Consider the following 72,089-nt stretch of genomic DNA (forward strand, 5'->3'; position numbering starts at 1 on the left):
GTGCCTGCCTTTTTATATAAATAATAAGTCATTGAGCATGATTTTGAATTTGGGTCTTGTGATTCCAAGATCTATTCTATTTTCAGACTATGTAGAAACACAGAAAAATACAAATAGAGCATCAGCTGAAGAAAAAATGAAGGGAGAGTATGAGAATTTTAGTTATAATAATGTAAAACTTTGTATCTGATAAACTGAAAGGGGACACTTTCAATCTAAGAGCAGTATGTTATAATTTGTGGATTAGTGATGTTTGTTCTTTTCTTCTTCCTAAATTTTCTGAAATGGTAAGTTACTTTAACAGTATAGACAAACTGGAAATCTATATTTTTTTTTATTTTAAAAAGTAAAAGAAGAAAAACATATTAACAGACAAACATCCATTTACAAAATAGCATAAGAATAATACATACAAAACAGTTACAGACAAAGTTGTAGGAAATTAACTGTGGTTGTTGTATTACTTATTGATAACTTCAAAGTGCTTTCTCAGGAAAACAAACAGAAACATACAAGATTGATCAAACAAGTAATCACTGACTGTTCCTTTCTGTAGAGCAATAGAAGACAGTAGTACAACTATGTTAGTTATCCTGTGTATACATGCTTACATAATTTCCCCTTCTTTCCCTTCTGTTTTCCCACACCCCAGTTGCCCTTTACTTTTGAGCATTTTCCTTTTGTTTCACAGTGTCTATCATACCTCCTAGTTTTTATTCACTCTTTCAGGTCTTACACTAGTGAGACAATACGATGCTTACACATGCAGGTCTGATTTATTTCACTTATGAGTATGATCTCTAGTGGTGACCATTTACCTATAAAAGCCTAGAGTTTATCTTTATAGCTGAGTAATATTCCATTATGTAAATACAGAAGAATTACTTAGATTTAAAATTTTTAATGGCTTAAATTATGATAACTAGTTGTTTAGATTTTAACTGCTTATGAAGTTAAGGCCTAAGTTACCAAAAATTGAACTGACAAATTTTACCAAATAGTTTATTTTCTTTCAAGGCATTGATATTTGCTTTACATTATCTTTGTGAAAGAAGTAAAATAAAGTTTAACTTTCAAATACTATTAGTTTCATTTATTTTGTAGCAAATCTCTGATAACTGATATCATTGTGCTCTAAAAAAGAAAAATATGTTTTTCTTTTATAGAGCTAATAATGTTTAACCCTTTGCCATATTAGGTCTCATTTGTTAATTTAAAAAATTAAATGATACAAAACAAAAATATAAAAGTTCCACATATTAATGGGGAACCATGTATATATTGTATAAAGTTTAAATCAGGTTAAACATATTTATACCCTCAAACTATTACTATTTCTTTAGGAGAAAACTTTCAAAATCCTTTCTTGTACCTTTTTGAAATATACACTACATCACTGTTATCTGTGACATTTCATTTGGTTTTATTTTTATTTATTTATTTGTTTTTTTAAGACAGGGTCTGGCTATGGAATTCAGACTGGCCTTGAACTCACTCTGTAGCTCAGGCTGATCGCCAGCTTGCTGTGATCTTCCTGCCTCAGCCTCCTAAGTGCTGGGATTACAGGTGTGCCCCACCACACCCGGCTCATTTGTATTTTAAAAACATGGTGAAATTTGACAAAACATAGGGGGAAGGCCAAAATTCTCATCGTTGATCTGACAAAAGCCTAAATTGGTTAATTTAACTGCTCTGTATTTTAGTTCCCTCTTTTATGAAATGAGAGCAAGCATATCTTACTGACCTCTGAGTTAGGATGGAATGCGATAATGAATGGATTTGTAGCTATCAAGTAGGAAATTGTCTTCCAAGGCAAGGCTTTCTTGTTGGCCAAATGACTAGCCATGGTAAATGTTAGAAAAACAAAAAATAGAAACCCTGACAGAAGTCCTTGGAAAAGAGGATCCAGGTAGCAGAGGAAAGGATGACTAAGAAGGTGGGAAACTACATCTGTCTCTTTCAGTGCTGTAGTGTAAGCATACGGGATAGAGTCTGGCATATGTGCTAATATTTGTGGAATAAATATAGACATGCATGTATTAAAAAACTACTGAATTTTTGCCCTCATATGGACTCGAGTGTTAGGGTAATTTTGATCAGTGAAGCTGCAGGAATTTTACTTTAAGCAGCAAGAACAAGAAGGAGGAAAGGCTGAACAATGGAAAAGTAAGGACACACTCAGAGAATTAGGGGTGACTCACTTTGGTTTGAAGGAACAATACTTTGAAAATGCACATTATGACCAACATGCGAAGGGGTCCTCAAAATCCTGATAAGAGGTTGGATTTTTGTCCTGAAGGCATTTGAGAGCTTTGTCTCTGAACATGCTCAGTTATTTTTAAAAATTAGACATATGTGTGAATGCAGTTTGAGTCTATATGATTTTCAGTGAAAAATAAGCAAGTTTGTCCTGGTGACAGACGAGACACGTCACTGAGGAATGGGTCACTTTGTGTCCATTTACCTCAAGTTGTAATGCAACTAGTGGTTAAAACTTATCCCCATTCAATCAATCAAGAAATATTCATGGAGCACCTACCTCCTCTGAGCAAAGCTCATATAGCAATCTCAGAGGTGCAAGACAAAAACAAATATTCATGTTGCTTATGCTTCTGTAGAGAGATGGACACATAGATGTGAGAAGTTTATCCAAAACCCGTGGTGGATTGGGCACTGGGATTCATACCTGTAATCCAAGCTTCTGGAGAGGCTGACCCAGGAGGATCACAACTTTGAGGTCAACCTGGGACACTTAGGGTCATCTGTCTCAAAATAAAAAATAAAAAGCTCTGGGATTATAGCTTAGAGTACTTGCTTAGTATACGTGAAACTCTGTGTTCAATCCCCTGTACTACAAACAAACAAAACAAAACAAAGAACACTCTACAGTCAACTCCTGTGACCAAATGAATGGATATAGACAAAACACTTTAGAGCTGGTGGAAGCTATGTGATGAGCCAGAAAATTGCAATAAGTGACATTTTGGAGCCCTTTTGTGTATTGATCTGGCTGAGCTCCCATAACAAAACATGGTACTATGGACTGGGTGGCGTAAACATTTATTCTCCCCATTCCGAAGGCTGGGCATTCCAAGCTCAAATGCTGGAAAATTTGTTTTTTGATGAGGGCTGTCTTTTCGGCTTGTAAATAGCTACTTTCTTGCTCTGTTCTCATATGACTTTTCATCCATGGGTAATGAAGACACTGGAGAACTCTCTGATTTTTTTTTTCTTAAAGACACCAGCTGCACAAGTTTGATTAGGTCAGAGCCCCACTCTTATGAACTCATTTAACCTTAATTGCTTGACTAGAAGCCCCATCTCCAAATCCAACCATGCTAGAGATTAGGGCTTCAACATATGAAATTTGGAGAGACACATTCGGATCATAAAATTACTAACATGTGGGTAAAAGTCGTGGTTTAATGATATCACATCAAGGTTATATTTCATTGTACATACTATAGTTAAGTGAACAACTTATATTTCTAGGAAATACCCACCAAGCCTTTAGGGATAAAGGAGCAACTCTGTTAGATAATTCAAAGAAAAAAGTGTGTGTGTGTGTGTGTGTGTGCGCATGTGCGTGCGTGTGTGTGCGTGCTCATAGACCTACAGAGAGAGAGGGAAAAAGTATGATAAAGCAGCTATATGTAAAATATCAGGCTGGCTAACCTGGTATGAAGGGCTACTTAGAAGTTTCTTGTAGTATTCTTATTACTTTTCTCTAGTGGAAAATTATTTCCAAATGAAAAGTGAGGGCTGGGGATATAGCTCAGTGGCACAGCACCTGCCTGGTGAGCACAAGGTCCTGAGTTCAATTCCCTCGTGGCTGTCAAGGCTGCTCTTTGTGCCCCGTCTTCTTCCCTCCCTTTGAGAACACATCGCTTTGTCTTTCCTTCTCCCGGGACCTAGAGTGGTCGGTGAGCTGATGCGTTTAACCAATTTGAAGTACAGTAGTAAATGTGATCTATACTTTTACATTTGGTTTACTGTTCACATTTCAGAGGAAAAAGTATATGATGGCATCAGGGAGTCATGAATAAACCTGGGGGGTAGAAGTCATGATAACATCCATGTTGACTACAATTTCTGAGCACTTCCCATCTAATGTGAGTCCCATCTTGTGTGGTTTGGGTCTCCTAACCAATTTCTTTCACTATAACTTTTGATGGTGTAACTTTAAGGGTGAATGTTTCCTCAGGTTTGCTGATGGAAAGTGGTACAGTAAATTATCACTGTAGGCAGATTAAGGGGTAAAGCGGGGCAGGAAGACTCTCTGGAATTAATTAGACCATTGCAATACTATATTTATTACCTGGAATATAGAATTTAGTTTGAGATTGTTTTTAAATCAATGTTTCAACTGGGGTAAAAAATTAGAAATAAATGTCTTATCTAAAAAACACAAGTTTAATTATGTATATATGAGGTTTACAACAGGAGGGTGTGAGATGCATAGATAGTAAAGTGGTTGTGAAGCAAATGAACAGATCCACATTGCCGGGCCTGGTGGCGCACGCCTGTAATCCCAGCACTAGGGAGGCTGAGGCAGGCGGATTGTGAGTTCAAGACCAGCTAGAGCTACAAAGTGAGTTCAAGGCCTTGCCTGAACTGCATAGAGAGACCCTGTGTCAAAAAGACAGGAAAAAAAAAAAAAAAAAAAAGGAAGAGAGAGATCCACACAGTTACTCGTGTGTGTGTGACACGAGCAGCTGAAATTTATCTATTTAAGTAAAAAATTCTTAATATGAGTATGTCAAATGAGAAGATAGGAAGAATTTTGGCCACTGGAGGATTTCCCAGGTCAGAGGGACCAATTTTTTTAGACTCACTTGCATACTTGTAAACTGTAACTTGTTGGGGAAATAAACTTCTATCCTCTTTGAACTACTGTTCTCCATTACAACATCTTGGTTTTTTAAAAAAACCCTAATATAACACAAGGTGTTATTAAAAATAGGGTATGTATTTAAATTTTAAAAAATTATTATAGTAAAAGACATCTTTCCATTAGTCTCCCTCAGTATGCTTCCCTTTACTCCAAATGCACTTCTCCCATCATTCTTGCCACGTTCTGAAGCAGTTCTGGAAGTTCACTTTCATGAGTGTCTTTCCTTGTGCTGCTGAGCTTGCTTTCATGTTCAAAACTGATAGAAAATATTTATCTTTCCCCGTCATTTTGACTTTGAGGAGGAGCCAGAAGTCACAGGGTGCCAGATCCAGTGAATAAGGTGGATGGGGATGCAGTGTAGTGTTTTACAAACCTGCCTTTCCACTGAATGGTACTCAGCAGCAGCATGTACTGTATTTTTTGTTTGATTTTATTTTTGTTTGTTTTTTCATTTTAAAGAGAATAAAAATAATAAAAAAATGAGAAATGATACAGAATTTCACTAAACAAGATGATGGGAATTCAGCAATGGTTGTTACAGTGCGTATTGTTGCCTTCAAATTAGTTGTTCAAATTACCAGGTATAAGCATGCAAAATTGGTCAAAAAAACTAAAATGAAGAAAAAAATTTAAGCATTCACTGTTCCTTTCAATTGACCAGTAGAAATCATCAGTGCAATTATCACAGCTATTCTATGTACATACATATATATATTTTCCCTCCCTTTTATTCTTTTCTCCTTTCCCTCAGCCCAGGTGTTCCTTCCCTTTGAGCAGTTTCTTTCCCTTTCACAGTACCTATTACACTTTTCAGATTGCTGTATTTTTTAAATCACACTCCATAAAGACACTCATTGAAGAGGACTTCCAGATCTGCTTTGGAAAGCACCAAAAACTATGGGATAAGTGTATTCAAAGTGAGGGCAAATATTTTTTGAGGAGGGTTAATGGCAATGTGTGTTTTATGTAATACATTTTAAAAAAAAAATTTAAACATTCACCTTATTTTTGATCACCCCTTGTACAATTTCATTACTATAGCCTATGCATTACGTTTTGGCTCTTGACTTACTCAACTTACATATATACTGTTGCATTCTTTGAGCTACATCTTGCATGTTCTTGGCCCTTTCCCTGACCCTGATAACCACTGTCTTATTCTCATCTCTGTATATTTAACTTCAAAAATAAAAAATAAAAAATAAAGATTCTGCATATAAGTGAAATCATGGAATATTTTATGTGTCTTATTTTACTTAGCATGATGTCCTCCAGGTTCATAAATGTCATCCCAAGTGGTAGTATTGCCTTCCTTCTGCTCCTCTTCTCCCTCTTTCTGCTCTTCTCCTTCTCTTCCTCCCTGACCTCTCCCATCCCTTGTCCTTCCCCTTCTCCTCCTCCCCCCACTTCTTCTTTTTCTCTTCCAGTCCAGCTGTATACAAAGAAATGAGTTTTTAATTCCATTATCTACATGAAAGACAATTCTATTTCAGTGAGCATACACGCTTTTGTTGGAGGAAAGTGGATAGGCACACGTTTTTAAGTAAAACAAAATTAAATTAACTTATAGCAAGGTCATTTAGTCTACTCTCCCTATTCTTGAGAAATCCAAAAACTGTAATGATTTTTTTTTTTAAAGAAATGAAAATAGTCCTTTTTTGGTAAAACATGTCACACCTTAAAGCTATCACTTCTTTAAACTCCTAATCTTTTTGAACTCCCAAAATTTGAGTACTGTTTGGAGGTTCCTAGATTTAAAAACAAACAAACAAACAAAATAAAACCCTCTATCCTTATAGTTTTTAGCTGGAGTGTTCTGGGTAATCTCTGATCTTTCTGTCTTCCGGGTACTTTCCTATACTGTTGGTGTTATTTAACATATTCTGTGGCTGGGGAACTATGACATGAAGCTTGTGAGAAGTGAGATGTAGTCTTTATTGACATTATGTGTTCTTGGCACACTGATATTAAAAACTTTACTCATATTAGCAGGTAGTTTATTTTATAACATTAAATGTGTAAGAACGGTAATGGTGGATTTCAGTTAAACTGAGGCACTGCAGCCATGACGGGGCTTCGTTAGGTTCTGTGATGAAAGAGAAGTCAATCAACAATTTTAACCCTGGGATCTGCAAACAGAATATAGAGCTGCAGTGAAGACCAAAGGGGCCCATGGGCATAAAAGGCCCGTGGGCTACCAGCAGCTGTGTGGATTTTCTTCTCTTGTAATCCAAGGAAATGGCTTTAAATGATAAGACAGAAAAATGTACTTATTAATAACCGCAGAGTATAAGTAGTTAGCTGAGGAGGTATGAGGCTCGGGTGACAGTTACAAGAGGGTTCCTGGAGACAGAACCGCTCTGGGCATGTAATTAAATCAGGTGTCTGCTACCAACTTTCTCCTAGCTCTGAAGGAAAGCGCTCTCAGCTCATTTATTATTATTCCCTCCGCCCTTTCTTGCAAACATAAGCTGGAGTGTCTCCTGGAAAAAACAACTAAAGGAGTGTAACGCTCGGGAATATGATCATTATTTTATAACTCCCACTTATTTTCTTAAGGGATGAGGTGAAGTCATTTCCTGAGATAGATTATTATAAAATTGAAATGTTAAAAGAGAAAGTGGTAGAGGAAGAGGAAAAAGAGAGAAGAGAAAGTTTATGTTGTGGCGTCTATTTAAATAATCCTGTAATAAAAAGTTCAAGGGATCCATACTTTCCATTATATGTAAAATTATCCCAATTACTGTGGTGTTGGTTGCACATCTCTGAATTTATTATGAATTGTTGAATACTTAAAATGAATGAGTAGTGTATTTTTTTTACAGAGAAGTTATATTTTATAATCTTTCCAGCTAGTTTTAAAATGAACAGTTCTGTTTATCAAATTTCTGAATTAATCTTTCTGAATTCACAAGCTTCTAAAACAGGCCTTAAGTACAGATCTGAAACATAAGCAACTATCAGGAATGGTGTAAACCAGTCCAAGAAGGGGCTTCAGAGCGTCTTCGGATTGTTTTTCAATTTATGGTTAACGATAGCTTCCACGAAATCCTGAAATTAGCTGTGGAAAACGGCCTGGAATTCCCCAGGACAGTTCAACATTTTACAAGGGAGCCTTCAACAAGTTTTGTCTAGTGGGTAAATGAAGGCTATTCTCAACTGACAATATCACCACCACTTCTTCTTTACTATGTATAGCAAAAAGGCTGGAAAATAAAAAGTACATTTTTATTTACATAGGACCAAACGTAACTACCAACTTCTGAAAAAACAGAGAAACTAAAGATTAGAGTTTCAGAATATCTAAAACTTAAACTGTTCATACATAGATTTTTCTCTTACACAAAAGGTACTAAATAACTTACATTTACATTTTATTAATTAATTTATTTTTGAGATAAGGTTTTATTACGTGGTCCTTGTTGGCCCCAAACTCATGTTTCTCCTGCCTTAGCTTCCCCGGTGCTAGAATTACATGTGTGTGCCGCTGTCCCTGGCCTGCTCATTTTTTGATGTTTTCTTTTTATTTGGTGCTGGGGATTGAACCCAAGATCTCACACATGCTTGGCATATACTCTAACAGTTAGGCAGGTAGGTAGACATTAGTGGGCCCGGCAGATAAAAGGGGGAGGGCTGTACAATAGTATGGATTGCCAGGTAAACGAAAGGCATTTTAAAGTTACACACAGGGCATAGTCCTGTATTTGACCACCTAGATATCCAGTTCCTGAACAAGGTATACGGCACTTCTGACTGCTGTAGCTTACAGCCCATTGTTATCAGGAAAGGAAATGTTCTTTAAACACCTTCCTGCCTCAGTCTGGGGTCTGTTAAAAACTTATTTTTGTAAATTTCTCCTGTAAGTTTCTTATATGATTAAAGCTCCTGAGGAAACACTGATCCTCTAAAAGGGACAGGAGAATATTCGCAATTCCAAAGTAACTTTTAAGCAAAATGTTGATAAACATCATAATTACCACAGTTCCCTGAAGTATGGATAAAGTTGCCCAAACTCACACCCCGTGCAGATGCCCTCATGGCACTGCCCACCTTGTGGCTTGAAGTCTAACTCTACATCTAATTTACAGTACATTCTACCTGTACTTCTGCATAGTTGCCCATTTATTTTGATTACATTTTTTTCATCAAGGGCAGACAGAAAGTGAGGGACTGCAGAACCTGGCTTCCCGGTGGCACTACGACTGCACCCAAAGGTTGTATTTTGTTATATTAAAAGCAACTGCGCAGGCAGCTCTCAGGGCCTCAGACTGCAGGTGCCCGTTGCTGCCCTGGATTCTACTTACAGAGAGGAGAAAAAGACACGTAGAGAGGAAGGAGGAGGGTGAGAGTGAGAGCAAGAGAGACAGAGTGAGTTGTTTCCAAATTTTTGCTATTACACAAAAAACATGGTGTTTTGCACACGGGGAAGCCTTGTCCCTGGGCCCCTCTGAGTTACATCCCCAGGACACACTGCGGTGCGCAAATCTCAACTCTGCATGTGCTGCTGGGGCTCGTCCGGAGACTCTGTCTGCTGCAACAGTCCGCTAACATCACTTTCGGGCCCGTGGACTGCTCGCTGGCAGCCCCGGGGCCGGGCAGGGGCTCCAGGTGCAGCCCTAGGCGCGGCTCTTGCATGTTGGTGACCCTCAGGTGCCGGGCCACAGCGCCCGGGCCGGCTGCGGGCGGCCCTGGGCCCGGCGCCCGCCAGAAGCGGGTCGCGTGGGCCGGAGCGCGGCGCGGCGGGGCGTGCGCCCGCCTTTGTGCGTGCCAGACGCCAGATGGGGCGCAATTAGGGACGGCCCCGGCGGGTCAGATGGAGGCTCCCCGCGGGCCCGCCAGCGCCGCTACGGACGTTCTGGCGGGAAGAGAAAATTTAGAAATAAATAAACAGAAGAACTTCTCCCCTCGGTGGCTGGCCCTTCGGACCATTGTCTTTTTGACTTTGCGTCTGCTTAGGGGCGGGGCTGCCGCTCAGAAGCCAGCTCTTCCCTTCCAGATTAGAGCCGTTTGCCCGGTCTGATCTGGGCCAACAAAGGAAGGGGAGTTTCCATCTGGCCTTTGGGGGCAGAGACCAGAGCGAGGCTGGCACCGGGGTGCGTGAAGGCCGGCCCCGCGGGCCGTTGTTCTGAGGACCCTTTGAACGCAAAGGATGTCAGTGAGGCTAGAACACAGATCTGTGCTCAGTCCACGGTCCGCCCCGTGAGTGCCCAGGGTGTCTGCAGGTGCAGGCAGAGGGGACATCATCAGGACGGAGGGAGCCTGGCGCCCTCAGAGAGAATTCCCCAAGTACATCCTGGCCCGGTGTTCTTGGCCAGAGCAAACCTGGCAAGTAGGAGACGTGGGCAGTGCCCTCCCGGGTGTGGATTCCGGGCGTGGTAAGAGACAGGTAGCGGTGTGGTAAGAGGGATAGGGCCGGGCAGGACCCTGCTGTAGCTGTAGCCACATGCCCTTTGGGGTGGCCCTTTCTCTACATCTCATGGCAGACATGATCATAGTACGTATGACTAATCAGGGCCTGCAACATGACTAGCGAGGTAGAATAGTGGTAAATGCTCTGGCTTTGAACTGAGTGTTCGGTTCTAGAACTCTAGTGTCCCGAGCCAGTGGACCGAGGGGAGAGTTTATGCAAGTCCCCTCCACTTTCTGAGCATTCACGCCACTGATTCACCCTCTGCAGGTTTAGGTGTTCTACCTAGAACCTCAGTCTACATTAGCACACTCGTCACGGACGCAGGGAGCAGTGAATACAGATAGGGATCCTGTCTGGAGCATGAGAGCTAAGCGAGGTGTTCAGCAGACCAAGGGGAAAGGGCAGTAGAGGTCCCTACTATGGGAGCAAGGCAAAGACAGACATGTTTGCCCATAGCCAGCCTGCTGGGATCCTGCCTTCCTCCTATCCCTGCATTTCTAAGGCATCCTAGATGTCCATCTGCATTTGCAGGGTGTGGCACTGATCTTCTAAAGAGTAAAGTCTTTACTCTTTAGATGAGAGTCTTTACTCCTTAGATGAAGGATGAGACGAAACAGCGTCACAGGGACGCTTTGGGGGTTTCAGAAACTGTCTTCTGGCACTGCATGGCTAGTGTGAGCAGTCAGGAGTCCTTCCCTACCTCTTCATGGGTGTGACCTTGAACAGGTCGTTAGTCTTGTTTTTTGTTGATAATCAGGAGAGAGAAATAACCAGTTCACAGTGTTAGAATAAAGATGGAAAAAACTCTGTAAAGATCATAGTGTCTCTGGTTAGGGCGATGATGATCGTAGTGACAGTGATGGCCTTTTCAGCACTTATGGTAGCCCCTTAGATGACTGGCCACTCTTTCCCCATTTTCCCTAGAGCAAAGTATTTTTCAGAGTACTGGTATCAGTAAGATTATCTTTGTTTTGTTTGTTTTTGTTTTCAAGATGGAGATTTGGACTCTATAATCCAGGTTGGCCTTGAACTTGGAATCCTCTTGCATCAACCTTCTGAGAAACTACAGTTACAGGCCTGTGTCACTGCACCTGGCTTTAGATTATCTTTTAACTTATTTTTATTTCTCTAACTCTGAGAGGCTTAGTGCAGTAACCACTGACATACATGTGTATACCACTTGAGGTGTGACTGGCTTGAACTGGGGTGTTCTCTGGGTGTAGAACACATACCAGATTTCCTGGACGTAGTGTCCAAAAGAGTGTAAAACACGTCACATATTGATTACATGTTGAAATCTTTATATAATGTATGCACTGGTCTAAGTAAACATGTTAATTTCTCTGTTTCTTTTTGTTTTTTAAAATGTGGCTCCTACAAAAGTTTATTTATGAGGAGTGCATTACAATTGAACGCTGTTGTGTAAGTCTCAGGAAAAAAACTACCTTCTACCTTCTATTCTCAAGTTCCCTCAGAAAGCTGGCTGATTGGATGAACAAATTCTGATCTGTTTTTCTCTTGCTCTTGGGAAGCCTAATTTTTCTGGCTTCACTGTTTTCTGACGTGAAGCTCTAAGTCCTGTCTTTTTCCTGTAGATCAGGAGCCAAGGCAATGCTGTGCCCTCAGGTTGACCAAGACAGTTCTGGAGGTGGAAGCTCTCGCTTCTGTGCCTTACCTTTTAGCACAAGTGATAGACAGACAGAGCCCAAACCAAAGGAAGACTTTTAATTTGCTGAAGACTTTTAATATTGTGCTCTGCGGCTGGGGATTTAGCTCAGCGGCAAAGCGCCTGCCTGGCAAGCGCAAGGTCGTGAGTTCGGTTCCTGGTACCTGAAAAAAAACAAAACAACAACAACAAAAAAAAAAATTTAAAAAATATTTGTGCTTTGACTATTTACTTAATAGGTGTTCTATTTTTTCCTTTACACTTTTAAATAAAAGTGCAAGAGAGTTAAGGCCTTAGTGCATATTCTGACATAGTGAGAACTATGGCCACCACTTGAGGAAGGAGGGGTCTTTATTTCTCTTTTTGAGCAAAGGTAACCCATGAATACTTCATCAGGAAGCATGTTACCTCCCACATACAGTGATTCTCCACAGGGATTGCAAAAGAGAAGAATAATCCCTTCTCACTTCTTCTGGGAAGCAACTGAATGTGCCTCGCTTTGTTCCCATTGAGGGAGTGATTTCACACTAATCTCTTTGTACCTTGGTCTCAGCCAAGCAGGATAAGTTCATTTTCTTAACTTAAAATTCTCCCCTAAACACGTTAAGATCCCATTCCATCTCTGTTTTTACAAATGAAAATATGTTACCAGAACACTGCATGGAGTTAGGGTCGGGGTGAGGATGACCAGGTTGGGTGGTGCAGCTGAGCTGCTGGTTTCTGTGGTTCAGGTACTACCCATTCTGTGCCCTGTGAGGGTCTTCTCCTGCTGGTCTCCAGCACAGAAAACTAAAGCTGGCCCTTCCTGGGAATGTAGCAGCTTTACGGGTGTGGGGTGCAGAGAAAGCCCGACTGTTTAGGGCGGGAGGACACCACAGACTCTCCTCCAGCTTCATACTTGTCATACTTTCACAAATGCTGTACTCTCCAGTTGGACAGATCATTCATCTTTCTCACTGAGGGCCTTGGTGAAAAGATTCTACAGCTCCACCCAGATCCCAAGTCCATGACTCTAATGTGAGAAGGAAGGAGCCTTAGGATGAAGGGAATCATGTTCACAGAGAAGAGGGCTAAAGTTTCTTCTCAGAATAGTGCTTATCCGGAAATAGCACAGGTAAAAGGAGATTATGGTCACATTTCTTATCTGATCAGCTCTCTTTTTTAAAAAAAATTTTTTTGTTTTTTGAGACAGTCTCTCTATTCATTTTGGACTAGCCTTGAACTCACTATGTAGCTCAGGCTGGTCTCAAACTTGTGGCGATCCTCCTGCCTCCATCTTCATAGTCCTAGGATAATAGGTGTTATGGTTTGTGTCTGCCTGTCCCCTCAAATCCTCATGCATTCATGGGGCGGGCTTCTAGATTTTTGATTGATCTATAGTTTACTGCTGGGATTATGGGTTTGAGTGCTACACTTGCCCCTGGGGCGGGTGGTTTGCATACAGTGTAAGGGAGGGAAAGAGGCTGCTTGCACCTGCTGCCCCCCTTTGCTCTTGCTGCCTTTACTGTCTTCCGCCACTGCCATGAACTGTTGCCCTCTGCCATGTGCCATTATGCCTTGGAGCCAGCCAAATATGGACCAAAGCCTCCACCAACCATGAGCTGAATAAACCTTTCCTTCCTTAATTTTGGGTGTCAGGTATTTTGTCTCAGCAATGAAAGAAAAGTAGCCAAGACAATAGGCTTGTGTCACCATGCCTGGCCACTCTTTCCTTTTGGACAATGCACAGGCCCGGTGATATCATGAAAACCTGGACTTTGATAAACCAGTAGCTTTAATGCTTCCTGGACTACCCAGTGCTGTGGGACTGTCTTCCTGGGAGTTGGGCTTATGCCACTTTCCATCCTCAGATAAGGCTCAACAGGGGGTGGACTCGACTTCAGCCCCGATAGCATGAGATGCTCAGCATCTGTTGACTGCATGGTTGGCAGGAAGTATGTGTGCGGGGTAACGGGCTGAAAAGACGTGAAAGAAGAAGGTAATAGCTCTGTGTTTGCTGGGAATAGTTGGAAATGATGGGAAAGGTCTCATGATTCTCACACCTTCCTTCAGTTGTCAAACACACCCCATGTACAAATTCCACAATCCAGGATGATCATGTCACTCCTCTAATCGGAAATCTTTGGTGATTCCCTGCTGCCCACATTTAGGCACTGGGGCCATTGATGATTTAACGCCTGCCTTCCCTCCCAGTTTGCTTGCTCACATCACCCAGATTCTCTCATCTCCGCAGGGCCCTCATTGTCCTTCTGGCCAGATGCCTTTTATTTTTATCATTTATATTTTTTGTGATGCTATAGATTAAACCCAGGGCCTTGAAATGCAAGGCAGCACTGTCACTGGGCTACATTCCTACCCCTTCCTGTCCTTTAAAAATGCCCTGGCTTTATCTCTCCTGCTTCAGACTCTCATCATCCATGCAAGGTCCTGCTGCTTCTGCTGTCTTCTTCATGAAGTTTTCCCGGATCTCCTGAGCCAGCAATTTTCTTTTCCTTCTTAGAACATTCATAGTCTTACTTATCATAATCCATAGTCTTTGGTTTGTATTTTTCTTTTAATAATCCATAGTCTTTGGTTTGTATTTTTCTTTTAATAATCCATAGTCTTTTGTTTGTATTTTTCTCTTAATACTATTTGGTGTATACCTGTTTTCACAATGATTTCTGCATAAATTGGATCACTTCTTTACATACTTTAGAGCATTAAGCTGATGCTTAATGGAGGTAATCAGATTTTTTTGATTGACATGAAATGAAGCTGTCACAAAAATATACTTTCTGATGCTGCTATGGCAGCACAGTGGAACAGCTGCAAAGCAGGTGAAATGGAGATCTAAGAGCGAATGACTCCTGACCACCTCAAAGCACATGGTCTTTATTTTCCAGAAATGAATCTGCTGGTAGCTTGCCAGCCTAGTCTGCCTTCCAGTGAGGACCTATTTTTCCCTTTCTCTTTTCACCTTTGCGCCCCACACACCTGGATCTTTCTCTCAGGAGGCATAATAGAAGAATTGGAAATACAAGGCGTATTTAACAAAAAGAAGCACTAATTTTGAAAGATTATGTTGTGTTAGACTAATCTCATAATACAGAGAGTTTAGTTGTGATCGCTTTGTGCTTATTGTTTACTTGTTTTTATATTGCATGTAAGGTAAGCTTTAGGGTTTCATGGGCTCTAAACAGTGCTTCTCAAACTTGAATGTGCACACCACCAGGTCTTGTTTAAATGCGCACCCTGATTCAGTTGGTCTGGATGCAGACTGTAATTTTACATTTCAAACAAGCCCCAGGTGGTGACTTTGCTCCGGTTTTATGGATCACACCTCGAGAAGAAGCAAAGATCTATAGACAGTTTTCAAATTGTGTGCAGTAACTTAGTGTCTCCAATCACCTTTCTCATTTTGAATTTCTATGATGTCCTGTTTGTGGTGTCTTTAAGGCCTATGTGGCGAATTTCATTTTGTCATATCTGTGCTGTACTTTGGAAATAATCTCTATATTTTTCCTTATAAACTTCGCGTTGCTGGCTCAAAGTAAGTCTTCAGAAATGTTTGTTAAATTAATGGACAAATGGGCAAAGCAAGACTACAAGACTAGACCTTGGTGTGAGTGTGGCCTTCAAAAGGCCAAGTTCAGGAAAGGAAAGACAGATGTTCTGTGAAAGCCTTCCTCCCTCCAGAGCTCAGCTTGTGCCTGACACTGGGGCCCTTTCAAATGAACGTTACCACATCCCTTTGAGATGCTGTGGGCTTTGAGTCACAGCTTGGACAGCGCCACTGGAAAGAACACAGTGCCTTGAACTCACCACATACAGGGTTTTAGTGTTATGTGCCTCTGGGGACTGCTCATTGTAACCTATGTAATTATTCAAGCATGAATTAGAGAACTCAGGGGCTATCCAGGCTACTAGGCTTTCTTTGTTATTTCTTTCTAGTGACTTTTCCACATTTTGGCACTACCCATAGGTCATTCACAGAGCTAGCCATCCAGAGAGCTTTCTACTAGAGATCTCTTCCTCTCTTCTGCTGAGTTTCCTGTAACTCTGCATTGAGAACCAGAGTAGAAAACAAGGGCTTTGCATGACATTCGGGCTCCTTCCCTTCTCCCCAGCAGTGTCTTCCTCTCTTTACCACTATCCAACCCACGCCTGTCAAACAAACCGTTCTCCAGTTCCCGAGCGCACTCTCAGGCATCCCCGGTTTTGCTTTTGCTCTTTGGTGCTTCTTCCTCTTTTGCTTACCTACTTTGCAACCGTTTCCTTCTGGTCCTGCACAGTCCCAGCTTCCTGAGTCCTCTCACACCCACGCGCGGGCGGTAGGCAGTCCTCCGCCAGAGGTCCTCTGCTCCTCCTGCTCCTTCTTTCGTCACACTGCGTCACAGCTGGAACTGCGCCTCTGTCTCCTCCCTCTTGTCTTCAGCACCGGGCTGGGGGCGCACTCAACACATGAAGAATGAAGTCAACGGGAAGCACTTTAGCCACCACTCTCTGTTACAGAGATGTTCCCCTTCTGACAATTCAAAAGGAATTCTCATAGATCCTGCACCCTCTGTGTGCCAACTTCAGGACCTTCCAGTCTTATTTATGCTGTACAACTTCTCCATGCAGTAGGTGCCATTGTCTTAATTTTACATACAAATACATTGGGGAGTGAAATAAGTTGTCCCTGGGCTTTCTGTTTTTTGTCTGCAGACTTGGGGCCCAGAATGCAGTCATCCGGTAAAAGTCAGAGCTCTGGATGCCTACGTCCTGCTAAGCATGCTGTGTATTCTTAATAAAGAGATAGGCTGAGCAGGGAGGCTTCAACGGCATCTGAGTCACTCATTTCTGAATCTAGACTTGGATGCCTAATGGAATTTCGCCGTTTCCTGTCCCTGGTACACCGACGTGACTCAAGCAGAGGGCACAGCACACAGTACTGACTTGGTGGGTATGACAATATGGGTGGGGCAGCATCTCTAAACCACAAATAGCTAGATTATTTCCTTTTTCAAGGGAGGTTATTGCTGGTCATGCTCATGCAGCCATCAGGTGAAAGCATTTTCAAAAGATTTTGTTTTTTCTTTTTCTATTAAGTCTACAGACAAGTGTTTCATGCTTGTTTGGCTAGTGTTGCTACAGTTGCTGAATAACAGACCTATCTGGGATTGGGAAAGATACAAACACATTTAGCATCTTTGTGACCTTGAGCAAGTTATCAAGTCTCTCTGAGCCTCTGACATCTCATTTAGAAAACGCAGGTGCTAGGAAGACTGAGAATATCTGAGAGTATCTGAAAAGAAAGGATGAACCAGTAGCAGCCACAAATGTTCACCAATTGTCATGCCTTATGACTAAAAGCAAGCAAGAAGATGGATGGATATCTGGCATTGATTTTGATAATTCAGAAATTCTGATTCTCTCTACTGGGAAAGATAAATGAATGGATCTAGTCTGCTGTAGGAGAGCAGTTAGCCCAGGGAAACTGGTCTGTGAACCACTTTGTGTATGGAGGGGCCCACAACACACTTGGATGTTAGGCTCCCGCTGCACACTGACTTGGAGGCTCCTTTCAAATGTGCCTCCCTCGGTTTCCTGAGAGGTGTCTTGGCATCTCATCAGGTCTGGGAGGGCACATAGCATTTTGACATCATTGTTTATACAAGCACACTTGATACAACCTTTAAAAGAGGACCTAAAATAAAAAGTTGTTACCCCCCAACACTTAGTTTTTAGCCATTTTTAATTATTTTTTTTTGTTGTTGTTTTTGTTTTGGTTTTTCTCCGGTACCGGGAACCGAACTCACGACCTTGCACTTGCCAGGCAGGTGCTTTGCTGCTGAGCTAAATCCCCAGCCCCTTAGCCATTTTTAAAAAAAAACAAATAAAGCCAGATCTTTCTTCATCCTAAGCCCCCTTCCTGAATCTCACCCCCGTGCTGATGCTCCAAAAGGCTTCTGATGTCAGGATGGGGGCTGAGGTGGGATGGGGGATGTGTGAGGTCATCGAGGCAGGCAGTAGCTGACTGAAAACCACAAGCAGCAATGCAGCAGCTGTATGCTTACCACACATGTGCTCTCAGGAAAGGTACTGTCAGTCTTGAAAAGGGTAATTTCTTTTCTGAGAATTCACTGGAGTTCTGAGAGTTCTACTTGTCAAGTCCTCTGATTTTGCTTCTTTGAATTGCAATCATTCAGACGTTGTGACTTTCAGCTAATGACAGATTTGCAGCTACTTCTGCAAAAGTAGGCCTGCTGCTTTTTGGTAGGCCTTCTGCTTTTTCTAAGTTTCTTGATTGTGTCAACTGAATTAGCTTGTAGACACTAGAAGGGGCAGGGTAATGGGGTGGGGGAGGATATCTGAGAGAACCATAAGCTATCTGGAAAATGCTCAACCATATATCTAATAATTTTCTTAACATATTTTATTTTGGCAGTAGTTAATATTGTTAAATTACTTCTGACAATTATCTGGAAGAAGTTCCCTAAAGTGCAAACACTTTAGGAACAGACATTTAAAAATATTTCTGTAGTTTAAAGATTTCTTAAAAATAGGTGAAGATGTAATAGTTTAAAAAAATCTAAAGAAAATCTGTGGAACGAATCAAAAGATCAGTTGTTGCTAAGGATTGGGGTGGGGGAGGGAAGAATGGACAGGCAGAGCACTGAGGGTGTCTAGGGCGGTGAGACCATTCTGTCTGATGCTGTCATGGTAGATACACATCATCACATATCTGTCAAAACCTATAGGACGTACAACACTGAGAGTGAACCCTACTGAAAATTATGTCTTTAGCTAATGGTGTATCAACACTGGTTCATTAAAAGCGCCATACTCACACAATGTTAGCAATAGAGTGTGGGGTGGTGAGGGAGTATATGGGAACTTTCTGTACACTGCCCATTTTTTTATAAATGTAAAAGTGCTAAAAAATAAATTTAAAGACCAGATTAAAAAAAGAAGATGCATTTGATTAAAAAACACCCCAGAGTTCAAAAATATATCCTGTGAGAAAGGAGAAGGGTCTCCTTATTCTTGTTTCCCAGTCCCCAGGATCCCACCCCAGAGGCAGTGATCACTTTCAGTTTAGAAACAGCCTTCCAGAGCTAATCTCTCCAAGTACAAGCACATACCCATCTGATGACCTACCTCTTTCACACCAACACTCCATGTTATATATACAGTTCATTAAAAAGCAATAAATAGGAAGGCTAATACAAAACAGAGAGCAACAGAGGAATCAAATTTCCTTGTAAATGGTGTAGCTGGGGATGGAAAAAACATTAGTGTGTACATGGGGGTTGGTGACACCAAGGATCTGGAAAGCAATGGGCCCATTCATTTGGTGACGTCATCTCCCAAACATCTTTGGGTCTTCTTTTTTTTTGTTTTTGTTTTTGCTGCTTTTCTTCTGATACCAGGAATCAAACTCATGACCTCACGTTTGCCAGGCAGGCGCTGTGCCGCTGAGCTAAATCCCCTGCCCTGGATCTTCTTTGTAATTGCCCTTCAGAGTCTGCAATACAATTTGTTTCCTGGCATTTTTAAAATGTAAGGTCCTCTGTGGCCCTGGGAGCTACCTGTGCACCTGAATTTGCCAGTGTTGTCATTCTGTTGCTTGCTTCTTATATAACAAAATGCACAACAACCCACAATCCTTACCTGCTCCAACTACTGGTATGATGGTGTGAGAACTATAGATTCAACGGGCTCCTCGGCATGCAGAAAACGAATAGTATTATAACAGCTGATTTGTTTCTGACATTTTTTCCAGATTGAATTAAATTAAATCTAGGAAATGAATCACTAGTCCTGTACTGTCCAATATGATAGCTAACATGAGGCTGTTGACAACTTACCACTAATAATAGACTATGTACAATTTATTTATTTCTAAATTTATTGCCTGTTGTCTGCTTCTCCTCACCCTCATCTCATCTTCCTACCTCACTCCACTAAAATATGAGCTCCTTGTAGTCAGGCATCTTTGTTTTGTTAACTAAAACACCTAGAACAGCACTTGGCAATAGTAGGGTCTCAATAAATATTTGTTCAATGAGGCTAAGGCAGGAAAATGGCAAGTTTTAGCGCAGCCTGGGCAATATAGCAACTTAGAAAGGCTCTGCCTCAAAATAGAAAGTTTAAAAGGGGTTGGGATATAGCTCAGTGTAAAGGCCCTGGGTTCAACCCCTAGTACAAAAAATATGAATGAATGAAGTGACTCCTTTGCTTCAAGAACTTTCACTGTGTTTCAGAAGGGAGAAAATTGTGCCCCTATGAAATATGTAAGGAGAAAGTGAAGGATATGTAAAAGTGAATTTCAGATTGTGTGTACAGGTTATAAATACTATTAGAATTCACATGAAGGTAGTATCAGGGAGGTCCAGAGACAGACTCGGGCTGAAACTTAAAAAGATTGGAGTAGAGTTTGGGTAGGTATCAAAAAAAGGAGATCTAACTGGTTAGATGGATGGTAAGTAATATTACAAGAGTTAAATCTTCCAGAAGGCAATAGGAAAGGTAGAAAAAAGGGCTTAGACTTCAGTTTTGGGGAGACAGCTAAAGTTACAGCATGGAAGCAGGAAGAAAGACTTGACAGGAATCCCCGAAAGAGAAGGTAAGGAAATGAGGAGATTCCAGGAGTGCTCTGGGGCCAGAAACCTAGGAATAAGAATGTAAAGGAAAGGGAGTTATCACTGTTATTGTTTAATAGACTTTGAATTGTCACACTGTGTGTGTGTGTGTTTATTGCAATTTGGGTAGTTGCCAATGTAGGTGTTACCATTTTCAATGTTCTTCTAAAAATATTTCCTTTGTGAAATAAGCTGTTATTAATTTCTTCTTATAAATAAATGGTTGTATAATTTAGAGTAACTGAATGTGGTTAAATTCTATTGTTGTTAAACTCAATTATTATTAGTCACTCCTTTGCCAAATCATGGCTTTCTTTCTAACTGAAAGGAAATGTTAAAATTCCTTTCACTTACTGGGATAAAACCACAGGTTCTGCGTTACTGGGAATAGTCGCTGATTATGCTTCTAATTCATTCTGGCATCCTATCTGGATTAGCCTATGTCCCAGGTTTTTTTTAAAGGAGGTTATTACTATTCATGGTACAGAGATAAGCAGGGATGGGTTTGGTAGGCCCCTGCGTCCAGCCTCTGGTCCTGCCACGTAGCGTGTGAGACAGGGTAGTGGCCACAGTTCTCGCTGTAACGCCAGGTTACATCTGAAAGGCAGCTGGGTGCACCTGCCTCTGTCCTTTGAAGCTTTCCAGATGCGGTGTAGCTAGTGCTCGCTTTTCAAGGACTAGCAGCAGGCAGGGTGTTTGCTGATAAACTGAAGTGCCCTTGAGCAGGAGCAATGGGAACAACTGATTTGTTCTGGTTCTAGGTAGTGATAATTGATCCTGCTGCTGTTCGCTGCTGTTGGTAGTTTGGTGTACCAGCCACTTGTGCTGTGACCATGTTCTGTCTTGTGTGATATCATATGCTCCACTGCCAGGCTGCCGGTTAATGGACTTACTATGAAATATGGGAAAATGCAGGATAGAAGTGCTTGTGATATGATTAGGAAGTAGAGGCTGAGTTGTTCTACCTTAGAGCATACAGCAAACAGAATGTTCCTGCTACATTGGCTATGTTATTTATTACTCTGTATATCTAGTTTTTATATTGCTTAGTGTGGTAGGCTGAACAATGTATCATTTCCCCAGTGTCTAAAGATATCCAGGTCTTAATCCCTTGAATCTATTAATGTGTTACCTCACGTAGCAAAGAGAATTTGCAGATGTGACTAAATTAAGGATCTGGAGATGAGGAAATTATTACGGATTATCAAGGTGGGCATTACATAAACAAGGATTCTTATAGGAGGGAGACAGGAGCTGAGTTAGTAATAGATGTAATAGTCAAAGCAAGAAGCTGGCATGGTGACAGGAAGTGGTCATGGGCCAAGGAATGCATGTGGATTCCAGAAACTGAACATGCAAAGAAACACTTTTCTTAGAGCCTTCAAAAGGAGCCAGGTTTCCAAATACTTTAAATTTAGCATAGTAAGACAAGATTTTGGGCTTCTGGCTTCTACAACTGTAAGATAATAATGTCATGTTGTTTTAAGCTATTAAATTTGTGGTATTTGTTACAGCAGCAATGAGAACCTAATGCACTTAGTAATGTGTTTTCAGTTTTGTAATAAATCTTTCTGTGAACCAGCTAAAAGCGTTGATCCTCAGCATCACACACAGACACACACAGATACACAGACACACACAGACACACACAGACACACACACACACACACACACACACGTTGATACCAGATTTCTGGATCTCAAGCTAGATCACAATGAGCATGTCACGCACAGAAAGATTTGTCAGTATTTATTGTTCACGGTGGGGGAGGCCATGGTGATATCACTGGCCTCATCAAGAAAAGCAGAAGACATCCACTGGCTTCTACTTCAAGAGTTTGCTGTAATTTTGAAAAACTGGGCAGAAAGATGATGCAGCTGCAGGAGTTATATTTACATATCACTTGGCAAAATATGGCTGTTTGTTTAGAGCAAGTGCAATTTCTTCTAAATTAATTTTACTCATTTCAATGCCAACTTTTCTTGTGTATATCCCAAAAAGTGAAGCAATTCATGATTAATGTGATGGCTTCATCAGTAGCACAAGAACTTTTTTGTCCTTAACAAATCTTGCATTTAGATTAAAATCAATTTCAAATGTTTAATCAAATTATTTGATGAATAAATGGCCGAAAAACTAATGTTGGAAGCTTTTTAACAAATTGTAGCTATGGGGAACAAAATTGCAGATAGGAAGACATTTAATTCATCCCTAGAAAAACAAGGGAGAAATTCAGACATTAAATATTGAGATTCCTTAAATTTAACTCTCTACCTGAGTTTATTTTTTCTGGACACTAGCTCAACTTATGAATGAATGCTTCTGAAACTGTAAATGCACAGAAATATCAATGAAAAAATTTAAATATGTGTTTTTATTTGTGATAATCTAGCATTTTCTGGGTTATTCAGGTAATCAGTTACCTTGTACAAGTTACAGTCATTTCTTCAAGTGGTTGGATTCTGTTGATCCTTACAATGGCATAGGTAAGAATTTCTCTAACTGTCCTAGGCTAGTAGTAAAGGAAGGGAGGAGCAAATGATGTGTTGCTAATAAGCACACGATGTGTTGAAACCAAGAGAAGGTCAGATGATAAGACAGTGGCTTAACCCTAAGCATGGCTTCCGGAATTGAGGCCTTTTTTGTTAAAGTAAGCAAGAGATCATTTGTCTTGTGTGTGTGTGTGTGTGTGTGTGTGTGTGTGTGTGTGTGTGTGTCTTAGGACCCTTTATCTTAAACAGTGGATGCTGAATTTGCCCCAAAGCAAGGTGTAGTTTGTAAAAAGCTTTGGCATATTTCACAGGAGACAGGATAACCATGGCCTTGGAACGCTCCCTGAATGGTTGCGGATGTTTCTCTGGCCCACCTGGCACGAGTGTCTGGAAGGCTCTTGTGTTGCAATCCACCCAGTACCACTTGGCCTTTGTATAGCGTTCTCATCCCCTTGGAGTCTGCTGGTCATTCCTTCTTAGATACTTGGCCTTTTCTCACATCATAGGACTCAGGACTTGTTGATGTTTCTTTGTATGTGAAAACCTATTTTCTGCACTCAGAGGGACAGAGGGACAAGTTGCTATGGCCCAGCTCTTCCCCAAGCCCCCTGTTTTTCTCTGGGTGCAATCAGGGAAGGAATGGGCTTAAATTTCTGTCTCAGTGTCTCAGCGAGCAGCAGATCTAGATACTCAAATACAGCACACAAATCAAAGTAAAACCCTTCTTTATCCAAACCATGACAGAAGCAAACATTTATAGATATTATCTTTGAATGTGAAAGTATGGGGGATTTAACTTGGATTAATTGTACCTTTCTTCAAGTCTATTCTACCTTATTTATGTTTGGAATGCTCTTAGACCCTTGGCTTTTCTTTTCTTGGAAAAAGTGTAGTCATCTTTCAATACCCAGCTCAAATGTCCCTAACACTCCCAATCAGGTACTTGCGCTTTTATTTTCTCTTATAATAAATGTCTATCATGGACTACATAGCTTTTTAGTTTGCTTATGTTGGCATCTACCACTAGGCTGTTGCACTGTCCATGAGTAAGTGTCCAGGACTGCTTGAGGAACAGTGGGTTGATCAGGTCTGAAATCATTTCACTTTCTGACTCTAAGCTTCTTCAAGCACCTTCTCTTCTTTTCTTTCTTTCTGGCTCAAATTCTCACATTTAATTCCCAGTTTATTTCCAGAACATACCTCTTAGCCTCCTCTTTCTCTTGCCTGCCCTATAATTCCAATTTAGGCACTCTTGGCTACTGTATTTCCACAGAGTGACTTTTGCTATTTGTTGTCTTACAGGGAAGGCAGGGTCTGCCTTGTAAAATCCACTATTAATTTGTGGAGGAGGGTGTATTTCTGAAATCTTTGTCACATATCCAGGTTTTGTGGTGGAGGAGGCTATCTTCTTCTGGAGGTTTCTAGCACTGAAAAAATAACTTTGATGAGAATTAGCCCTGTATTTCTTTTTATTGCATTTTTCAGATGGCATAAAGAGACTAGAAACATTTCCCGGATGGGGAAATGTTCTTTCAGAAAGATACCTACCTATTTTCCCTGAGCCCTGCCCCCTGCTACCACAAATGCCACAGGGGATTTTATGAGAGGGAGGCCAGGGCATTGACCTGTACAACTGTACACTGTTTATACCGTTGCCCCAGACACTGGGATGACAACTGAGCCACTGTCTTTCACAATCATCTCACCTGCTGAAAAATGGCTGGCAGAGGGCCTGCCTGGGCCTCCTGCCTGGGCCTCCTGTCTGGGCCTCCTGCCTGGGCCTCCTGCCTGGGCCTCCTGACTCCCAGGAGCCATAGACAGCACTTTTTCTCTCTGAAAATGAGCTGTGGTTCTGATCAGGAACACTAAAGGAGTTTCTACCCTTCTTAGGGCAAATGAAAGAACCAAGCCATTGAATTATTTGGAGAATTGCATGATCTAAGTTTAAGGACTGAACTTATAAATAATAAATGTTAGCCCCAGCTAGTACAGCTGCGTTCACCTTGCTGTAAAGCAATCTGCCACATCCAACTGGAGGACACAGGAAGATGTTCTGGTTTGGCGTACGGCTTCAGGTAGATCCTGGCACATGGCCCTGGGTGCCTGGGGGTGCATCTACCCAGTTCACAGACTGGAGTGGCTTCTTCCCTCTTTTCTCTTAGACTAGAGGAGCAGGGAATAAGTAACCAGAACATGCAGGTACCCTTTCTCTACTCCTCCTTCCTTCTCCTAATCTCCAGTTCTCACCACATCCTGAGGAAGAACAAGTAGCAGATGGGGAAATGTGGTTTCACAAGATCACCCAGCTCCCAGAGGCTGGAAGCAGCTTGCTGGGCAAGAGCTGAGCCGAGCCCTAGAGAGCTCAGCTGACAAATAGTTAGGCTTTGCTCTGGCTTCTTTATGTGGTGTCAAGAGAGTAGGTCTCTGAGACTGAAGTCCCTCCAGGTCCACCCCTCAGCCTTGGGACGGTGGTCCCAACAGATGCAGGGGGCGGGGATGGGAGCTCTGCTCCTGCTCCCAGCATGCTTCCACACTAGCACCTGCTCATTCTGCATGGCACTGCCTCTTGGGATTTTTTAATGACACACGAGACTCCTGGGTTATTCGGGGTTGTGGAGTGTGAGTGTAGGATTGCAGAGCCTGCTTTCCTGGTGAGGTCACTATTCCTTGAGTTATTACCTAGCTTTCCTTGGCCTGAGGAAGCAGCAGAAATGCCTTCATAGTGTTGTGTTTGTGAAATGTTGACTCTCTGCCTAGTTACGCCTGAGCAGGCCAACTTGCCACCTACCAGCCCTGCGTGTACTGGCTTTGTCACCTGCCCCTGAATGGAAGGAGTCCAATGAGGGAGGAGAGGCAGCGGCCAGCTGCCCTTCTCTGAGCTGGGGCATGCAGACAGGGCCTGTGGTCTCTCGGGCCAATGTGCGTTGTAAGTCTCATCTGAGGGCTGATTTTCTGGTAGGGAATGCAGGCAAGAGGCCAACGGCAGCGTTTGGCAGCAAGCAGACAGCTCCTGGGGAGAGTCATTTGAATTCAGGGGAATAGTTTCTGCCTTCCCTTTCTTGTTTGTGAGTGGAGGGCCACTGGTCTGTACTGACTAGCAGGGCATGTGGCCACCTTGGATTGCATGCACTGGCTCCTGTGAAATACCCAGGAGCAGGTACGATCCCTGGAGCTCAGCCAGTGGGAGCTGCTGCCTGTCAGCCGCTGAGGAGCCTGGCCCTCAGAGCCTGGTCTCTGGGCTCTGAAAACAGTTCTATTTTCAGTCTCTGACTAGCTCCTCAGCCCTCCCTCCTGTCTTGAGCTGCCTGAGTCACTCCTCTCCACATCCAACTCTGCCTCTTTCTGAATGGAGTGGGTAACCATAACACCATATGTCAGGGGAACAATTCACAATTTACCAAGCCTTTTATGCACCAACTCACTTCAGATCTTTCATCAGCCTGTGAGGTTGGCCATGAAGGTAATTCAATTCGTGTTCACAGTTGGGGCAAAACAGAGGTTCAAAGAAACTCAAGTAGCTTGACCAACCAATTCTGTCTGTCCCTGTCTCTGTCTGTCTCTGTCTCTTTGTTTCTCTCTCTCTGTCTCTCTCACTCTCATGCATGTGGGGCTCGGTTCCAGCATCACACTTCCTGCCCCTGAGTCTGGGGGCAAGACTGTCCAGCGGGGTTCATGGTTATAGGGTTGGCTAGTGGGGTTCTTCAAGACCACCCGTCAGGGCCATTTCCTACCTTCTTCATAGAAGACATGTGCTTCTGGTTGGATGAATTTTGAATGCAAGGAATTTATAATGCTCATGGGGGATAAATAGGGCTCTAGGCCAAGTGGGGGAAGTAGTTTGCAGTTTCCTGCTAGTTAAGCTCCCAATTCTTCCCTCTCTCAGTCTTCCACACCTCCTTTCACTCTACCTTCCACTCCTTAAGAAAACCTTGTCTCAGACTGAGGCTTGGCTCAGAGGTAGAGTACTTGCCTCGTATGTACTGAGCTCTTGATTCAATCTCCAGCACTGCAAAAGAAAATATGTATATATGAAACCCTCATGTCCATTCTACTTACTCTAAGCCTAAGCCTTGGAGCCGTACACATAAATAACGGATGGCAGTGGAAAGGGTAACACTGCCTTACCTTGGTCTACCTAACATTTATGTGGTTCAAACCAGCTTACAGGTCAGGAATGTTTGAATGCATTGCCTCTAGGAGGACATCTAAAGTTTTAACAGCTGGCAGAGCATGGGCAAATGACCAGTTAGGACGAAGATTGATTGCAATGCTGAGTGAGTCCTGGGACCCTGCCTTCCACTGTGCCAGGCATTACCCATAGGTGCTGGTCAATGGGGAGGTTAGCAAGAGTCCCAAGGGAGGGGCTGAGCAACCCGGGCCAACAGGGGGAGGGGAGAGTGGGCGTGTTTTCGGAGAATTCAGGGCATCAGCCATTACTACTCAGCAGAGAAGTGCTCCAGCATTTTTATACCTGTCCCATCATACAAGTGCCTATTTGGCAGTCTGATTAATTTTTTCTAGGACATTTGGAGAGAGATGCGACATTTTCACCTCGGCTACTGAGGAAACAGTCTTTCTAATGTTCCACGTGTCTCAAGCTCTCGTAGCCAGAGTTCAGAGCACAGGGCTCCCCACCTGAACGGAGTCCTGGGCGACCAGAGGACACTGTGAGGGCTCAGGTCCCATCAAGGCTCAGGGTATAGGGAAACCAGTAAGAAGAGAAAGAAGGGTGTGTGAGTGTGAGTGAGTGTGTGAGTGTGTGTGTGTGTGTGTGTGTGTATGCGTAGGTGGCAGGTAGAACAACACCGAGAACTGCCTATTCTCACTCATGGTTCTGCTATGTCCATTACCAGTCCTGAGGGACACGAAGAGGCTATTTCCGTAGTTTGTAATGTCTCTTGTCCTTTATTTGAATATTGTCACCTGGAGAACGTGGTCACCTTTGAAGTACTACTTGCAGCATTTGTGGTTTTAGAAAATGTTAGGTCTTGAAAGAGTCTTCCCCAGCCCCCGGCAAATACTCCATTGCCTGGCTGGGTAGAATCCCCAGCCCAGTGGAGTCTGACATGAGCAAAAGTCAGCTAACATTCTTCTCACTGAGGAAAACCTGGGACTCAGGCAGTTGAATACAAAACTCTATTTGCTTTTCTGTGGACAGAGGCCCCAAATGTTGGTCAGTATTTGCCTAGAGCTCTAGGTACCCCTGCGTAGTTGAGGCTGGGTAGGACCCAGATATCCTATCCTTCTGGAAAAGCAAGGCCCCCTTTTAGGTTGATGTTATGGTTGATACATTGTGTCAACTTGGGAAGTCTAGAGGTTTGGCTAAGTGACTCAGCAGGAAGCCAGGGTGCTTACTTTGTACACATCTGGAGCCTGTGGAAGAGAAGGGCAAAGATTATGTGAGAGCTACATGCCCCTTAGGTGGGGGTAGCCTGTTACAAAGTAAGGCAGGGAAAGAAGCTGCTTTCTGCAATTCCTCCGTTTTGCTCTGGCTGTTTGCTATTCGGCTGCCATTCCCCCTTGCTCTTGTTGCTTTGCTATCTTCTGCCTCGGAGCCAGCCAAGTATGGACTGAAACCTCCACAAACTGTAAGCTAAATAAACCTTTCCTTCCTTCATTTTGGATGTTGGGTATTTTGTCTCAGCAACGAGAGAAAAGTAACCAAGACAGTTGACAAGTAAGCCCCTGGTCTCTTGACGAAAGCGGGGTAGTTATGGCAACTCTGCCCCAAAATGGGGACTCAGCATTTGGGGTTCCAGGACTACCTAGGTCATGAGAAGTCTTGGTGGGGTGGTCAAAGGCCTATGATATGGGACAGTGTTACCCCTCAGCTTAGCTCCTCCACAGACTCAACAAGGGGACAGGAATGTGACTGACACAGGCCCAGGTATCCTCAGTGACGGTCCTGAGTGTCAGGAAGTCATTTCCCTACTTCCTTGTTTCCTCCCAACAAAGTGTTTTAATAGGTGAAAGTCTTGTCCCAGTCCAATAGGACAAAATAAAAGATAAATGTCCAGGCATGTGGCTTTGTCCCCAGAACAAGATCTCTTTCCCTAAGCATCATAATGATACATTTGACACAAACCTCCTGGAGAAGGCTGGCATTCTGATAAGAAGTTAAAAACAAAATGCAAATTGTAATCCTTCAGAGAGTCATCTTCGCCTGTGTTTTCCCTTACTTGTCCTCCGGTCTATGCCAATTTAGTGTCAGAGACAACATGTCACATGATTCCTTTTAAAATTGGGCTCTGGCTGGTGCTGCTTTTCCTACCCACTGCCCATCTGCCAGCTCTACAGGCAACCTCGGTGCTGGGTGGGGTGGGACAACTGCCAGAGAGTGTTCAAGTAAGAACTGAAATATTTGACTGGCCTTGGTCCTAACAGAGGCAACTTTATTACCCTAAATGTCCTGAAAACCCTGCTGCCTCTGGCACGAGAAGCTTCCAGGCTCAGTGATTCCATCTGTAGCGAGCCTTGGCGTCCTGCTGCGAGTGGCTGTGACGTGAGTCATGGGGGCAGCCTCCACGAGGCTGAACACTAGGCGGGCACCCGGGAGGATGTCTGCACCTTCCTTCATCGGGAGTGAGAGGCCGGTGAGCTGCGGATGGCCTCCTGGCTCTCTGAGGTTTGCAGTGCAGACAGAGGGGTCTCATCAGAAGGAAGGAGGGCGATCTCTAGGAGGGGAGGTAATCTCTAGGAGGATGACAGCCCGAGGCCTGTTAGCAGAGGCCCTGGGGGTAACTGCTGGGCCTCGCTTATAATATCAAAACCAGACATTGCCTTCGGCCGGAAAGAACATGCTGAATTCTTTCTTACCATTTCTCTCATTTCCAGGGGCAATGAGATCGAGACACACAATTCATTCCTTTCATGAAAATCTTCCTCTCATTCAAGGAAGGAGCCTCAGGCATACTTTCTTAGTGCTTTATTAATGTCACACACAAAACACACCTTAATTTTATTTGAATTAGGCAAATAAAATGTTTTGTACAAGGCAAACACTTCACCGTTTAAGTTAAAATAAATAAGTTGTTCCAGCCTGCGTAAAGCTCCAGTTGCCGCATACAAATAAAAGATATCAGTAATAAGTTAAATAAGTTAAAATAAATAGCTGTAGGAGACTCTGTGCGGTCCAGCCTGTTTGCTCCCTCGCGATACTCTGGACCCCGCCCTCTAACCTGTGGAAGATGCTGGACTGTTCACTTCATCTCGCACCTCGATGAAAAAGCACTTGATGTTCATCTCCAAATCTTTTCTGGACCATCAGGTGCTCAGAGTCTAAAAGAGTGATAAACACAAGATATCAGCAAGGTGAAAGCCTGGTGTACAGGCCCCTTGCACATCCCCGTGTCCTCTTACGGTTCACGTGGAGATGCAGAAACAGAAAACTTAGAGCGAGCAGAAGGTGAGACATGGCCACAGAGCAGCAGTCAGAAATGTCACTTGAGTCTGAGAACAAGAACGGTCAAACTCTACTGTATACCAAGAGATGGCAATTTCCAATACAATTGTAGGCTAAATCTTACCTTAATAAAAATGTCTAGTTTCACTATGTAGGTTGAATTAATTTAAAAGTCTTAATTAGAAAGCAAGCCTTCTGTGGGTAGAGTTCAGGCCACAGATGACAAATGTACAAGACATGTTTCACCAACCCCCTCTACAGACAGGCTTTACTCATCGATCGCTGCACTCTCCCACCTCAGATTTCTTCTCCACACAGCGCCTCTAGAGTTTGAGATGAGCATTCTTTACTAAATTAAGTCCTCTATGTTCTGAACTATTTGGTGTGAAGGAGTAGCTACAACACAGGCCCTGAAGCCTGAAGTCCATATAACTTAGTTGCCTTCAGACTAATCATTTAACCTCCTTAAATTGGTGTCAAAGTATGAAACTGGTATGGCTCCCTAACACAGAGCAGTTAGGAAGGTTAGACAGTTTATGCAAGGTGCCCAGCATCACACCTGGCACACAGTATACATTTAATAAATGATAGATATTATTAGCATTATTAATACAATCATTATAAGGCTACTGATGTTGACAATGAAATTGATAATAGCACTTCCACTGAAAGAAGGAAAGTATCACATATTAGGTTGAACCATTTGAAATGAATATTCAGTTGTTTTTGATCTACAGAAATGGCAATTTCTTCTGGTTCAATCTAATGAATTATGTATTTCATTCAAATCACTTACTTGATCCAACTGTATTAGATTCTTCCCTTCAAATGTTGCCCCTAGAGACGTGATCCCACCATTTATAAACTTCCTTGGACCAGGGTAAGCAGAGAAGGGAGTCTGCTAGACAGAAATTGAGGACCTGGTCACTAGTTCTACTAACTGGTCACGCAACCTACTAGTTCCTGGTCACCAGTTCTCCTACTAGAGACATAACCTTCAGATGCCTCATTTTTCGCATGTGTAAATTAGGGATAGCTATACTTTCTTCAACTAGGGTTTTGTGACGATAAGCAGAGCTAATGGATAGGAAATCACTTTCAAAAGTTAAAATTATTGTACAAAAGCAAGGTATTATTTGTTTCACTAGATTATGCTATGTCAGAAAACATTCACATTTAACTTTTAATGTTTTTCTACAGAAAAACTGCACATAAAGGAGTATAGAATTCATGCAATCATGCCAGATGATCATCAGAATTGATTTGATGATAACGTCAGGTAAATAGAACTAGTAAGTACAGAATGTTTTGTCCTCAAAAATTGTACCTCATCAAGGTGAAACAAGCATCAACTGGCAATAGAGAAAATCACTGGGTTTACGAGTGACTCAAATGTCAAGCTTTTACACCAGAAATCATACATTTTGGAAAAACTGACAAGGAAGACAGAGGAATTGTCTTCTTCTTTCCTTGGAGGTCTTTAAGATGGGCTGGGAAAGTTTGCTTTTAGTATAGCTTTGCCTAAAGATAGGGAAAAATAAATTTTGTGACCTCCCAAAGCGACTTTCAGACCAATGGCTTCAGCAATTCTAAGTAACACTTTTCTTTTGCCTTCCAGACACGTTCCTTTCCTGTGCCCTAAAGCAGGGTGACTAGGTGAGGGAGGATGATGCATTTGGGCCTGCTTCCAGGAGGGGTGACGAGGCTCAGTCCCTGTCTTCAGGTTTCTGTCTCCCCTGCCCTGTGAACCTTGGCCAATGCAAGGAACCTGGGGAGGGTGATCTTTAGTCAGCCTCAAAGGCGCTGTTGGTGGCTCCCACGTATTCTGATTTTTTCTTGTGCCTGGTCCACATTTTCCGGAGGATAGCTGGGACACCGCAGGAAGCACTGCCCGTCAGTGGGAGGGAGGCCTCCCCTCCCTGGGGAAGGGTGGGATACTCTTCGGCCATCTTCTTGAGATGTCTGGATCTAAAAAAAAGCCAGGGGTAGGTGGGGATGGTGGTCACTTCGCTGAGCCACACTTAGGTTTTGCCTTTGAAATGAGTAGGCAGAACTCTCTGTCCTCCTCTGCACCTCTGTCCTCTGATCAGCCTCTGCATAGCTGGAGGGTTACTGTGGGGAGTAACCTAGGGGAGCTATCTATGGAGTAAGGGGAAGTGATGGCTCCTGGGGCTTCCAGTCCTATTTCTGCCTTCCTTCCCTGGGTCTGGCCTTGCTCAGGCCTCTACTTTCTCACCACTCTCACTTCCAGGTGAGCAGTTTTGCCAGAAAGAGCAGACGCCCCAAAGAGCCAACCACTGAAAGAGCGAGAGCTCCGGTGTGGAACGCTGCTCTCAGCTTACTGAGTAACTTCAGGCAAGTGACGTAATCTTCAGCAGCCTGTTTCCTCCTGCATAGTGTGTAGATGCTTACATCTAATACCTTGGGCTTTGTGAAGAGGAAGATGAGAAAATAAAACATCTGGAGTAGTGCAGACCCTCCATAAATGTTCACTTATTCCCCCATGTGCTACGTTAAGGTGAAAAAAAATGATAGTATTTTCCTTTCAACACCCAGGATTCAGGAATAAACTGAACTCAGACAGAAAGAAGTCACTAAGAAGCCTCTGCAATGTGGCTGTCTGAACCTGAAAGATCAGCCTCCAGCAAGGCACCATGAAGTTTTGCTGATCTACACAAGGAGTCAGCTATTGGTATTTAAGAATAATTTGCTACTGGAACCTCAAAAAAGCCAAATGATTTTTTAAAAAGCCTTTTCTCCAATTAATCCCCAATATGTTGAATGACACATGGTTTGGTTTTTATGCTTCTTTCCAGGCGACCCTCTGTCATCCAGAAGTGCTGCACTGTGCTCTATTCTGCTCTGACTCCCACAGGGTTGGGTGTGCACCCCTTGCACTGATATTTGCTATCATTTGAATACGGCTTGTCTCTTCCAAACTCGTGTTGAAATATAATCCCTATTACCAGATATTAAGAGGTGGGGTCAGGTGGGACCTTTAAGAGGTACATAGGGCTCTGTGCTCATGAATGAATGAACTAGTCATGTGAATAATAGATTAATGAGTTAAATGGGCCATCTTGAGAATATATTGGTTATAAAAGATGTTCATCTAGGTCTCTCATATGCACCCTGTCCGTCACCATGTGACACCGTGTGCCTTAGGACTCTGCCTTTTTGCTGACACCACCAGATATAGCCCCCCAACCTTGGGCCAGAGCTGTCTGTGAGTCAAATAAACCTCTCCGTTATAACTCCCTGGTATTTTATGCTATTAGCAACAGAAAACGGACTAAGATGATATTTTAGCCTGTGGCTTTTCCTGTGTACACTGAACACTTTTTCAAGCACACAGCTTCCTCACTGCTGGGCTAAAGTCCCTGAAAAATGTTGACAATGGTTTAAGCTAAGCTTGCTACACGTGATATCACTCAGTTCTCACAAAAACCTCTCAAGGTGGGTACACTTCTCTTTCCTATTTTTCTATTTGTTTTAAAATGGATGAGAAGTCTGAGCTGGTGGCAGTGTCAGGACAGACAGCAGATGAGTCAAGAGTTCATGCCCTTTGCCATCTCCTGAACTGCTCGGCTGCATCTGTAGCGTGGTGGGCAGGAGAAGAGATCATAAAAGTTCATGTTGAGTTGCACATTACTACTCTCTTATTGACTGAGGCCGGGGAGGGTGTGTTGGGGAAACTCCCGCTGTCCTAGCTGCTGGTTCTGGGCCCAAATTACCACACATATTTGGGTTACAATTTGGTTTGACATGTTTATATTTTATACATTTCTTTGCCTATGGACAGGGATCCCTAAATGAATTCACAAGGCATTTCTGGCATTGCACAAATTGGAGGTTCTAATATGGCTCGTGATGTCATTCATCTAATAACTAAAAATCCTCCCAAATGACATTTTTCCAAGCCTAAAGAATGGCGTTAATGAAGTGGAAACCATGAAAAACAGTTCAGCTTAATCCTAGGGAAACAGTTGATGAGGCGCTACCCAGACCCGGAATTATGGCCCTCATTACAAGGTAATTTGCAGCTGGCATGGGTTTTGTTTTAGCATCCTGAGTCTGACAATCAGGCCACCTGTTGCTCTTTTGTGGCAGGGGCAGGACAGCACAGGGAAGCAGGCGGGTGTTGGATATAGACGGCACAGTACTTACCCTCTCCCCCGAACGGCTCCGTTCTCTGAGCCTGTGACTGCCGCCTCTACTGCGGCTGGAGCTTTCACTGAGATTCGGGCCACAGGAGGAATCTGTGTTAGGAGGAAGGGGAAAGGAACTCAGAATTGCCCACATTCCCTCCCCGGCACTGACTAGAGCCATTTGAAGGGGGGATGGCTGGAGCGTTCACCAAAAACCTGGGCCATAGACCTCACTTGTTAGCAGACATCAGCCCCCAGAGAAGTCTTGGGGGAACAGAGCTGGACCCCACCTAGTATCTTTTTTTCTGATACCAGGAATCAAACTCAGGATGTTCCACTTGCCAGACAGGTGCTTGCGCCACTGAGCTATATCCCCGGCCCCAGCTAGTGTGGGTCCTGAGCATCTGCATTCCTAGCAAGGTTCCACTCTGAGAACCTGGTTTAAAGACACTTGGGAGTGCCACTTGATCTCACGTGAGAATTGTGACCCTTCCATCCCTATCGTCTGTGTCTAATTGTTAAGTCCTGCTGATTCTTGCTTTCAACAGACTGCCCACACCAGTCCCAGCTTTTCCATTTGCGCCCTGTAGGACTCAAGGACCAGTCACCCCACACGTCTTGTTTCTCACCAGGCCTGCTACCTTTTCCATTTGCTCCTTGGACTCTAGACTCTTCAGGAGTCCTACAGCGGGAAGACCGAGGCCAACTATGCAGGCTGCTCCTCAAGATTCTGTAGCAGTGGAGGCCACGTTATTTCTGCAGCTCAGCTGTCTGTTACTCCTGTGTCGGCGGATCCCCTGCCGGGCCTGGGCCTGCCTTCCCTCGTGCTTACCCACAGCTCTGCACTTTCCCTTCCCTCCGGATGGAGGCTTCATCTCTTCCCGTCCTTCACAGCCACTTTCTCCAGGAAGCCTTCCCTGAGGCTGGTAGTCCAAGTTGGGGACCTTTCTCTATCTGTGTCCCCAGAGCACTGCGTGGCTGTGGTAGCCCCTCCCCCACTCTGTCTTTGTTCTTTACTTGCTTCATATATTTGTCCAGTCTCCTTGTTCCAGAAAGATTATGTGGTGAGTGGCAGAGTGTGGGACTTAACCCATTTAGCAGCCCTCCTCTGCCTTTCCAGAGGAGGTGCTAAGTATTCTGGGAGCAGGTATTGAATTGAAAATTAACTGATGGCTTAACCAGGGCTAAGTCCAGAGGTTACTCAGTCAGTGGATACATGTATGCTTTGTTCTTCTACCCCCATCAGAGGCTTCAATTCAACACATTCCTGAAATCACAAAAATTCCAGGTCAAGGGCACCATTATTCAGGAGCTCCTTCCTGGAGCCGGCCGAAGACCGTGGGCAGAGTTACTGTGCCACCTTGTGGCTTCTCCCAAGCACTCCCTTCCTCCTGGTGCCAATGGCCAGGTGAACAGCCACCAGGGCTCCCTAGCTCTGGAGGGGAGGCCCTTGTCCTCGCTCCTTTCCCTTCTTTCCTTAGTTCCGTCTCCAATTCATGTTAGCAATGAATCAGACTTAGGTGTGTGGGCTCTGGACGGCTTTCCTGTCCCAGGAAATTTTGATGCATTGCAGGACACAGTCTATTTCCAGGCCTAAAGAAAAACACCACCTCTTCCTCCTCTTCATTATTATTGTCTTCTCTTTGGAACCACATCCATACCACCCGTTTCCCCTGGACTCCTGCTGCAGCTGCCTCCCTCCCAAGGGCACTGTGAGCCTCACCTACAGGAGGCACGGGGGTGGGGGTTCGGAGGGTGCAGGTTCATCCAAGGCCGTGGGACACTCTCTTACCCTTAACCTTTACACTTGGTTTAGCCAGGACAGCTGTTTGAGCTGAGCTGTCATAGTCTGATGACCTTTCCTCCTTGTCAACTGCCTGGCCAGTCCAAGGTGCTCAAGTACAAGGTTGGGGGAGGGTCTGGTCTTCTTTGACAACAGCTTGTCCCATTCCACACTCTTTGCGTGGTTTTGCTAATATTCTACATGAGATCACTGGATTAGGTCTGCCCAGACCAGGAGGGAAGCCTTTCTCTCCAGTTTGTTCTGTAAGGATGAGGGGCTGGCCAAGACAACCTCTGGGGTCTTTTCTACATTTCACATCGCACCATCTAGGCATTTTGGCATCAGATACTAAAAGGGCTCAGGATGTCTGAGCTGACCTCATCTCTAACACTGCTGACCTTGCGAGGCCAGTGAGCCTAACATTCATGCCCAGAAGATGATGGAGAAGACAGATTTGGAGACGTGCCACCTAATCCATCTTCAAGGAAGGGCAAGCTGCCCAACTGTGGAGGCGGGTGGGCAGTGAAAGGCTGTTAGCTCCGTGAACTGTGCTTCAGGTGTGGAGGGCCCACCTTGCCCAAGGTCACATCCTGCCCCAGGCCACAAGCTGTGACGGAATGAGGAGGGAATGCAAAGCCATTTTGGCCCAGTTCAGATGGCCTGGATGGCCAGCTATCCCCCAGAGATCCCCACTAGGAGGTGTTGGGCGTGCATCATGGTTCAGCTGCCTGTCCCCCCAGTCTGGTCACGGGCATTGGGCCTTAATATACATTTTATACCCCAAACCTCAAATCCCAGAGACTGCTTTCAGAGAACCTGACCTGTCATAGAAGCTCCCAGAGGTGCCCCCATCCTGAGATGACTAATAGTAATGGATAGAATGCTTATGTGCTCCTCAAACACATGACTGGAAGGCCCAACCATCAATGTGATGGTATTGGGAGGTGGGGCCTCTGGGAGGTAATTAGGTTTAGTTGAAGTCAGGACAGTGGAGTGCCTGTGATGGGCCTTTTAAGAAGAAAAAGAGGTGTCAGACATATCTGTCTTCATGCATTCCCAGAGGAAAGGCCATGTGAATACACAGCAAAAAGTTAGCCAACTGCAAGCCAGCAAGAGAGCCCACGTAAGAAACTCAATCTACTTTGATCTTGGACTTCCCAGCTTCCAGAACCGTGAGATATGTTTCAGTCCCCTGGCCTATGTAATTTTTTTTTTGCATTTCAATAGTTTTATTGAAAGGTTTATTTCTCAGTACCAAACATAATGGTGGTTGGTTAGGTTACCTCTGCCAGCTCAAAGTTAATACTGATGTTTTCAAAATCTTGAAATGTATCAGCCTTTTGGTAAAACTGAAGTTATCCATAAAACATGGTTTAAAAAAAGTTAAAGGTAGAATGTACTATGGTTCTTTGCTTTACTTTTCAATGCTTATTTATCTGCATGATGTCAAAATTGGTTACATCTATTCTGGATAGACTCAGGCTTTAGGCCTCACTGAGTTACGCTACTGGCCTATGTAATTTTGCTACAGCCGCCTGAGCTACCTAAGATACCAGTGTTTTGTGTTTACATGGTGCCTGCAGACTTTACATCTCTTTACTCCAGAGCAGCACCAGGGAATTAGGCAATCTTGTCTGGCAGGTCCTATGCTAGAAACCGGTTCTTTTCCCCTTGAATGAAATGTCCCATTTCACAGCCTCTGTATGCCTCAAAGCTGAATTTCTGGCAAGAAAGAGAAGCAGCCAATGATGTGTCACAAAAGCACAAAGCAGGGTCGACTGATAGCTTTTAGGAGCAAAGAACCACAGTTAGGCTTTTCTAATAATCCTCAGACTGGTGCAAAGGATACCTGGCCTCTTTATGGCACTGGAGAAACAGAAATAGACAGAAGTTAAAAACACACCAGATAGAACTAATCAGACTTCTCTTACTTACCAACGATTTTCCATATGCTCGATTTCCACACAGATTTGATGTTTTGGATTCAGAAATCCCCACTGTGAAATTGAACAGAGGAGATACTACTCAGTGGTACTCTGAGTTCTGCCTCCTTCTGGTTGTGCATCAGCTGTCTTGCTTGCCAGTCAATCTCAGAAAGTAACCTCTCAAGGCCTTTGTACCAAGCAGCAAAGTCAAGCAGTACAGTCAGGCAGTCGTAACTACCAAGAGGGGTGACCTACATCCCATCCCTCTTCCAGGGGCTGGAACTAAGGTGTGCATGGGATCAGTGTGGCAACGCAGGTTCATAACTGTGTCAAAAGTATCACTCTGGAAGGGAATGTTGATAGGGAAGGCATCTGTGTAAGTGTGGAGGTGGGCGGGGAACATATGGGTAATCTGTGTACCTTCAGCCCAATTTCGCTGTAAACCTAAAACTGCTCTAAAAGTTGAGATCAATTTTAAAAGATCACACATGTGGATGCATTTAGCAATGCGGATACTCAGAGAAAGTCCCCTAAGTTCCTCCTTCCTAAGGCCCCAGGTCACAAGAGGTTAAAGAGGTTACCACGAGTTACCTCTTGGTAGTTGGGATCAATTGTATAAAACAATGCTCCTGGGTGCCCCTCTGGAAGTGAGCAGAGAAAGCGTCTGCTGTGGAAAGTGCAGGCCATTAGGTGGAAGGATTGAGCTCATCACATCAGAATCCCGAGACATTGGCTGTATTACACATGTGTATAAAGACTCTGCTTTCTAATGTCTTATTCCTGACACAACCTACGTCTGAGTAATTTCTATCCTAAAGCCTGCAGCTTCTAAGAATCCCGATTTTGAGATGAGGTAGCCAGGATTCAACATAATCTCTCTTGGGGCCCATGTTCCAGGACAAGCTTCACCTCATACACTGCAGTTTATGGAGTCCCCCACCCCTGGAAAGCATCTCAATGCTAATAAAATGAAAAAAGTATAAGTACTGTTAAATAAAATTTTGTGAGAGGCTATGGATTTGGCTTTGAGCCCAACAGACCAAACCAATATGGAGCTAAAATTGCAGGAACTGAGCTGTGGCTGGTTTTAGAAGGCCCGGTAGCTGCTGAAGTGATTAGCTGAAACAATTAACTAGTTAAGCAGTAATCAGTGGACTGGTTGTCGGATAGGCGATGGCCAATTAATGTGTTTATACCTTGCTTCCGTCTTCCCGTACAGACTGTCTGACTGTGTTATTGGTTGGAATTCACAAAACTTGTTGTTGTTTTGAGCACTGTGAGTAACTTTTGTTTTATTTTGCTCGTATCTACTGTTTAATTGATCTAAGGGGTTCTTCTTTTAACATTACCAAGATCAAACTATAATGAACAGCGCCATGGCAGATGTAATAATAGCAGCGTATATTTTTGAATATACCAGGCATTGTGCTGAGCATAAATCACCTAGCTTCAGTCAGTCCTCAGTACCCACTGGTTCTGCATCTGTGGATTTAATCAACTGTGGATTGAAAACATTTGAAAAAAACTGTGTCAGTACTGAACATGTATAGACATCTTTTCCTGTTGTTATTCCCTGAGCAATACAGTGTAATGATGACTCACGTAGCACTTACATTGTATTAGTTGTTAGAAGCCTGGAGATTATTTAAAGTGGATGGGAAGATGTGATTAAGTTATATGCAAATGCCACATCATTTTAGAGAAGAGACTTGGGTTCATGGATTTTGGCATGTGGAGGGGTCCTGCAGAACTAGCCCTCATGGATACCAAAGGATGACTATATCTCATTTAATTCTTTTTTATTTTGTTTTTTGAGACAGGGTCTCACTTTGTAATTCAGGCTGGTCTTAAACTCAATATATAGCCCAGGCTGCTGTCGAACTCAAAGTGATCCTCCTGCCTCAGTCTCCCAAGTGCTGGGATTACAGGTGTGCAATGCCCCCATGCCTGGCTTTTTATTCAGCTCTTCACACAACTCTAAGAGGTAGATATCATAGTAGTCTGCACTTTCTGCTTGGGGAAACTGAGGTGTTAGAGGTATATAAAAATTATAATGAAGCCAGGCAGGGATTATTTAGCAGTAAGTGGGCCTCTTTGGTGGTCTTGCTGGCCTGAGGTAGTTTGACCAAGGGATTCCCTGTCTTAGCCTGAGAGAAGGTAGAGTGACCCAGGGAGGGAAAACTGCAGAAAAAAGATGTCTGCAAAGATCCAGGGCAGCAGAATACAGTGCAGCAATTATAGAACTACAGTACGCTATAGCTCAGGGTTGTTCTAACTAAGAACAGTGGGACAGGAGTAGCATGGCCTGGAGTTGGGGTGAGGTGGGGGACATGGTGCTTAAAGACAGGGGCTGATGGAAGGCAGATTTCTGTTTTAGGAGGACCTCTCTGGTAGCCTTACGGAGGAAGGCGAACTGGAGACAGGACCTTCGCTGACGATGCTCTGTGCATATTTGAGAGGCAGGCTGTGTAAGCCAGGCAGCCCAGCGCAGGTACAAAGAGGGTGAGGTGAGAAACACTTAGGTGTTGACACTGCCGGTGTTCACTGTGAGAAGGGGTGTGGGCGGACAAGGAGGTGCTAGGAAAGAGATCCCAAAACTTGCTGGAATGATGGACAGTGGCCCAACTGAGAAATGAATTTTCAGCTTGTTTGAACAAATTGGTTCTGAGGGGTGTGGGGTCATCTCAGGGAAGCAGTCCCATAGGGAGTCATTTTCTCAGGCCTAGGAGGTAGGGACAGTCCCCTTTTCAGGCACGTGAGGCCTCATAGTGGGAGTTTCTTGGCCAGGTTACTGCCTTCAGAGTTCCTGCACTGCCCAATTCCTCATCTCTCTCCCGTGTAAGGAAGCTACCACAGCCAGGAGCCTTCATATATGGCCCAAAAATAAAACGTGTCCCTAGATCTGAGATCCCCAGAGATATACAGCCTTCTGACAGGGGAAGTAAGGCTTGAAACCCATGGACTGCTGCCCAGCTTTTCCTTGGAGAGCATCAGGGTCTGGCTTTGGCTCAGAAATGCTCCTCCTACCTTTTCTGGAATCTATAAGATTGGGGGAGTTGAAGGAATTGAATCAATGCCTAGCTTAAGCTTTTTTTTTTTTTTTTTTTTTTTTATAACCTGACTGCCACATCCTTCAGGAGCCGACTATCACGATTTTGGCATATCCTCTCCATTTCATCATGTACTGCTCCTGTCTTTCAGAATAAGAGTGACTTTGTTAGCCCAAACTGCCACACACTACTTAGAAAGGTATGGAGATGGCCCTAAAACTAGACAGTTCAGAAAGCATTTTCTCTGGAGAAGTGTCACTGGCTAGGAAATCAGAGCACCTGAAGTTTCACAAGGCTCGGCGGCTACCAAGTGGTGTAATACTGGGTGGGTCAAATAATTTCCACGGCTTCATTTTCCTCTTCTGTAAATGGGCAAAGGGCAGTGGCGACAGATCAGAGTTTCCACCTCCGGTATGGATGAGAATCATGGCGGTAGGTGCGCTTATTGAAACATGGATTGATGTATCTTAACCCTGGAATTCTGATCCAATAAAATTCATATTTGCAACAAGTCTTCCAGGTGCTGCTGCTGCTCCCAAGACCCTACTTTGAGAATCACTGTGTTAGATCATCCCTACATTCTTGCTACTCAATCTGTTATTCCCACGGCAGTATCATCTAGAAGCCTGTTAGAAATATAAGACGTAGGGTCCTGTCTAATCCTCCCAAAGTAGAATTTGCATAAAAACAAGATTCCCAGGTAATTTCTTTTGCACACAAAAATCTGAGAAACATGGTTCTGAATTCACTTGGTGATTTTGTAACAAAGAGAAATATTCTGCCTCTTTTTCTGTTTCCATCTACACGTACCCACCCACTCACCTATACATAGACACAGAGAAAAATCTATCTTCTTTAACTTGCAAGGCAGACTGTGGTCTTCCTAATGCCTTCAGTGTATGCATGTATGTACATGCAATCACTTAATTAAACAATGCAGCTTTGTGTGTTTTTATACATAGGGTCATAAACAGGATCAGGTTCTTGGTGACCAAAGAAACCTCAGACATCTACTCTGGCAGTCAAGAAAGGAGAAAATGAAAATAAAAAACAAGGGAAAAAACCAGGACGAAAACAAAAAAGGGGGTTGACTGGGTAGGAAGAGAAGGTGGGGGAAGGAATAGGCTCAATGGAGTCTTATTTTAGTTCTTGCAAAATTCACAATTGTTAACACCCTAAAGATTTAAGGACACCCTGGACTTTCTATTGCATATGTTTGGAGTTAAAATATGAATAACTTCAGGTTGTGGGCATAACAGAAGCAAACTAACACTTAGAGGAAAATACCATCAGAGGCTTCAGTGGGCTAGTGGTAGGTTTCTGTTTCCGTGCTTGAGGCGGAAGCCACTTTAAAAAAAAGACAGAACATGAGATAAAATGATAGTTTTTCCAGTTTTCAAAAAACGACTGACTCTCGAATTCTTTCTATAGATTGAATCATTCAAATTTAAAATGGTAAGTTTGTAAGATGGCAGTTTAGGGAGAGCCTGGACTATTGCATGCAACCTGTTAAATAAACAGCGCCAGCGTCCTTCACATCGCAGGTCATGGCCTTCTCTCCCCTTAACGTCGTGGTTTACATTTACATGGCCCTTCTCCCTGAGCACCAAGACGGTGGACAGCGCATCTTCACTCTACACACACAGAAGCCAGAGTTTTGTAGGCAGACAGTGTAGTGCAAACAGTATCTGGGAAAGGCGCCGGTGCCCCTGGCGTGACTGAGGCCTCTAAGAGGAAACACTAGCAGGACGCAGACACTGCGGGCTTGTGCTTTCGCGGGCGTGGGACCTGCTTTCAGGGGTCACCGTGGCCGGGAGGATCAGGGGATCGGGTGGGGCCGGGACTCACGCACCGGGTCTGGTGGGGGTTTTGGCAGGATGCGCCCTTGGTGGCCGCGCATTCTGGACCCGGCCGAACCTGCGGCCGTCGCCTGTGTCCCAGCGGTCCGGGCGGTGCGGCAGCAGCTCCAGGGGCCGTGGCGGGTACAGGTCTGATTCGATCACCACCTGCTGGGCAGAGGAAGGACAGTCAGTTTCTCCTCGTCCTGGGAATTCAGGACCCACCGCCCCGCGGGTAAAGCTCTGCAGATGGATCTTGGATTGAGAAGGAATGTATATAGACTTCCTTACTCCAGTGACTGCCAGCAGCCGCGAGGAAACTTCTGGAGAAAACCTGTCAGAAGTGACTTTCAGACTGCCAAGAAGTATCATCGTGCAAGCAAAGGAAGGTTCTGGGGGATTCCTCAACAGCAGTACAGGCAGGTCCCACGGCCCGATGTTCTGGTAAAAGCACAGGCTATGGCAAAGGAGGATGACCCCGAAAGCTGGGGTCTTCCGGTCTTTCAGTTAGCGGAGAACACCCCTGAGCATACGAAGGACAGCTTTTGGGGTGTTCTAGCGGAGGAAGCCTAAAGAGAGGACTGGAGCAAATGAGTCCCAGAGTTTAAAAAGAAACAAAACAAAACTGCTGCCAAACTGGAGCAGCAAGGGCTCCCGGGAGCTCCGTCTCCTCCAAGGTACCCTCTGCTGGGGTGGGGCAAGCTGGGAGATGAATCTCCGCCCTGCGCGCTTGGGTCAGCGAAATCTAGGTAAAGCAGGGCACAGCGCTGATGATTCTCGTGATGATCACCTACCAAGTGCTTATTTTAGAAAGTGTGGTAAGGGGAAATGCCCTCAGGGTCCACCAAAATGGACCTTAAAAGCTGTAATAAAATACAGGTAGCTCCCCTCTATACCTGTGGAAAGGTTTCCCAATGGCAGGTGGAAAATATATGGGAAAATATTGTGTCTACATTGAATATGTACAGACTTTTTTCTTGTTATTGACTAAACCATACCGTATAGCAACTGTTTACCAAGCATTTCATTGTTTTTGGTAATATAGGCTATCTAGAGATGGTTTAAGATCTATAGGAAGATGTGTGTGGGTTATATGCAAATATTATACCATTTTACACAAGGGACTTGAGTGTGAATTTCGGTATCCCTGTGTGCGTGCATGTGTGTGTGTGTATATGCATGTGGTCCTAAAACCAGTACCCCAAAGGGACTGATAGAAGGACTGAAGGGACTGAAGTCACTGATATTATTTAAATGTAAAAACTGGAGGCAAACAACATCAGCCATTTTATTTTAATCTGGGGAGTCATGAAAGGAATCTTAGCAGTCTGGGCTCAAAGCCTGCATATTTTACCCCTATCCAGTACACTGGGGTCATTCATGCTGAATGTCCTTCCCCCTTGAAGCTTATTAGAACCCCCAATATTCTACAACACGGTAGCTTTTCGGAGATTTGCATTTGCCCTTTTGCTTGTTCTTTCCTTCCACAGCTGTCCTGCAAGAGCGTGTTCTGTGCCAGCTCCTGAGCTCGCTACACGTCTGTTAGTTTTTAGTGCTTAGAGCCCAGCCTCAGATCCCCGCCAGTAGTCAACACATAACTGCTATGTTGCTTTTAGGGGTTCCCAAAGCAAAAATGATGGGCTTTTCAAAATATGATAGCAAGGTAGTATTTTAACTCAGTGCGGGAAAATTGGGTCTTTAATAATAAACATTGTTGGGAATAACCTAAGGTCATTGAGACAAATGGATCTGTGTTCATTTCTGGAAATGAATACCAGCTAGCTCAAAGCTGCATGTTTACAAACAGGATGTAGCTCACATTAACATTTGTTACATATAATAGGGAATTATCCCTATGTTCTTAAAACTCTTACAAACAAATAAAGTTGAAAGAAATAGAAAAATGAAGCAGAAATCTGATCTGGCAATTGATAGTAGAAATAAGAGTGGCAGATAAACATCAAAAGAGGTTGAACAACATGAATGATTAAATGAAAATTAAAACATTGATTGTTTTTTCCTCTTCTCAGATATTTAAGGAAGAAGATGATAATGCTATTTGGGGTCAGGCTGACCTGAGTTCAAACACCAGTTTTGATGCTTAGTAGTTACGTGGAAAGCGGGTATCATGCCTAGCCTTGCTGGACTGAGGCATGGTAAATGCCTGTCATTAGTAGAGATTTTAATAGCACGTCTTTCTCTCTTTTTCATGCCATATATTTACAGTATTTCAGAGTAGTTTTAAGTCTTTTGAAGGCCACATTTTTATGTCTCCCGCACAAGAAAATAAAACAATCTGACACTTTTTGCCTCAGTTTACTCCAAATATTCCTCTCGTTATAAAATTAATACATCGCAAATTTGGCCATAGGCGAGTTAGGAAATTTACTCTTCTTGGGTCCATTTTGGGACTCAGAGTCATGCATGTTTCGCCTTTGGGGAAAGCTCAGTGATTCAGGAGCACTTAAGATTCATCACGGGCGCTGAAAATCACTTTCCCCCACTCTGGGCACTGCGGAAGACGACGGATTCCTTGGGTCTCCAGCAGGCCTTTCACGCAGCCTGAGGGCTGAGCCTGTTCACCCAGGCAGGCGCTTGTGTGAGTGCATGTGTTTGTGTGTGTGCCTGTGTGCATGTGGTGTGTATGTGTGTGTGTGTGTGTGTGTGAGTGAGGTGCCCGTGGGTGATCTGCACTTACATTCTGGATAAGCCTTTCCCCTCCAGCCTCCTTTCTCCTCATGGTACTTCCCTGAGCCATTGTATCACTCAGGATACTGAAACTGTCTCTGCTAGTGGCAATGCTAAGCTCCATTGCCCTGGACTCATAGAGTGTGTGGCATAAGAGACACCTGGGAATGTGAACCTCCTGGATTGAATAGGAAGGACTTGAATCTTATTACTTGGCACTCAGAGTTCTTTGCCATTGACTTTTTTTTGAGACAGGGTCTCACTATGTAGTTCAAGCTGGCCTGAACTCACTATGTAGCCCAGGCTGGCCTTGAACTCTCAGTGATTCTCCTGCCTCAGCTTCCCGAGCACTGGGATTACAAGAGTGTGCCACCATGCCCAACTTTTGCCATTGGCTTTTACCACAGCTACTCCTGATGTTGTGATTGAACTATCAGTATTCCTCCAAGACAGGAGAAGTGAGGCCTGGTGTGGTGTTTTGTACCCATCATAGAAAGAAAAAGAAAGCAGGATGTATGTAAAAGCCTGGGGAATCCATGGGAAGATACCACTGCCTTCCACTATTCCCTCCTCTCAAAGGGAACAAATGTTCCCTTTCGGGAACAGGAAATGCCACCTCTGAAATCCTTTCCCTGCACTTGGGGGTGGGAGAGTTAAGGAAGGAGAGAGTGGGGAAGCTTCAGCTTAAAAACCCACAGAATCAATTACATCCAGACAAGAGTTTTCAAGGGCAATTGATTGCTCAGCACATTTCAAAAGACTAGGAGGAGATCACTGCACAAATTCCTCCCCTCCTTAGCTTGAAATCTGGGGACAGTGTGACATTTGCAATCTAATTTCTCCATCTTTCCTGATGACAGCTATTCTGCTTGTGTGAAGAGGCCTTGAATCACAGTGAAAGTTGGCTCCATTATGTCAAAAGTCTTAACCGATCCACTCTTTTGAGTAAGCTTATTCCCTCGAGCTACTACTATGATATCAGTGGGTGTTAGAATGATCAGGCTGTCAATAAAATAGCCTAAGTAATGAAAAGAGAAAAAAGAAAGGAAGGAAAGAAAAGGAAGAAAGGAAGAAAGAAAAGGAGGGAAAGAGAGATTGTTTAGAGAAGTGTGCTGTGCCCTAGGATAGGAAGAAAATTTCAAGAGGTGACACAGAGAAGAGAAATCCTGATATTAGAGATGGCTCAGAACAGAGAAGCATTTGTAAAGAAAAGAAGCTGACATCCATTCACATGGTAGCTCAAGGGGTTAGAGGAAATACAAACAAGAATTTCCTCCAGAGAAAGGTATAAATATTGGTATCGTTGCAAAACAAAATGCATCTTTCCAGGCAAGTTCACCAACCCAGTGGTTTACAGACCACCAAGCTAGAGAAGGTGAAAAGGAAAGTAAAAGAAAGCCGAGAGCTCGTTGCTTGGGGAAGCAAGATAGGCAAGCCATTTCCTTTTGGGATTCACTTTCCCCACCTGTACAAGGTGGGTGTCACCGTGTTACCAAGAGAGCTCTCCTAATGTGCATGTTTTGTGCAGCTGAGGCTGAGGAGGGATTGGGCAGGTGTAGCGGAGATTTAGAAAGACTTAGAGAAGAGCTCAGCAGGCCAGAGGGCTTACTGAGCCATCCCACCAGAGGAAGAGTGACTATCTGAAGACAAGCACCTCCACTGGCTCAAAGAGCTAAAACTCTGTTGAAAGTTTTCTTAAATTCTAAAATATCTACAAACATTTTCCCGTTCCGTTTTCAGGAACACCTAACCTATTGTCCCTGGAAGACCAGGACTGTTTTTCTTTTCGACTTTGGGCTTAAGTTTTCAGGGACCATAAGCTAGACCAGAATCTCATGCACTATAACCAAACTTTCCATCAATTAAAAAGCCTCCACTTGCTCATCATATAAAATGTTCTCTAAGGCATGCAATTGACAGAAAAATAGGCTAAATAGAAACCTGCAAGGAAAACATATTGAAATCATCAGTAAATCTATGAAAAGATGAAGTGTCACATTAAAAATTAAATAAATGCAAATTAAAACAATAAGATATTTTCACCTATTAGATTGTCAAAGTTTGACAACACTGATACCATAGAGTATTGGCTTGGCTATTGTGCAAAAGGTACTTTTTTGTTTTTGTCTTTTTGAGACAGGGTCTCGCTATGCAGTTCAGGCTGACTTTGAGCTCACTTTGTAGCCCAGGCTGGCCTTGAACTCACAACGATCCTCCTGCCTCAGCCTCCGGAGTGCTGGGATTACAGGAGTGCGCCACCATGCCCAGCTTGCAAAAGGTACTTTTAAACATAGTTCCTAGAAGTTTGGCAGTGGCTATAGATTTTTTTCCACTTCTTTCTACTGTCAGAAGCTGTAATTCAGTGTTTGTATTCTCTGGCCTAGCATTTCATACCGATGTATTGATCCGCAAAAGTGTGTATAAGAACATTCAAATATTTTAAAGAATATTTCTTGTGGCACTGTCTTAGTAGACAAAATGGAGAAACCACATTTATTGATGAATCTAATCTATTGGTTAAATAATGTATCTAAAATACTTCAGATTTGGTTTGGGTCAATGCATAGTTGTACATTTATACACTGGAATACTATACAGCTACCAGGAATGGGGTAGATCTATTTGCATTAATTGGCATGGAAAGATGTTCAAACTCTATTAGGTGAAAAAAGCAATTTGCAAAACAGTATATTATGAGACAATAAAGCATAACTATAGTATTTGGGAAAATTTTTAATGCAAAAAATAGCAATGTATATTGAATGCTTACTATGAATCAATCTCTCAACTAAATACTTGCCATGTGTTAAATCATTTATTCTTTCCCATAGTTCTTGAGGTATGTGCTCTTATTATCCTCATTTTAATGCTAAACAAGTTCAGTCCCAAAATAGTTAGGCAACTTGCTCAAGGTCACATAACCAGAAATTGATGGAATGGGGATCTAAATGCTGGCAGATTGACTCTAAAGTCTGTGTATCTAACCACTTTGTTCTATAGATTCTTAGGATTTTATGGTCTTAAATTTTACATCTTTAGAATGTTTGAAATTTTATAAAGGGTATGCAATGATTTGGGAATTAAAAGCATAATAAATGTATATGATGACAAATAAAATCCCATCTTGTTTCCAGGATGCTCAAAAATAATTTTTTAAAATAGCTTTTAAAAATTGAGATACTTAAAATAAACATGGTATTCTGTGAAAGTTTGTGATAGAAATAGAAACTCCAGTATCACCAAGAGGAAACAATTACAATTTCCTCTTTAAAATGAAGTGTAAAGATACATTAAAAGTTTTTACATGAAGAAGTAGGTATATAGGATGAGAAAAGCATAATATTATTAAACTTTAAAAACATGTAAAGTAAGGGACTGTATATGTTTCCAAGTAGATGGAAAAGCATAGCTGGTAGCCTCAAAATTGTTCAAGATTTCTGGCAGCATGTTGTAAAAATGTAAGCAGAAACCAGTTTTTAAAAATCATTCTTATGTTCTCCATTACGTTCTCACATAGTAGGAATGCAACTATTTGCTGAATGGATGGCTGCATAGGTGAGTGGATTAAACTGTTCTTATCCTTTCACCTATTAATTCTGCATTGAGTTCTATGCACCAATGAATTAACCCAAACAGAATTGTGTAGAAATAAATTAATTGCTGTGCTATTTATAATAGTGAAAACTGAAACAGTACAAATGCCAACAATAGGAGAACAGTTAGGTCAGGGAGATTATGTCCATGATTCTGTTCAAACAAGCAAAAAATATATATGCAAAGTGAGGTTTACCCTTTGTGCCTGGGAAAGATGGCAGAGAAGGAGGCGGCCGTTTCAGGGCTATTTGGTGGGCATTTGTCAGTTATTTTGGTTAAGTGAAGGATAAAATACAGTAGCAACCACATAGGGCATAGAAAATGCTTCTTGTTGTTGACTAGCAAGGGAGAGAGTAAAGAAACCACCCTACTTTTGTAATGGAAATCAGTCTATGGAGATTAAAATAAACTAAAGTGTCCTTACATTCTTAGTTAAGAGGTGCTGAGAGCTTTTGACTCTTCTCCTGGCTGGGCTGGTCACTGCAAAGAGAGACAAAGAAATAGTTTTAAAAAATGCCTATTAGGCTGACATAGCTATAGTAACAACACTGTTTAGATCTGGAACAGGGTAGGTGCATAGAGGAGGGAATGGGGAGAAGAGGCAGGGTCCCACTGCAGTTTAAGATGTTGCCTGGCTACAGTACCCCAAAGTTCAGAGCAGCGTTACTCACTTTAGTTCAAGCAACCCAAGTGCCCACCAAAGACGAGTGAATAAACTAATTGCAGTACATCCGTACAATGGATTCTTACTCAGCCACGAGAAGGAATGAAATCTTGATAGAATGCTACACATGAATGAGCCTTGAAAACATTGCATTGGGTGAAATAAGTGAGACATAAAAGGACTTATATTATGTAATTCCACTTATATGAGAATCCTAGTAGTCAAATTCAAAGAGATGGGAAGTAGATAATGGTCACCAGAGGCGTGGGGAATTGGAAGATATTTCTAATGGTTTCAACTGAGTCTGATGGTGTGTGCCTGTAGTCTCAGCTACCGGGGAGGCTGAGGCAGAAGGATCACTGGGCCCAAGAATTGAAGGTTAGACTGGACAACACAGTGAGACTTTGTCTCCCACCTCAAGCAAAAGAAGGTTGTCCAAAGTTTAATGGGTACAGAATTTCAGTTTAGGGTTATGAAAAAATTCTGGAGATGGATGGTGGAGATGGTTGTACAGTATGGAATGAACTGTACACTTAAAATGTTCGATTCTACATACTGCATATTTTACCACAATTAAAAAATTTAAGGAAATCAGTTTATCAGTTTTAAAAAGCAGTACTTTGTTGGAAGTGGATTTTACTGCAGGTGGAGACGTGCAGTGATCTATTTTCCACATCGCATTAGGATAAGCTACTGCAAATGGAACCCCTCCACGCTTCTGCCCTGCATAGAACTGAAGCACTTCTTATCACATATCGAATGAGTGACAAACGAGTGACACCTTTGCTATCTTCTTCAGAGCCCTGCAGTGCGGAACCCAGCTGTGTGCGGAGCCAGGGCTGCTCCCTCTACGTGGGGTGAACCCAGACTTAACCACTTGTCTGTGTGTGATAAGCAAATGACTCTCCTGAAGCCTCGCACTCCTCACGTGTGAAACAGGTGCATCTCCGTCAGAGGGTGGTGTCAAGGGTTAAATGAAGATCTTCATAGAAACCCGTGTCCAAATCTGACAAAGATAAATTCCCATGAATTAATGATGGTTATTATTTTCCCGCAAGATGAGGGCAGGAGGAGAGGACAGACGATGATGCCTGGAGATTGCAGGGTTCCTTTAGCGTTTCTTTTCCTGAAACATTCTCGATTTCCTCCTGCCGTCCTCTGATTGCCCTCACCACTCCCTCCCGTGTTCCTCTCCCCAAAAGAATTACTTTCAGTACTGTGCTATGCTCACCCTGGAGCCAAATCCACGCTAGTGTACCTCAGGAAATAACTTCTGGTATGACTTCTTACTAAAATCACAGGGTTGTTGCTATTTACTGTGAAGTGTGTCTCTAAAATGTTTTCCTTAAAGGCCTGTCTTTCTCACTAGCAAGTAAAAACACACACGTTTTCAGTTACAGACTTGATCCTGCACCTTTGAAATACTGAGGAGACACCATAGCATTTGCTGCTGCCATATTTTTGTGAGATATTAAGATATCTCAGTTAAAAATGTACATATCAGATGGAGACCAACACTACTGGAAAAAGGAGTGCAGTGAACAATAGATGCAGTGATAGCTTACACTGAGCTTTATGAGGTGATAGTTTGTCTTCTCTTTAATTTCACAGATTATAGAGGCAGCTATTCTTCCTTAATCCCACCATACCGAGGGGCTATTGAGAGGGTAGAGGAGTCACTCAGTCAGCGGTGGAACTCTTAACCGCTAGGGTACGCTGCCCTGCTGGTGAGTTAGTACTTGGGAAGGGTTGGTTGTTGCACATTAAAGACCAAGGGCTGAACCGTGTCTTTTGGGAAGGGCTCCTCTGGGGGGATACAACTCTGGTTACATCAACTCGAGTCAACTTCTGTTTCTGCAGGTCGCGCCTGTGGGGTTGACAGAAAAGGCCATCGATCTGTCATCGGCAGAGACTCAGGTCCTATTAGCATCAGCTTCTCTCACCAAAAGCCACGCCCTTGAGGGCTTGGAGCAGACAAGGAAGGCACAGCAAGAGCTGGAAAGGGGGCCTCACTTACTTTTGATCCCATGCAAGAGTGCAAATCTCCCTTTTCTAGAGGACAACTTCCTGATGGGTGAAATGCCTGTGAATACCAATGAATACTTGATTTACTACTAGGATGTAGGCATGAATGAAAATGGCAAAAAAGGAATACAGGAATAAATGTTCATCTTTGAATATATTCATTGCTTCAAATGAAGAATAAAAATAGAAATCACTTTGTAAGTGATGTATTTAATGGTGCTCACTACCTGCCAGCTACTGCTCTCGATGCTTTCTATCTTAACTCATTTATTCCACATGGTAATCCTGGGAGATAAGTCTGTTTCTCCATTTTACAGAAGTGGGAACTCAGGGCCAGGGAGGTTATCACTGTACCTTGAGGTTAGTAGAGAGAGCTTAGTACATTGTACAGAGAGGTTAGTACACTGTCAAAGGTCACACAGCACAGAAATACCAGCCAGCTCTTAATCACTTTGTTCTTGATATTTTCTCCCTTAAATATTGTTTGAAGGTACAGAAAATAGACATATTTAACATTTTCATCTTTGCTTCCAATTTATGTTTTCCTCATATAAAAAAATAAAAAGTGACAGGTAAAGTATAAGTTCCCTTTCTACCCTTTTAGAATTTGACTTTTGTCCTTCTCCAGGGTTACTGAGATCACTAATTGTATCATTCTGGTCCATGTTCACACTTTTCTCCAGACATTTAGCCATGAACAATATATACCATTATTTCATATTTCCAAATCTATAGAAATGTTATCATACATATATAATTTGTCAGCTACCTTTTTTTGTTTCTTTTTCTCACTCAACTTTCATTTATAGGGCTAGGAATGGAATTCAGATGAGATCAGGCGCATTCAGGGTGGTACGGCCATGGACCAGGGATGTAATTCAGTGGTAGAGGACTTGCCTAGTACGCATGAGGCTCTGGGTTTGATTCTCTGCATACATAATAAATACATAAATAAATAATTCACTCATGCCCATCCACGGAAATCTAGTTCACGCCTGTTGCCCACTGCAGAGCAGTGCATAGCGTGAAGGCACCATGCTCAGCTACTCCCCTCTTCACCGGTGTTCAGGTGAGTCTCAGCTTTGTCCTTTTACTTAGAGTCAATGGCACGGTTAGCATCCTCATGTGAGAGTTCCCCTGTGTTATTTACCCAAGAGTGGAACTGCTGGTCAGAGGACCAGCTTTGACTTTTAGGATCTCCAGGGAGAATTTAAACTCCTACATGTGGGCAGACATTATTCTCTCTCTGTCTCTCTGTCTCTCTCTCTTTCTCGCTCTTTTCTCTCTTTCTCTCACAGTAGATGTCGAAAACTTAATTTATGTTTTGCTGGCTCTTTGTGGCCGGGGCGAGTGAGTCCTGCCCTTCCCCCCTGAGCAAGGGCACTGTCGGTGGCTGACACAGAGAAGGAAGGAATTGTTTGAGTGGAGTCACAACACCAGCAAACACCCGGCCCACTTCATTCAAGTCTGACAATGAGACCAGGGGCGAAGCCTTAGCCAAGGGGTCTCCCAGCAAAACAGGGGCTTCGGGGCTCACAGGGGCGGCAGGAGAGAGCGCCAGCTTTGGAGGGCCCAGGGAGCTGGCCTGTAACTGGACGCTTGGACTCTGGAGAGCCCCCCACAAAGCCCTTTCCCCGACCTCACACTGAATGCGGGGACAGCGGGGCTTATAAAGTCAAGGTTCTCCTCGTCACACTTCCCGGTGATGCTGGGACCGGGTCAGGTCAGGGTTCTGGGCTTCTGGGGAGACCAGCCCTAGGGTCAGGTCACTATTTAACTGCTTGACTGGAGTTTAGGCCACTGCTGGGAGAATTTCTCACATTTCATGGCACAGTCAGAAATCATACTTCTGAGCCAGCTGATTAATGTGTCGGCGCCCACTTGCTCGTTGGGGAAATGAGAGAACCTGTCTTGCTGCCCTGGGAATTTTGTTTTCATCTCAGTTTTCCTTAACAATGACTTGCTGTCACTTTCATTCAGCCTGTTGGGCGGCCAGCGTTGAATTAAGTGAACAGCCAGCATGTAACCGCCCTCCTTTCCCCCTTGATAGATCGGTTCTGAGTGATTGATGTTTATCCTTGTGTCTTTTTCCAGAAAAAAAAAAAATAAAACAAATATCATCCAAACAGAGAACCCGTTAGACTACGGGACTTCAGGGTCTGCCACAGTAAAATAGCACGTGATTGTCTTCACCCTCCCGCCTCGGATCCACCGTAAGGGACAGCCAAGGGCAATGGTGCTCACCTTTGGAAGGAATCACGGTGGTGAAAACTTCTATATTTTCATCGCTGCAGCTGTAAATCTGATGCATCGCTTCAGCCTGCTTTTCCTCAAGCGCCTGGGAACCCGCAGCCTCTCTCCGGACCCCCTAGTCGCGAGGTCTCCTAATCCAGTCTGGCTCTGCGATCATTGTGTAGGTCCACAAAAGGCAGGCTGGGCTCCGGGCTGTGAGCTCATCTCATTCCCCAGTCTTCACTGCAACATTTTCTAATCCCATCTGTCCTTTTTTTTTTTTTTTTTTTTTTTTAAATTTTTATGAATCCTATTATTGCAAACCTTTGATTGAGCGTGGAGGCTTCCGTCCCCTCTCAGCTAGGATGCACATAACATTTTACTTCGCGGTCTGCTGCAGTGAATTTGGAAGTCTTTTGTGAAGTGACGGTGAAGTGAAATCGCCTACTCGGTTAGCACCCGGCTTGGCTGGGGAATTTCACCAAAAAGGAAACGTTGAATTTTGATACCAGTTAATTCCCCTTCTCATTTCAGAGATAAAAGGACTTTATCTCCCACCCTACCACCCCCGAACTGGATATTCGGTTGTCATGTGTTAACTTGGCTTCCTCCGAAGTTTCTATTTTAGACAAAAGGACTGTTTCTTCAGAGTATGTTTGCCTCATGCCACAGCATGACAAGGCTGACATTTCTGGAATCGTGTGTTTAGCATCTCCTTGTACAACCCTTTAGGTGCACAGAGATGTGTAACAGGCAGTGCTGCACATTTAGGAGCTCTGTTATATTTTTATTATCTTATGTATCCTAATATTTTTATCATATACATCTTATTACCATGAATGTTATATACTGTTCAACACAGCCTGTATATACTCTGTATTTTCCCGACATCCTCTCTCTTGCTCTCTCATAAGGTTATAAATGCAATGTGTGTGTATTATGTCAAGCCTACTGCTGTTATTACGCTATGACCACTTCGTCATCATCATACTAATGGTGATGTAGTGATATTAATACTGATAGTTGCCCTTTACTAAATGCACGCCATGAGCTAGGTAGTCTGATGTATAATCTCATTTAATATCTGCAACTGCCCAATGAGACTAGCTATTATTTTTGCCATGGGATAGGTAAGAAAATGGCATAAAGAGGTGAGTAACTAACTGTCCCTAGATTAAAATAAATAGTTTGTGGCACAATTAGGAAAGAAGCACCTAGCTTGATTCCAAAGCTTATGCGCTTAACCACCAGATTATACTCCTCTTCACTTGGGAAGTCTTGTCCCTGTCCACACGTGGGGGTGCCTAATCCATATTTTAGGTGTGGAGCTGGTGTTCAATGATATTTCTGTAGTAGGCAAATTTAGGGCTTTTACTCATCAGATCGTTAGCAATGTCGCATCTCATCCTCAGAGAACTGCACCAGCCACAGAAGATGGATCTGGCTTGCTCTGCCTGGATTTGCCCCTTTGGCCATACTTGATGGGACCAGGACAGGCATCTCACTCACACCACAGCCTCCCGGAAACTGAAACTGGGCTTTGGTTTCGGTCCAGAGAAAGGATGTGAACTCTGGACATCTGGGATGGTTCTCGGGGCAGTGAGGTAAATCTGAGGGGAGCCAGTAGACATACTGTATGTGGGACTGGTGGTCGGGAATGTGCTTGGGCCCTGAAGACAAACCCGGGGTAAGGACTTAACTGTGGGGAGGGCAAATGCTTACACCACGGTCTGAACTTGGTGGGCATATGGTCACACATACCCTCAAGTGAGAGCCAGGGTGAGGGTGGAGAGCCTGGGGGTGAGGGGAGTGTTGGTAGGAATGAGAGGGTAGAAGATGGAGGATTGAGATGGAGCATACCTGTAATCCCAGCCCTCTGGGAGGCTGAGGCAGGAGGATCACAAGTTTGAGCCCCACCTGGACAATTAGGGAGACTGTCTCAAAATAAAAAATTAAAAAAAGGGCTGGGGGTTTAGTTTAGTGCAAAGGTCCTGAGTTCAGTCTCCAGTACCACAATATGCAAACAACAGAGAGAAAGAGAGAGAGAGAGAGAGAAATAGAGAGGGGGGAGGCTATTAAAGACCAGCTGTTAAAAGTCACAGGTGAAGTTTCCAGGATTTGCTACTATATTGAAATTAGGAAGTCTCTGGGAATCTCCAAAGCCAGCCAGGATTATCTGGATTTAATTTCAAGGAATCCGGTTTGGACGAGGTTTTATCTAAGAAAGTCCAAACCTAAATCACACTATTTTATATTATTTCTAATTAATAAACCTGAAATATATAACTAAGTAAGTTTTATCTGTTTGAGGCTTTTAAAAAAGAACAAAAGCAATATATGATTGTTAAAAACAAATTGCAAAAATTATAAGAAGGTGTGCAGAAAAAATGAAACTGAATTTCCCCAATGCAGACTCACTTCCTAAAAGTGTAGCTTGGTAGATATATTTGCAGGTTTGTATGCTTATTCATAAATATATTTACATGTGTATATGCAGACTTTTTAAAAACAAAAGTAGAGTTATACTACATACACGTGTGTACAACATATATAGTTCTCATTCTTTAAATAGATAAGTGAAGACTTCTAAATTATAGGAATTTATGTACTCCTTTTTGATATGTCTATAGCTTATTCTATTTTTAAGAGTTATAAACAATGCTACAAAGTACATTCTTTAAAATTTTTTTTACACACATCTTGTAATATTTCTGTAGGCCGTGCTACCAGCTGTGGGACTACAGGTCATAACATATGCATGTTTAAAATTCTGAGGGATTTTTCCAAATTACCTTCCAAAAATTCTACATGAGTTAACACCTTCACCAACACTTTCATCAACAGAATATGAGAGGCTCATTCCCCATGCCCTTGGTAATCCTTGATATTTATCTTTTTTTTTTTTTTTTTTTTTTACCAAAATGATACTGTTTTGCTTTCATGCCCAGAGTTTGGAATCTTGATAATATTAGATGGTTTGGGTCCTCCTGGCCCTGGTACTTTACAATCCTTGGAGGGGGTAAATGGTTGAGTCTTCATTCTGGAATATAAACCCTATAACCCGTATGCAGTAGTAAGTATACGCCACACTCGTGATAACTAGTGGCAACCCCTAGCTAGGATGAGGCTAAACATAAGGTCAAATCTGTTTAGGTCTGGGATCATCTTCCGCTAAATTCTGGAAATTCACTGCTGAGGGTTCCACACTGTTTGCATGTAGGTGCCCTCTTACTATTAAATTTTTACATTTGGATTCTATAACTAAAGGGCAATCTGTTGATGTCAATGGAAGACTTTCTTTTCTGCAGATTGGGCAAAATCTGCAAAATTCTTGCTCCCTGTTCAGTGAATGAGAAGCAGTAAGGGGTGCATTCTCTGTGTTTCTCTCTCCAACCTGAGGTCTACAGAAATCTAGCTCACAAATGATGTGAGAAAAGCCTTTTATGAGAAAATCACATTTAGGCTAAGACCTAGGCTATACTCACACTCTAATTGTGGGGAGCTTGCTACAATTCAGATTCTGATTCCAGCAGTCTCACTTGGGGTGTTACTGATTCCAGTGTATACTTTCGAGTTAGAGCAGAGCTTATTTAAAGAAAGCAGATGTTCCTGATGAAAACACATTTCAATTATGAGGAGCTCAGGTCTTTCCCTAGACTATTTATATCCAATTACACAAAATCAATCAATCAATTCATCAATCAATCAAATTATCTAGGATCCAGGCATAGGTATTGAAAAACACTCTGGTAGTTAAAATATGCTAGGGTTGAGAGCCCTGGATGTGGCACAGGGGTTCTAAAATTGTCCCTAGGCAGTAGCCGTAGCAGCTCTCAGGAACCTTTTAAAATATGCAAATTCTCAGGCCACATCCTGCCTGCCAAATCAGAAGTTCTGGGGTGGAACCTAGCAATCATTTGAATGAGTTTTCCAGGGGATTTTGGTCCCCACTAATGAAAGGAGGAAGAGAGTTCTTAATGAATCCCTCTTCCAAGGTTAGAATCTGTGGTACATCCATTCCTGGTAGCACATTGGACCCACTGAGCTTGATAAAACATCTACATTCCTGGATATTCTTTCTGATTCAGAAATTCTGGAATTATTTCTACAATTGTGTGGCTTTAAAAGCACTCAGAGGTTGGTGATGCAGTTGCCCACTGTCTTAGTTACTTTTCTCATTGCTGAGACAAAATGCCTGATAACTAAAGTTAAAGGAGGAAAGGTTTATTTAGCTGACAGTTTGTAGAGGTTGCAGTTCGTAATGGGCTGGCTTCAAGGCAGGTGGCACAAGGCAAAGGGCAACAGTTCATGGGGGCGGAAGACAGCAAAAGCAGCAAGCGGGGATGAGACTAGCCGTTTATGTCCCTGGATACATTGTATCCAGGCTACTGGGATTAGTGCGGTGCCAAACCAATCATTGGACTGATCCAGGAATCACCCACCTTTAATCCCAGCTCCTGTACCCTAACATTGCACTAAAAATCAATTACACACTCTAGATTCAGCCATCTCCAAAAATAAAACCCTACGATAGCATGGGGCTTTGCGGGGGTGGGGGAGGGGCATCTAGACACAAACCTTAACACCCACCAGAAAAATGGCAGTTCCCAACTAGAATGATTACCTTCTGTCCGCTTCTTGCTTGTGCTATAGAGTGTATCCATTCTCCTTGCATGTATCACACCCCACAAAGAGCCAGAAACCATCCTGATGATGTCACTGTTGAACACCTGTTATGTGCTTGTAACACTCTAAACACAAGCTCTACAGCCCTGCAAGGTGAGCCTACCATAGTTTTATTATAGAAAGTCCCTAACCTGGTTCAGTCATGACTGTCAAATTCTAGGCTTCTGAACACCCTAATTCCAGTCTTTGCAGACTTAGGGGACACCAGGTTGTGGGCTTCTGAAAAGTTTGTTTTGTGAAACTGCAGATACATTTGTAATTTTAGCAGGTATGACATTTTCCTTTCAGTTCCTCTGAGAGAAAGAGAGATGGTTTTGATCTTTACCTTATGCAAGGTAGTATTTTCTGGGTGCTTAGAGGACAGGTGCTTAGAGTGCAGGGTCATCGGAAAAATGTGGAATACCCAGTTAAATTTTGCTTTATGAAAGATAGCATATAGGTTTTTAAAAATAATAAGCCTGTCCCAAATACTTCACAGGTCATATTTACACTAGATATTGTTATTCATTGAAATGTAAATCTCAGTGGGCATCCTGAATTGCTACGTACTAAATCAGGAGTGGGTGCGCTCACCCTGGGGATGAATATGCCCAACTTTCCTGTAGCCAGTGATGCTATGTGTTAGAAGGCAGGCAGGGCTTGAGCAGGAGCAGCAGAGAATTCACTAGTTGGGATTTTAATAATTGGCCTAATAAGATAGTGACTTAAAATAATATTTACAAAGATACACGCTATGCTATGATCCTTTTGCTACCTATTTTAATTGTTGCAACTCTTACGAGTAGGCCCAGTAATAGTGTCACTGTTTTACAGCTGGGGAAACTGAGGTCTCGAACAGCTTAGTGATGGGTCTAAGGCATCGTTTCTGAACTGCCACACAATCAACATTTGGGGCTGATTAATTCTTTGTTGTGGGAGCTGTCCTGAGTATCGGAGGATGTTTAGCAGCCTCCCTGGCCTTTACCCATTAGCTGCCAGTAGCATTCCATCAGTTGTAACAAGCAAAATCGACACCAGATGTTATCAACTGTCCCCTGGTGGGCCAGGTTGCCCCTGGTTGAGAGAAAATCATTTAAGATTGCAGAGTTAATGAAGACGTTGAGCCAGGATGAAAACCTAAGCCGCTGGACCCCAAACCCGTGCTCTTACACACGGCAGCAATTTCATCCGAGGAAAAAATTCAGAGGAATCTGTCATATGACATCTATTTAGAAGAAGTCCTCTGAAAATGACCCGCAGAGTTTTTGCACGACCAGTTCTTGTAGTCTTTGAAATGTAGTCTGGCTGGCATGTTAGGATGTTGGCAGAGCTCTCAGGGTTAGCGGTGGGCATGACTGGGATGTCATAGGCATTTAATATGATCGATGAGTTACGGCATAAACAAAAAGAGCAGGCTTGCTAAGGGACTTGGTTCTCTCTGTCTTTTAAAGGTAATTTTTTTTTCTTTGAAATGAGATCCTGCTATGTGCGCAGGCTGGTCTGAGACTCCTGGACTCTAGGAATCTTCTTGTCTCAGCCTCCTCGGCCTAGGACCCATTACAGGGGACGTCACTGTGACTAACTAAAGAGACTGGATTTTAACACAGACCTCAGGCTGTCATGCTGCGGCACAGGTTAGGAATCCATAATTGCAGAGCCCTGACACAGCTGGACTGCATCTCTCTACAACTGCACATTCATTCGTTTTTGCTTTTTGCTTTATATTGTGATAAAATTCACAGAACATAAAATTAATGACTTTAATGTGCACATTTTAGTGACATTTAGTACATTCACAATATTGTATTATAATTGCTAATATCTAGTTCCAAAACATTTATCACTCCAAAGGAAATGCCCCACCCATTAAGTTACCGTGATTTATTCCCCTCCTCCAGCACCTACTAATCTATACTCTGTAGCCAAGGATTTGCCTGTATTGGGTATTTCATGTAACTGGAATCATATGATATGTGACTTTTTGTGTCTGGCTTATTTTATTTAACAGAATGTTTTTGACATTCATCTATGTCCTATTCATTCATTTTTGTCAATAGGCATTTATTAAATACCTACTGTGCTTTAAGAACTGAGAGTTGGACCAGTGATACAGCTCAGTGGCACAGTGCCTGACTCGCAGGCACAAGGTCCTGAATTCAATTCCCGGTATGAAAAAAAAAAAGAAGAAACTGGGAGTGATAAAATGTGAGCTCACAGAGCTTATATTCTGCTGTGTGAGACAGATGACACACAAAACACGTAAGTAAAATATGGAGCAGATAGACATATGCTTAAAAAGCAGAAGAAACAAAGCAAGGAAAAGAGGATATAAAGGGTCACAGTGGGGAGTTGAAATTTATGGAGTGGCCAGGGAAGACTTGTCAAAAACAGAATCTTGAGCCAAACTCTGCGCCTGTAGTCTCAGGCATATGGGAGGCTAAGGCAGGAGGATTGCCTGAGCCCATGAGTTAGAAACTAGCCCAAGCAGTGTAGTGAGACCTGCATAACCAACCAACCAACCAACCAACCAACCAACCAACCAACCAACCAACAGAGGACAATCTTGAGTAGATATGTAGGGGAAGGAGGGAGCCTACAAATATCTGGGGGAACAGCATCTCAGGCAGAGTAAGAGCAGATGCAAATACGCTGAGGTAGGAATTTGCCTGCCTATTTGAGGACTCTTCTGGGGTGTCCGGAGTAGAGTGAGGGGAGGGTAGTAAGAGATAATGCCCAAGAGGTAGCCGACAACTACTTCACGTAGCACCTTATGTGGGTAGGGTAACTCTAACGGTTTGGATGTTAAATGTTCCCCAAATCCCTATATACTCAAGGCTTGGTCACCAACCGTGGCACTTTTGGGAGGTGGTGGAACCTTTAGGCAGTGGGACCTAGGGGAAGAAAGTTAGGGCATAGGACACGTGCCCTTGAAAGGGATATCAGGACCCTAGATCCTTCCTCTCTTTCTCTCTTTGCTTCCCAGCTACCATGTAATGAGGAGTCCTTCTCCATGCATTCCCGATGTGATGTACTGTGCTGCAACAGACTCAGAGCAACATGGCAAGTGACAATGGACTGAAGCCTCTGAAACCAGAAGTCAGTATAAACTTTCCCTCTGTTTAAATTGATTTTCTCAGGTATTTTGTCACAGATATCTGACTAATATAGTAACTATATATTTTATAATCCAAACTGGGCTACTTTTAAGTAGGGTTCACTAATTAAAATTATGCTAGAACAACATGTATAGACTAGAATTTCTCAAGCATGTTAGATGTCAGCAAGGATTTAGCTTTTACTCTGAATGACATAGGCAGTCCCTGGTAGTGGGGTTTGAGTAGAGCTGCTATGTGACCTGACTTGACTTCTATTCTGGTTGCTGTATTGAGAGGAACTAAAGAAAAACAAGAGGCAGAAGCAAGAAGAACTGTTGAGAGGTGTGTCAGCCAGCTTTCCACTGCTGTGACAAAATACCTGAGAAAATCAGTCTAAAGGAGGGAGGGTTGATCTGGATCACAGTTCCAGAGGTTTCAGTCCGTGGTTGGTTGGTTCACTGCTGTAGGCCTGGGATGAGCAGAACATCACGGTGGAAGAGTACTGTGGAGCAAAACTACTGAGGCAGCCAGGAAGCAAGGAAAGAGAAAAGGGCCAGAAAGGGAGGAGTAAGGACTGGATGTAGTCCTCAGGGTTGCACCTCTGTGGTCTGTTCTCTTCAACTAGGCCTCACTTCCTGTTTCCATTCCCTCTCAATAATGCCATCAAATTATGATCTCATAAGTGGGTTAACCCACTGAGGAAGTCAGAGCTCTCACTACCCATTCATCTTTTAAAAGTGCCGCCTATGCAAATTGCCACACTGGGGCTCAAGCCCTCAATGCATAAGTCTTTGGGGGACACTTGATATTCAAACTGAAGCAAGAGGCCCTCGTGATACCCCATGGGAGAGAGGATGGGGGCTTGGATCTGGAAGGAAATTTGGACATCATTTTATTTATTTTTCACTTTATTTATATTTTTAAAATTTTATTTTAAAGAGAAAAAATAATAAAATAAAATTTCAACACAAGATAATAGGAGAGTAACCATGGTTAATACATTGCGTATTGTTATCTTTAAATTAGTTACTTAGAGTACAAGGTCTAGGCATTTAATTGTCCAAACAATATTATCATAAACCTTTCTTTTCAATGAAGTAAGAGATACTAGCAGTATAACTATGTTAACTATCTTGTGTATATGTGTATATATATATATATATATGTATCTATATATATGTATATATATGGTTTTTTTTCCCTTTTCCTTCCTTCCTTTCCCCATTCTCCCATCACAGTTTTGCTTTTCTTTTGGGCAGTTTCTTCCCTATTCCCAATATCTACTGTGCAGTTTTGGATCTTATTTACTTCTTCAGTTTCTCACACTAGTGAGATGATACAATGTTTATACATGTGGGTCTGATTTATTTCACTTATGAGTATGCTCTCGAGTTGCATCCATTTACCTACAAAAGTCTCAAGTTTATCCTTCTTTATGGCTGAGTAGTACTCCATTGTATTAGACATCATTTTAAAACAGAATCAATAAGATTTCTGAAAGGCTATGGGTATGAAAGGAAGAGAGGAGTTAAAGATCAAGTTCCCAGGAAGCTAAAATTAAGATAAAATTAGTGTCCAGGAAGTTTGCTCGCCTCTCACAGTCAGATCCTGGGGAAGTGCAGCAAATAGGATCAGAGGAAGGAAGTTGCTGGGTGACCACTTGGTCCCAAGAAGGGATGCGACCACCCCCTAAGGCAGAACTCTGAAGTGGGAAAGGCTCTTCATGGTTAACTTAATTTGAGGAAGGCAGCTGGGCCTTCTACTTGACCTTCTAATCACCTGTCACTGGGTGGAGGGGGCTCTGGGAAGGGCTGGGACCTTGGCCAAGGTGGTTCTCCCCAGTGGTGGGAAAGTGGCGGCTTGGGACTGGACTGGGGTCTGTCAGTCAGCACTCTCAGGTGCTGCGGAAGGAGTGCAGTGGTTCTGGAGAATCTGGGTATTGACTGCAGCATCTGCTAGAAAGCAGGAGCTGTTTTGGACCTTAAAATTTGAGATGGCTACTAGGTATTCGGAGGGAGATCTTAAGTGACTCTTGTCTCTTTGCTACTGGGTCCAGTGCAACCTCTGAGTTCCATCAAGTTGGCTTTTTAACGTGTACCCTTTTGTAGCTCATGCAGAACCACTATAGCAGTATGTCCCATAGAAATACAATGCTAGACACAAACCTAACTAAAATATGTAATAGTCATGCTTTAAAATACTCTGGGAGGCTAAAGCAGGAGGATCCCAAGTTCAAGCCTACCCTGGGCAACTTGGCAAGACCCTCTCTCAAAAAATAAAGAAAAATTGGGAATGTGGCTCAGTTTAAAGGCCTTGGATTTAACCTCCAGTATTCCCCTACCAAAGTTCAAAGAAACAGATAAAATTAACTTTATGTGATCTAATAAACTACTTATTATTATGAATCACTTTGTCATGGATTTCTGTTACTTGCAGAAGCAGGTAGAAAGAAATCTACCTATTTGCTCATTTGTTCTTTATAAGACGGGGTCTCATGATGTTACTCTGGCTGGTCTCAAGCTTGCTGGCTCAAGTGATCCTCTCACTTCCGCCTCCTGAGAACCAGGACTGGTGGTGCACATCACCGCACCTGGCTTCTCCCGTACCCTCTTTAGCGGACTCTGTGTGAACACATCACAATGACGCTTGATGGTTGAGATTACTCCAGTCATTCCCAGTACTAGTCATAGTACATTAGGTACCCTTAGAGTGTGTCTTCACACACATAATCAAAATCTACCAGTAGGATAAATTCCTAGAAGTCAAAGCAGAGATCCGGGAATAAAATCTAGAGATATGCTTATTTTTAATTTGATAGACTATATTTGGAAATGCAAAAAAATTTGAATTTCCTCCAGAGAGGAAATTTGGTGATTGGTATTCTCTGTGCATTATTTTAAAAAAAAAAGTATAAATTTTTTAAAAGAGAAAGATGATAGTAGAAATATATATATATATATATCAAAGCTCAATATATTAAACATAAATTTTAAAAAATAATGTGAAGTGGGGTGGGGATATAGCTTAGTGGTATCACACTTGCCTAGCATGCTAAAGGCCCTGGGTTTTATTCCCAGCGCTGAAAAATTTAAAAATTATGTATAGTCCATTATAGGCGGGTTCAATCGTAAGATAGACATAGCCAACTCTAAATTAAAAGGCTGCATGTTCAGGGCTGAGATACAGCTCTGCAATACAGTGCTTGCCTAACAAGAGCAAGGCCCTGGGTTTATTCTCCAGCTCTGCAAAAGAAAACAAAGGCTAGACGTTTATGTGAAAGATTATATGTATTTTATTTAATTTTATCAAATATAGCCAAGATATTATCACTTAAAAATGCAAACAATATGATAAATAATGAGATGGGTCATTAAAAGTTTTAATGAAAAGTTCATTTTGGGTCATGGAATTTTCCTTTCCTAGCGCCAAGTCTGGGAAATGCGGTCTGTGTTTTTCACTGACAGAGTATTTCAATTTGGGCTGGTCACACTTCAGCACCTCCGCGGTTTCACATGGCTTGTGGCTACTGCATCAGTGCAGGTTTAGAGGTTCTTCAGCTGGCCCAGTCTCTCCCCTGACTCCTGGACTTTGCATCTAACATTTTCAGTGGTAGCATCACTTCCTAAGACAAGTTAGGGCCTGTACCTCATCTTAACCCTCACCCTGAGCAGCGATTGCTTAACAATTTTTCATCTGCCTGGCAGAGCGCCCTCTGCTCTGTTCAGCGTGGGAACCCGTATGCCCTGCAGTGTTACCTTAAGCAAATGATAGTAATGACTCCACGTACATATAATTTGGTGGGTAGGAGGTGGTCTCCTAGGGGCGCAGATTTTTCTCTTTCTTCCTTTCAGGCTTTAAGAAATATCAGTATTAATGAAAGACATACCTAGAACTTCCTCTGGGGAATCCAGCTGAACTTGCCCTATCGGCATTCAGAGGATGGACTCAGGAGAAGACAACAGAACAGGCCCTTGCACAAGGCATTGCTATTTCCTTTTTGCGTTCTCCTTTTCCTTTGTTCTTTCATTGTTTTGACAACCCATAAATTAAAACATCTAATAAGTGCATCCATGAAAAGGGGGCACGACGTACAGAAGTGATGATAACATAACTCACCCCAGTGGAAAATGTAAGGGAATAAAAAAATTAAGAGTAGGCCTTCTGGGCGGGAGATATAGCTCAGCAGCACAAGAGCCTTCTGAGCACACTAATCTTCTGACTTGGGGCTGGGACCGGGAAGTGGGTCCCTCCAAAGCTGCAGTAGGTGTTCCCTGATCATCTCCCTGTGAAATGCACACCTGTCTGCTGATGATGGCTTCTTTGCCTTGTTAGATGTTTGAACTGTTACATAAACATTTTTTTTCTTTTTCTTTGATGAGACAAATTTGAGCAAAAGCTCCCATTTTTTACTTTCGAATATTTTTATTTTCTACTTTCGCTAATGAAGAGTGCAAACATATACAAAAGCGAAGAATATGGTATAATGAACACACATGTATTTACTAGTTAGCTTGAAAAATGAGCGACCTATGACCAATCTTTTTTCACTTACCCCTTCGCCTACTTACCCCTATCCCATTTTAACTGGAAACCAATTCCAGAAATTGTATGGTTTCCTCTGCAAATATTTGACTGTGCATATAAAAAAGTTTTTTTTTTTTTTTAACTTAGAATAGCTTGGGGCTCCCTTTACTACCTGTGGGTTTTTTTTTTTTTTTTATGAGATCAGAATTGCAAGTCAGGTCTTTAGGCTGAATGCTATGGTAAATTCTTAGGTATTTAAACGGATGGCTTGTTAATGACATGAGCAACCAGAGTTGGTATTAGCTCTTGATTTACGAAGCCACATGTTCCGCTTGTATGACGGATGTCATTAACATCATGCGTGGCAGGCTCATTCATCTGTCTGCGCCCAGCACTCTTCAGTCGTGAATGCACTCAACAGATGGGGAACTTCATGGCCACAAATGGAATTGTTTATCCTCTCATTGTTCCTGTGTCAGCAATCAAACTAAATCCATTACCTCCTAATAAAAAGATCAGCCTGCTGCCAGTTCAGCTGTGGAAGGAGCTAAAGCTACGTTGAAGGGATTTGGAGTTTTAAAAGGGATAAAAATGTAATAAGAAGCCACATAAAAATTTAGATCCCAGAGTTTGCGTCTTTTGTTCTGAAGCTGAAGGGCTTAAGGGATTTAAAAGGGAAGGCCTCCTAACTCAATATTTTCTTTAACATAAAATATACTCCAGACATCCCTGATTATAAATACTGCTAAGCTTTTACTTTGGATTGATGGCTTTATCATTTCATTTCAAAGAAGTCACAAGCACTCAAACTGGGCTTTGAGGAAGAAGGAAATGTCAGATTCATAATGGAAAAGCCGCTACAATGTTAATGGTGTTACTACTGGTACGAAGACTTTCTTTTATGTTGATAAGTAGTTGTCTGTTCTTTATAAAGTTGTTCCTAACTGGTTCAGCTCTTAGGTTCTCTGCAACAATCTGTAAATTCAAGGGTCCCCAGGCTGCCCTCATCTTTTCAATGGACCATGGATCAGGACCATAAAAAGTGAATTCTAAAAAACAAAAAGAGAATTCTATAACATTTCTTGCTTTTCGTCAGATTGTTTTTATATCAGGATATTACAGGCAAGAAATATTGGTTCTACCACTTATTCATTATAGCTGAGAATAGGGGACACATAGGCTTCACATTTGATTTTGGTTAATAAAACATTATCTGAGCGAGAAAAATGAGATGGACTGGATCATTTTCTCTTTTCTATTCATTCTTCAACTATCTATTGATGACTACTTGTATATATGCCAGCTCTTATACGAGATGATAAGGATCCATGATTGAGACACTCTCTTACCCTCTATTAACAGTTTAGGGGGAGGTACAGATGAAAGTAAATGATTGTACAGTATAAGTAGAGGTACATGGAAGATGGTATAGAAGTTCAGAAGAGACCTCACATTAGGGTTTTTGATTTCCCTATGGAGAAGGATGGTGCGGATAATGACAGGGCTGAGTGAAGACTGGGCCATAGTTTGCAGTGTGGCTTAGAAGGGTATTTCATGTGCAGGGAATAGCCTGACCCAAGCTATGGAGACCCGAGGCAGTTCCTGAGTGTGTGGGAATTTCGGGAGGTCAGGGTGACTGTACATGAAGTCCTTATAGCAGACTGGATAGAAAGGGAGGCAGAGACAAGGTCATGATGGCCCAGCCTGTCTGCTATGAGGTGTGCTCCTTCTCTTGAAGGCCATGAGACGCCACTGAGAGATTTAGGAAAGCTTAGTCAGCAATTTGTACTTTTTCAAAGCCATGATTGATGAAGGATAAAAGATGGAGTGCAGGGTATTAAGAAATGGAAAGTCAGGCATGGTGGAGCACATGATCTTCACACTCTGGGATGCTGAGGTAGGAGGATCATAAATTCAAACCCAGCCTGGGCACTTTAGCAACTTAGTAATGATCTGTCTCAAAGTAATAAAAAAGGATGGGGATGTAAGTCAGTATGAAGCCCCTGGGTATAATCTCTGACACTATAAGAGAAAGCAAGAGACAGAGACACACACAGAGAGAGAGAGAGAGAGAGACAGAGACAGAGAGAGAGAGAGAGAGAGAGAGAGACAGAGACAGAGAGAGAGAGAGAGAGAGAGAGAGACAGAGAGAGAGAGAGAGAGAGAGAGAGACAGAGACAGAGAGAGAGAGCAGGGCAAGGAAGGGAAAGAATGGAGGCAGAGAAAACATTGGGAAAGTGACTGCAGCAATCTAGGCAAGGCAGGGAGCTTTTAAAAAAGGTGTGCACATGTGTGTGTGTGTGTGTGTGTGTGTGTGTGTTAAAGTAAAAGGTGTAATAAGCATACAGTTGTTGAAATGACAACACTGAAAAATATGTAAAGTGCTAAGAATAGAACTTGTATAATCTACACTTAATGTTAACTCATATTTTTCACTCTTTCCTCTTTGGGACTGTTGCATCCAGCTTGGGCTGTGATACTTGACTACCATAGCCCGGTGGCTTAACATCCATTTCTTATAGTGGGGGCTGGAAAGTCCAACACTGAGATTCTAGCTGACTCAGTTCTCTCCCTTGTTGGTAGGTGGCCAACTCACTACTATGTGGAAGAAATCGAGAGCTCTGGTCCCATCATCTCCTTTTAAGGGCACTAATCTCATAGTCAAGACTTCATCCTCCTGACTTCATCTAAGCCTAATTACCTTGCAAAAGCCCCACCTCCAAATACAACAACCCTGGGGATCAGGGCATCAACACATGAATTTGGAGGAGACATAAACAGGCAGTCCACAACAGGGGCAAAGTTCCAGCGGTCATAGCACAGCAGAACGAAAAGCAGGAGAGAGGTGAAAGGACAGGAATTCTTAGAGACTGGAGGGAAGAGGACCTGGTGGGGAGGGGAGAGCATCCTTTACAACATCTGGAATCCCTGCCTGCAGGAAGGCTTCCTGAGGATTAGACTCTTTGCAAAAGGAGAAGTAATCTTGGTTCCAGGGGTTTTGTGAGATGGGGGAGTTCAGAGAGCAAGGAGGTCAGAGGTGCTGAGACAGCACTGCCTGGACCCAATGCCGGACTACTCCGTGGAGCTGTGGGGAAGCCGCTGTTCTTTCTTGATGCCGGTTTCCATCGTCTGTTCTGTCTTTTTTTTTTTTTTTTTCTGGTACCGGGAATCAAACTCATGACCTTGTGCTTGCCAAGCAGGCGCTGTGCCACTGAGCTAAATCCCCAGCCCCCAGTCCATTCTGTCTTGACAGTGCATAACACGGCAGACCCTCTCTTTATATTCAATAGTTTTCAGCCACTGTGGCCCAGCACAGCTGTACAAACTGTTCAGGATGATGGGAGGAAGGTGGATAATCAGGTTTAAGGAATTCTCTCTGCTTTTAGAGAGTAGAAAGTACTTTCTACTACAAGGAACTCCCTTCTACGTAAGGCACAACAAACATTAGATTTGTCAAGGCAAGCAGGAGAGTGGGCTCCTCCTCCCTCCCTTCTTTCCTTCTGCTTAGTCATGCAATCAACAAATATCACTGAGGGCCTCTATATTGGTGAGGCAGTTTAACAACTGGGGCTGCGGCTTCTTCAGGAATCAAACAGTGTCGGCGAGGACCCACTTCCTCTGATGGATTATAAGACCCCTGAAGGGAGGGACCGTGTCTTATTTATCTTTGTAGTCCAGAACTTGGCCCAGCAGTTGGCAACTGGGTGGTTGCCAAGAGCAAGATCTGTATCTGGGACCAAGTCACTTGCTACCACTTGTAGCAATGTAGCCTCGGGCAAGTTATATGACTTTTCTAAGGCTTGGTTCTATCACCCATGAAATAGGGGCAAACCTCTGCCTCATTATGAAAAAGTGATGCCAGGCCTCATCAAATGAAGAACTTTTCTTCTGTGTAAGACCACATAAGAAAGTGAAGGAACAAGGAATAGAAAGTAAATATTTGAAAGTCACACATCTGACAAAAGGCTTGTATCTAGGATCTATAAAGCATTGTTAAAACTCAACAGTTAAAAAAAGATCCAGTCCAATTAGCGGGTAAAAGAAATGCTCAGGAGGGGCTGGGGATTTAGCTCAGTGGCAAAGCCCCTGCCTGGCAAGCACAAGGTCCTGAGTTCGGTTCCTGGTACTGGAGAAAAACCAAAAAAAAAAAAAAAAGAAATGACCAGGAAAGATGTTCACAAGCTAGTACAGATTACAAATTAAATCCCTGACAAGAGCTTACTACTGACCTGCTAGAGTATCAAAATAAAATGCAGATTTGCTCTCACCCCCTCCATATCCAATGCATGGTACACAGCCCATATTCGTCTCCAGTAAATGTTGCCAAAACCATCATCAGCTCATGTACACACCTGCAAAGCTTCCAGAAGTTTCTGATTAGAGGAGAAACTTAGACCCTTGGAAGAGGCCTGGGTGAGTCTGTCTCACTGCTCGCATAGTGCAGCAATTCTTTCATAGGACTGGGTAGTTAATAGAAAAGAATGGGCTTTTTTTGAAACAGTATCTGCTACTTTCTTGTTTTTGTTTTTGTTTTTTTTCTTGGCCAGCAAAAACTGAGGACTTTGATTGTAATGATATAGGCCTGTAGGCTTAGGGGCCCACAGAAGGTCCAAGAAGGTTAAAAAAAAAAAAAAATAGAGAGAGAAAAAAATAGACTTGGTAATTTATAATTCTACTTAACAGGCAAAAATACAACACTAAAGTACATTTCTCAAGTTTATTGAAAATTTAATCTTCACATGAGCTAAGAAGTAGCCAGTCCTCCACATCTGTCATTCTACCTCTGTGGATTCAACCAACTACAGATTAAAAATATTCAAGGGAAAACTACACTGGATACAAATGCACATGTGCTGCCTGCATTGCCATGGGATTGCCTGTGCCCCCCCAAGACTGATGGCGAGGAGGCCACGAGCAGATGCAGCCCTAGCCAGACCTCGTACCTCCCGAACCCTGCTGCAGCCACCTCTCGCCTCAGTGCTACTCCAGCTTACTGAGCGACAGCTAACGGGCAATAGGGATGGTAAGAGAGAAGTTTTCTGTACAGTGGCGCACTCCAAGCTGACTGCCTACAAATTGGCCAGCAGGAGAAGGAACCTTATATGACAGGCCTGGTACTGTGACACTTCTTGAAGTCAGACATTGTCAGAAGTCCACTGAACTATTTAGCAAATGCCTCCTCCAGTACCTAGCATGGGAATTTGTGGTTTTTTCTGTTTGTTTTGTTTTTTTTTCCGGTACCAGGAATCGAACTCACAAATCGCGCTTGCCAGGCAGGCGCTGTGCCGCTGAGCTCAATCCCCAGCCCCTAGCATGGGAATTTGTGTAGAACTTTAACACTGATCTTCAAGCTTCTAGAGGGCAGCTATCAGTATCAGTAGTTT

General features: G+C 43.0%; 1 protein-coding gene across 3 annotated transcripts; it reads right to left on the reverse strand.

The window, feature by feature from the left end:
- Positions 1 to 29,982: 29,982 nt before the first annotated feature.
- LOC102016529 (chromosome unknown open reading frame, human C8orf46) lies at positions 29,983 to 55,008 on the reverse strand. 3 transcript variants are annotated; one of them, XM_005392150.2, is made up of 7 exons: positions 54,434 to 55,008; positions 52,182 to 52,247; positions 49,925 to 49,980; positions 43,233 to 43,386; positions 38,341 to 38,402; positions 34,642 to 34,733; positions 29,983 to 32,442 (listed from the first exon to the last, which is right to left on the reverse strand). In XM_005392150.2, exons 1-7 carry the CDS (start codon positions 54,498 to 54,500, stop codon positions 32,259 to 32,261), a joined length of 681 nt encoding a protein of 226 aa, XP_005392207.1. In that variant the 5' UTR covers positions 54,501 to 55,008; the 3' UTR covers positions 29,983 to 32,258. The 3 variants fall into 3 exon arrangements, with proteins under 3 accessions (XP_005392207.1, XP_005392208.1, XP_005392209.1); XM_005392151.2 differs by lacking the exon at positions 52,182 to 52,247 and having other exon boundaries at positions 43,233 to 43,389; positions 54,434 to 55,002; XM_005392152.2 differs by lacking the exon at positions 52,182 to 52,247 and having other exon boundaries at positions 54,434 to 54,996.
- Positions 55,009 to 72,089: the final 17,081 nt, after the last annotated feature.

The sequence above is a fragment of the Chinchilla lanigera genome, unplaced genomic scaffold (assembly GCF_000276665.1).
Source record: "Chinchilla lanigera isolate Chin_1 unplaced genomic scaffold, ChiLan1.0 scaffold00043, whole genome shotgun sequence".
NCBI lineage: Eukaryota > Metazoa > Chordata > Mammalia > Rodentia > Chinchillidae > Chinchilla > Chinchilla lanigera.

What these genes read in the sequence shown, in the direction of transcription:
- LOC102016529 (XM_005392150.2), bottom strand. Translation starts at nt 54,500, where the DNA reads ATGCATCAGATTTACAGCTGCAGCGATGAAAATATAGAAGTTTTCACC. An exon ending in CACCGTGATTCCTTCCAAAG is followed by an intron (nt 52,248 to 54,433) that starts GTGAGCACCATT and finishes TGGTATTCACAG; the next exon opens with GCATTTCACCCATCAGGAAG. An exon ending in ACTCTTGCATGGGATCAAAA is followed by an intron (nt 49,981 to 52,181) that starts GTAAGTGAGGCC and finishes CTCTCTTTGCAG; the next exon opens with TGACCAGCCCAGCCAGGAGA.